The 72,089-nt window shown below is 38.5% G+C and overlaps 2 protein-coding genes across 2 annotated transcripts; one reads left to right on the plus strand and one right to left on the minus strand.

Annotated features, from left to right (window-relative positions):
* Nucleotides 1-27,657: 27,657 nt before the first annotated feature.
* On the plus strand, nucleotides 27,658-31,644 carry LOC104236652 (endoglucanase 3-like). Its single transcript, XM_009790625.2, has 6 exons — nucleotides 27,658-27,976; nucleotides 28,594-29,097; nucleotides 30,187-30,336; nucleotides 30,465-30,576; nucleotides 30,667-30,830; nucleotides 31,008-31,644. The coding sequence occupies exons 1-6, from the start codon at nucleotides 27,758-27,760 to the stop codon at nucleotides 31,335-31,337; spliced, it is 1,479 nt and encodes a 492-aa protein (XP_009788927.1). The 5' UTR covers nucleotides 27,658-27,757; the 3' UTR covers nucleotides 31,338-31,644.
* A 29,898-nt stretch (nucleotides 31,645-61,542) lies between these two features.
* Nucleotides 61,543-61,902, minus strand: LOC138887611 (uncharacterized mitochondrial protein AtMg00860-like). Its single transcript, XM_070169377.1, has one exon. It carries the CDS (start codon nucleotides 61,900-61,902, stop codon nucleotides 61,543-61,545), a length of 360 nt encoding a protein of 119 aa, XP_070025478.1.
* Between the last annotated feature and the right edge of the window lie 10,187 nt (nucleotides 61,903-72,089).

The following is a 72,089-nucleotide window of genomic DNA, read 5'->3' on the forward strand; positions in this document are numbered from 1 at the left end:
TTTTTTGTTTTGTATTACTAAAATTTGGGATTGAGAGATAGAGAGAGATGTAGAGAGAATTCTGGAAACAGAATGTATCGCAAAAAACAGAGTATGGAAAATCTTGATCTGCATTGTGAAAGATCAGAGTGAAGCCGACGATAATTATGAATGTGCGTGATCTGCATTGTGGAAGATCTTGAAGAATATTTAATTCCCCAATTTTAGCACGCCTAAATAAGGAATCCTACAGCTACAATAATTCCTTATTTAATGCATTGTCTATATTTTGTAGGAATACTATTAGTATGAAGGATAATATGCAAATTATGAACATATTTGGTAATATAGTTTTCTATATGGTATAAGAACGAAAACTTCCCTAAAAAAATTGATGAATTTTGGATGGAAAATTTTACTTACACAGTTTGACTTCTTCTCTTTTTGATTCAACAAAAAATCGACTCTTTGAGTTGGGGTATGAATTTTATGAATTTTGTTAGAAGTGAAAGATAGAATGGATTTTATCATGGCTAATTAAGGCAGGCTGGGATTTTCCCATATGGTGGCGCTAAAATATGTAGAAAAAATAGTGAAAGAAGTAAAATAAAAAAAGAAATTAATAAGTTATTAGTTTTAAAAAAAAAAAAAGGGGATCCACAGATGACACATGTTAGATAATAAATAGTCTTAGCATTTGACGTGTTCTTCTTGTCAGGTAATTGAGTTACACGCTCTGAAGAAGGGATTTATTTATACTCAATTTATTAAGTTGGAGTGCTAAAATGGAAAAATTCAAAGTTTATATATCGACTTTAAAATTTTGTACAAGTTTAAGTGGCCACGAGACCATTTCGCCACTCATTTTCGAACAATTTTTAAAAACTTGTAAAATTTCATGGACAAACATATTTTTGAAAAAACAAAATCGAAAAAAAGAATTTTGTTTTAATAGACAAACGGTCCTAAATGTAAATAGCAAGCGTAAGTAATTATTTCTTGCCGTTTCACTAAAAAGGAAATAAATGGAAGCTCTTTCTTTGAACGAGATTAGGTAAGAATCCAATAGCCATCTGACAAAAGTAAAAGAAAGAAATTTTCGAATTCAACAAAAACGTCAAAACTCCTCGGGCATTGGAAAGATACGAAATGGGGAAGAATCAAAGTCTTAGCCCAAAAGTATTGGCAAAAAGGAAATTAATATTATAGAAAAAGGAATAAAGAAGATCCCAAAACGAAGCAGATCAAAAAGAAAAGCAATAATAGTATCCTCTCCTAGAAATTAGAAAATAATTCCCAATAATTTCAAATATTTTATATTTAACCCCACACTCATCATTTAATTAACTTTGGCGCCGATATCTTAGCGCCATCCAAGGCCAAGTACCGCCAATTGCGCCCTTTCTTTTTATGCTATTGTAGTAAAAAACTTCTAAAACTATTGTTTTTGAAGAAAAAAAAATCCACAAAAAAATGGTGGTTAATGTCCGGTTTTTCAGTTTTGGTCCCTCTTTAGCTAAACTAACAATAAAAACATATCACCCTAAAATTAAGCTTCCTTTATCATGGCATGCATGGAGGCTTTTTGGATACTTTGGTCGGGTTTAATCTCAGCACAAGGAACATCTTTTTGGATTCTTCCATTATTGGCTTTGGTTTTTGCTCCTAAGCAAACTTGGAGCTTCAAACCCTATATTTTACAATTGGACTCAGAATCATTTCTCATGATTTCAAAGCTTATACTAAGTAGTATTGGTAAATATTTTTCATACTATAAGTTTTGATTCGATTCGAATTTCTCTTCTTTTTTTCCTAGACTAGATCCCTGATCTAATGGCACATCGAAAACAATATCGTTTTTTTTCAACTGACGCCTAAGAATATTTATTAATTCAAAACTATTATAGACAACTGAAAGAGGAGAAAAAAAAGTAAAACATTATACGGGCAAGCCACTTTTAGGATCGATGTTTGAAAAATAGTTAGTTTCCGTTGAAAAGTAGTCGCTTTTTGTGCGAAAATACCATAAGTTTTCGAACTTCAACAAGTGAAAGACACTGACAAGGATTTTCACTTCTTTTTAAGTTCAAAATCTATACACTGTCACGGATGATTATCTTTCAATGAATTTTGACTCTATAGCTATTTTCCAATAACAAATTCGAAAAATGACTATTTTTGAATTTATTCAAAAGAAAGCTACTACAATAATAAGAAAAGATTCTTTTTTCCACTATTTGTCAATGAAGTTGTAATTTTGGCCCAAATACAGATCTCAGTCTCTGCTTCAAATTTGCACAACAAACATCGTATAAACAGAGAGCATGCCCATTCATGAAGAATCTAGATCATGAAGTGCATATCTATTTATGCTAAGGAGTGGACTAAAAGGTACTGGCAATTATATTGACACATGTTTTGTCTCAATGTAAAAAATAGGAGTTTGCAGAAATTCAATTATTATAGGCAGGTTGCGTATGCTTATGATCATTTATTCTCTCGGCTTTCAACATTCACCTTCTGTAAGGGTAAAATTGGGGTAATGTCTACCTTGATTGCGGAAGAAGGGCACGGATGAATGAGAAATCATAGTCGAGGTTAGAAATTCTTCGTATCAAGATCCAGGAAGCGTGAATTATGTGCTCGTCATCGGGTATGATAGAGCGACGCACCCCGAGCCAAGAATAAGTTCTAAGATCTCGGGAAGCATGGTAAACGATTACGCATGACGGATAGAGGACCGTGATATTCGCACCCAACCGGGTATCACGGCGTGGATCTCGTCGATGTCGGTTATGAATCAGTAATTAACGAGAAAGGAATATTTTTACCTTTTTTAGACTTATACTAGGGATTAATTCTCCTACTATATACAGGGAAAGGTTTTCTTTTGTAAGACACATTGTAACACACAAATCAAAGCAATATAAGTTTATTTTTCTGCTTTTTAGCTATTGCTAAAGTTCTTATTTAATTGTTCTGTTCTTCATTCACAACTGGGCTCGAACCAAGGGTCCAATCGAGGATGAGGTCTTCGTGCAATCTAAATTCGGGCTAGGCCATAACATTACAACTGGTTTGATCGTTTATTTCGTCTTTAACTTGTTTATCTAATATTCTTGATTATTTATGTTGAAGATCCAAAGCATGCTATATAATGGTAGGCTATGATCATGTGTTTCAGTCGCTCATTACACTCTAATTCACTATACTTTACTTGTGTTTGAGTTTTAATTGGTGTTTTGCACTTATTGTGTGTTTTATACCTTGTAGGAGTGATTCCCAGTTATGTAGATGTTGTGGAGTTAATTCGAGTTATTTAGAGCTTTGAAGTATGAGTAAAAGCCCAAGGGATTAAGCCGGGATCGTGTTCGGGGATCGAGGACCACGTCTGAATATCAAAAATCAAGTTTGAAGCAGGACTCTGAAGATTCTACACAGCCACGACGCGTGGGGCAGGGCGTGGTGTGCCGTGGCAGTGTAATTCCTGCTGCTTGAACAATTTGCATGCTCTTTGATAAGTCCCACTAGCACACTATGTGGCGCGTCCCTCCATGCAGCGCGCCTGTGTATTTTTCCTATTTCAGCTAGGAAAGGGTGGTTTCGTCTGGGCCCGACGCTAGTTGGTATAAATACATGGGAAAACATTATTTTTTGGACTTTTGACATACTTTAGACCTAAGAAAACTAAGGAGGAGTTGGAAGAACGCAAGCACACGGAATTCATATTCCTTCCTCACTCAAGACCCGAGTTTGGATGAATTTTATCTTTCATATCTTTTAATTATATTTGTGATGAATTTCTCCATGTATATGGAGTAGTACTCTTTAGGGTTTGATGGATTTGGTGTATTAATGATTGTTTATGGATTATAACTCTAGTTTATGTATTGAAGCATTTTTTGATGATTTAATTGTTGCATCTATATTCACTAGTTCATGTAATCGAAAGAGGCATAACTTGTGATATCTTTCTATTATATTGTTGGTTGAATTCATAGACTTCTAAGTAATTGAAAGAGGCTAATTGAATCATTGATTAAACCTAGTTAGGAGAATAATAGGAAGAGATTTTCTTAAAGACCAATCCATTACGCATACTTGCATAACTTCACAATGCTTAATTTAGTTCATCTCTTGTGGTTGCGACTTAATCGAGAGAGGAGTTTCTGCTAAGCGTTTGAACTAATAATTAAGTGAATTCGAGAGACTCACTTGAACATTAGAAGTGAATTATCTAGAGTTTGATCCCAAACAATTATCTTGCACATATCCTATCAAAACCATATCTTCTCCAACTGATAACCTTCTTTGCTTATTCCTTGTCTCGATATTCACTAGCCAATAGCTTTAGATTCTTAGTTAATTTTAATTAGTAATTATATAAATCTCAAATGTTCATCCTCATGTATAACAAAGCGAGAAACTACAAGAATACTATTTAAATCCAATCCCTGTGGATACGATATTATGCTAAACTATATTTGATTAGCGAGTATAATTTAAGTGTGTGTTTTGCGCTCGTCAATATATGAGGATTGAAAATGAACATATAAAGGTTCAAGGAGTAATATATGAAGATTTGGAGGAGTTAAAATCAATTAGAGAGTTCGAGGGTAAATTCTAGAATCGGAAAGTGGAAGAAGTGAAAATGGGTCAAAGCTTTTATAGAGGAAAAATAATCAATGAGCGAGGTTTCGCATTCGAGGACAGTCAACCGGTGACTGAAACATGTCCAAAGTCAGAATGATGAAACTGATGGGACATTTTGATTTACCCGTCATTTCGATTGTAACGTACGAAGGAAGGAACCGGGGTTCATCTATCACTTTCCGTCATTTTGGTAAACCTACTCTCTGGAAAACTAGGGGACTATTTGTCTACGGGTAAAATCAGGGGTAATATCTAACCTAATTCCCCGATGAGAAAACGGAAGAAGGACATGGATGCACGAGATCATAATCGAGGTTAGAAACCCTTCGTATCGAGATCTAGGAAGAGTGAATAATATGCTCGTCATTGGGTATGGTAGAGCGACGTGCCCCGGGCCAAGAATGTGTTTTAAGATGTCGAAAAGCACGGTAAACAGCTACACACGACGGATAGAGGGCCATGATATTCGCACCCAACCGGACATCACGGTGTGGATCTCGCTCAATGTCGGTTATGAATTAGTAATTAATGAGAAAGGAAGATTTTTACCCCTTTTAGACTTATACTAAGGATGAAACTCTCCTACTATATAAAGGAGAAGTTTTTCTTTTGTAAGATACATTGTAACACGCAAATCAAAGCAATACAAGTTTATTTTTCTGGTTTTTAACTACTGCTAAAGTTCTTATTTAATTGTTTTGTTCTTTATTCACAACTGAACTCGAACCAAGGGTCCAATCAAGGACGAGGTCACCGTGCAATCTAAGTTGGGTTTGGCCATAACAATACAACTGTTTTGATCTTTTATTTTGTCTTTAACTCGTTTATCTAATATTCTTGATTATTTATGTTGAATCAAACTACGTATTCTTAAAACCGCGTTCAAATTTAATTGTTACCCGATTTAGGGTAAACATACTATGATGACCCAAAGGGGTCATCTTCTGTTTTAGAACTTGAATCCGTGTTTCGAGGCCATAAAAACCTCATTTTATCTCTCCTTGATTTGTGTGCACAGTCCGGGCGTATTTTCGAAAAGCCTTTATATGGAAAATTGATGAATTAATATTTTTTGGCCTAAAAGTTAATTTTTGTTGATTTCGGTCAACGTTTTGGGTAAACGGACCCGGACCCGTATTTTGACGGTCCCGGTGGATCCGTAGTAAAATATGGAACCTAGGCGTATGCCCGAAATCGAATTTCGAGGTCCCTAATCCGAGAAATAAATTTTTGATAAAAATTGTAAAACTGGAATTATAAAGGTTTTAAGAAGTTGGTTAATGATTGATCTTGTTGATACCATGTTCGTATTGTGGTTTCGGAGCACGGTACAGGTCCGTTATGATATTTATACCTTATCTAAGAAATTTGGTGAGAATCGGGACTGATTCGACGTGATTCGGACTTTTGATTGAGAAAATAGAAGTTTTGAAACCTTTTTGAAAATTTCAAGCAATTTGATGCTAAATTCGTAGTTTTAGGTGTTATTTTGGCGATGTGATCGCGTGATCAAGTTCGTATGATGTATTAAGACTTGTTCTCATGTTTGGTTCGAAGCCCCGAGAACTTGGGTGAGTTTCGGATAGGCTACAGGATGTTTTAGACTTGAAAATTCTGGTGTTTTTGGCTTCAGCTGTAATCTGGTATTTCATTCTTCGCATTCGCGAAGGGGCTCTCGCGAACGCGATGAGTAAGTTGATCTGAAGGAGAAATCCTTCTATGCGAACGCGAAGCATTGGTCGCGAAGGCGGAGCGTTGGGGGCAATTACCCTTCGCGAACGCGACCAGGTTATCGCGAATGCGAAGCATGGGACCTAGGGGAGGGTAAAGTTGCTCATTGCGAACGCGACACTAGGCTCGCGAACGCGGAGGCTGGGGAGAGTATGCCTTCGTGAACGCAATGGGTATCTCGCAAACACGAAGGACTTTGGCCGTTGCGCATCACGAACACGACAGGCTTCTCTCAAATGCGAAGAAGACCTGTCCAGGATTTTAAAATAGAACCAAAGTCGGGATTTGTTCAAATTTTTATATCTTCTTCACTAGAACTCGACCTAGGGCGATTTTTAAAGAGGGATTTTAACACCAAATTATAAGTTTGTGTTCTTTAACTCATTTCCTTCAATTTCCATCAGCACCAATTAGATTTCTAGCCCTAAATCTTGTTCTTTCATGGTAGAATTAGGGATTTTGGGAAAAATTGGGGATTTTGCAAATTTGGAAATTTAGACCTCGATTTGGGGTTGGATTCCGAAACCAATTACATATTTGGGCTCGTGGGTGAAAGGGTTTTCGTCTGAACCTCAAGTTTTGACCAAGCGGGCCCGGGGTCGGTTTTTTACTTTTTGGGGAGAATGTTGGGAAACTTATAATTTTCATTGGAATTGATTTATTTAGCAATAATTAATGTTATTAAGTTAATTATGACTAGATACAAGTGGATTGGAGGTGGAATCTAGAGGAAAAGTGTTATTTGAGCTTTGAGTTGGTCGTTGGATTGAGGTAAGTGTTGTGTCTAACTTTGACTTGAGAGATTAGGGATCCCCGACTTAACTGTTATGTGAAAATCCATATGTGTTGCGTATAGGTGAGGTGACGAGTACATATGCACCGCCAAATTATTTGTTTAGCCTGTGCCCTTCCCCGTTCCTAATATATTGTTTTCCTATCTTAACTGCTATATACTTATTGGTGCTTCCATGTTTAATTGCTTCTTGCTAGATGTTGTTTTCTTTATTGAAGGTATTAATTGTTCCATAGTTCATTGTATCACATTATTGGTTTAAGTTGGTTTATCGGTGCTTCATGGTACATTTTGGTTGGTCTCGTTGTACAGTATTAACTGATGAAGTTTCATAATTGTCTAGATTTCCGTTTGCTTTGGTTTGAGGCATAAATGTTGTGGAGGACTTTGGGATAAATTGTGAAATACTTTTTCTTATTGTGTGATTGGTACTAATATGGTGGGATCGGATTGCACACCACAACAGGAGGAATAAGGGTGAAATATGATTGTCTGATGGGATTGGGTTGCGTGCCACAACAAGAGTAATAAAGGTGGACATGTGGGATCGGGTTGCACGCCGCAACAGGAGGAATAAGGGTGATATAATGGGGAGTAATAAGGGTGGACTGGTGGGATCGGGTTGCACGCCGCAATAAGAGTACTAAGGGTGAATGTTCATATTGTTTCTGATTATACGGTGGGATCGGGATACGTGCCGCATCATTTTGTTATTTATGTATTCTTCTTCTGCTGTGATCATATTATGTAGCATTGTAATTCTCTTAAGGATTGGTTATAGCTGAGTACTGGCAAGATAGTTGAATTCCGTATTCATTTTGCTGCAAATTACTATTCCATTTCCTTCTGTACTTTCTTCTTGCTTTATTATAAACTGTATGCATGTTATATTGTGAATGCCCCACCGTAGCCTCGTCACTTACTAGTACATGGGGTCGGTTGTACTGATACTGCACTCTGCAATTTCTATGCAGATTTCAGAGTTGGTTGTGGCTGCTCGAGAGGTCAGTTGCAGGCATTCATCTAGGAGACCTAAGGTAGTCCTGCAGGCATCCGCAGGCCCTGAAGTCCCCTCCTATGTTTTCTACATTCATGTTTTGTTTTCTTTCGAGACAGATGTACTTTTCTTTAAGACCAATACTTGGAGATATTCATAGAATGTTCGTGGGTTGTGACAACAGTTTCTGGGTAGTAACAATTTTTGGTATTGTTGATAGTATATAGATCACCAGTTTATTATGTACTTCTGCATTTATTTCAGTTTGGTTTAGTTTTGTTAATATTAACTTATAAAATATAAAAGAAAAAGGTGAATGGATTTGTAACGTTGGCTTGCCTAGCGAGTGCGATGTTAGGCGCCATCACGATCCCGACGGTGGGAAATCCAGGTCGTGACAAGTTGGTATTAGAGCATTAGGTTGCCTAGGTCTCACAATTCACGAACAAGCTTAGTAGAGTCTGAAAGATCGATACGGAGAAGTCTGTGCTTATCCACAGAGGCTACAAAGTGAGGAACAATTTCACTTCTATTTTTCTTTGTCCTGCGATTTGGTCTCTCAATGACAATTGAACTCTCTACTCTTGTTCCTTCATAGATGGCGAGAACAAGTATCGTTTCATCAGTTGATCAGCAGCCCGAGCCCCCATTGGCAGCTCCTACGAGGGACAAAGGACGAGGTTGTGCTAGAGGCTGAGGTAGGGGTAGGGCTCAGCCCAGAGCTCGAGCAGCAGCACCAGCGGCAGAGCCTCAGGTAGAGTTTGATGAGGAGGCTTTAGCCTAGACCATTCTACTGGGGCCAGCTCAGGTTCTGAAAGGGTTCATCGCTACCCCGGTACTTCAGGATGCTTTGGTCCGTCTAGTGGACCGTATGGAGAGTGTTACTCTGGCCGGTACATTCCCTGTAGCACCAACCGTCTCTCGGGCTGGGTGAGGAGCACAGACTCCCGCTACTCACACTCTGGAGCAGATGGTTTCACGGTTTCAGACTCCAACAACTCAGCCAGTTGGGGTAGTTCCGCCGGGTGTTGTAGCATAGAGCGGCGATGAATCAGTTATGTCATCTGAGGCCTTGTGGAGATTGGACAGGTTTACCAAGCTTTTCACCACTACCTATGGCGGTACATCTTCAGAGGATCCCCAGGACTATTTGGATAGTTGTCACGAGGTATTACGGAATGTTGCACCCCTTTTTTCCCTCTTTGCATCGGGAGATCAGGTTTATGACATTTTTGGGTATAGGACAACTCATTCTCTTTGGGAAATAGGTTTTTGCATTTGAAGAGTCGCCACCTAATGATTTAAGGTGCATTAGGAAACCTATAGGGTTCACTTCTAAGTTTGTTTGATAACCAGAGATTAGGTAAGGGCTTGAAATTATCCTAAGGGGAATGTGTTAGGCACCCCTCAGGATCCACTAGTGTGGTTCTCGGCCAGACAGTTTTTTGTGAATTTGTGCAATTAGCAAACAGACAAGTATATGCTCAAGTAGTAGGGGATTTAAGTTTAAACACATAAAAGTTTGAAAACAATTGTTAAAAGGCGAATTTTGAAAAAAGGAGTTACATTTTACAAGTACTTGAGAATGTAAAAGGAAAGGGTGGGGTCGTAGGTTTATTTATAATATGGATCAAATCAATGCGATACCCAGTATGACATTCCTCAGAAGAGGGGATACACGAGATATTAGCGCACCGGTCATCATATCCATATATACCCTTCCCAGCCTGTTAAGGTATTAAAGCGCGAATTGTTCTCGACCTCTATTGCATGCTATTACCCGTCCCGTTCCTATTAGTCCCTGAGGAATTTAGGACTACTATTCTTATAAGAGGGAGGATTTTAGGCTGACTCTTAGGTTTCAAAAGGTGAGAAATCTAAGGCGACATACAAAAACACATAGTACTGCACATTAGGGGAAGCATGTAAACAAATAAAAAGCTCATGTATACCTCCTCAAGCAAAACACATAAAATAGCATGACTTAAATATACATTTAGGGTCTGAATTTAAAAGTACTAAAGGCGAGGGGAGTTTTAATTGTTGAAGCAGACCAGTTAATTACATAACTTAGATAAGAAGTCAGGCATGCCTGCTGGTTGTAGCAATTACCAATTAACAAAGGCGGATTCAGTCTTATTGTTGTTATCACCTGAGGGTTGCCTAAGTGTTTGGGTGAGATCCTATAAACATGATATATATTACTGATTCAGAATGTGGCAAAGCAGTAACCATTTTAAAACAAACGATTTGAGATCCTACATGCATGCTTTCTAAACCGTATTAACAGAAGGTGAGAGAGTTGTTTAAAAACTAGTTGAGAACAGTATGAATTAGGCTGATTTTAAACTAGATGGGTTTCAGATCCTGTAGGCATGATATCTATTATTGCTGATTTAATTCCTATAGACATGATATCTAGTTGAACGTGTAATGAAGCAGGCAGAATTTACTCGCAATTCCTATAGGCATGATTTCTATAAAAGGGTATTGATTTTACACTACTAGACATGATGCCAGATGATAACCAGTTAGATCCTAAGAACATGGTGTCTAAGTGTGGTAATGCAGAATCTAAGACAAGTCCTCTAGACAGGTTCTCTAAATGCAAAGTTAAGCATGCAGAATTTAAATGAGTCCTATAGACAGGTTCTCTAAATGCAGAGTTAAACATGTAGACTTTAGGTCCTATAGGTATATTCTCTAGATGTAGAACATGCAGAATTTTAGTGAAAACAGATCTTATAGGCATGATATCTAAATTACAGAGTTAAATATGCAGAATTTTTGGTCCTATAGGCATGATATCTACCCTTAAGCATGCACAATTACACAGCCCTTTTCACTAGCCAAACCCCAACGTTTATTACGAATTACATCAGAAAAGTGTAAAAGAAAAAAAAATTACAACCAGAGGAAGCCTGATTCTTGAATTCCTCTCTGAGTTATGGATCAAACCACCTCAAATGCCATTTGTTTCAAAGCCTTTCTAAGTCCTGGGTGTGTCAAAGTTCCCTAAGGGTCTCAAGGGACCCCGAGCAGTGCTTACACTCAAGTTTGCATAACCATACATGAATGAGTGTAGTGTGGAAGGGCCATCCCTTATGTGTCCAAGTTCAGAGGGAGCTCATGGGTCCTAAGGCAAGGATCACACAAGAGGTGTAGAACCTAAGTCTAAGAGTATAGCGGAAGTGCAGGAGCATAGAGTTGTTTAAAACTGGGTTGAGAATAGTAAGGGGGTAAGGGTAATTTGAAAACAGTAGTAATAAAGTTAACACTACAGAATCAACATTTTGATACAAAGGGGTCAGGGGTTTGGGAGTTAATTATATGGAGCATATGACCCTAGGAGGGGGTCAGGTTTTGGACATGCACAACAATAGATGATGTTGGCATGCCTATAAACCAGCCAGAGAATATAACATATAGAGGGGATATGAAGGATATGACCCCAGGGAGGGTCAGGTTTGGGTCATGCACAACAATGTCTAATGCTAACATGCCCTCAAACCAACCAAAGAATACAAACACATAGGGGATATGGGGGTTTGGGATTCATAAGTCATAATATGTGACTGACAGAATTCATACATAAGGAAAAACATTAATTCAGAAGGGAAAGGGGCAGATTACAGCATGCTTAATAATGGAACTTGATTAAACACAAGCAGGAAACATGCAAGAGTGCAAGAAATAGTAAAGAAACATGTTGTTGTTGATGCTAAAGATTAATTAGAACATACCAGTAAAGAAGCAAATGCAGAAAGAAAGTAAGCAAATTTCCCATAGCCTAGCCTTGGCTTTCAGCCGGCTAGGTAAGGCAGCAACACTAGTAGTAACAGAGAAAAGAGAGTTTTGAGTGTAGTGTGTGTTCTGAACTCAAGTGTTCATGTTTTTGAAAAAAAGAGGGGTGCAGGGTATTTATAGTTTTGAAAACATGTTAGAAATAAGATAATAAGTAAAGTTTCAATATAAATATGGAAACAACAATAGTCAGTATCAATTAACCAAGTGATTCCCCTTTAATCAAGACATCACTTGTTTAACGGGGGTAACAGATTCAAAAAATAAGGAAAGACGAATCAGTTTGTAGGCAAACTGATTATTGCCATAAAAGGGGTAGTAAAAGCATTAAGTAAGCAATCAAGTCTAAGTACAGAAATATGCTTATTTAGAGAAAGGATTCAGTAAGGAAAAATATCATAATAAAGGAAAAGAATCAATTAACTTTAAATAGGCGAGTGACATTAGAGTTCATAAAAGAAAAGTTCTAAAATCAGTCACAAGATCGAGATCAATCAAGGAAGTAACTTGCTTCTGCACTTTAGTATTTAAACAGAGTGAGTAGAGACACCGACATGTGAGGCCAAACTCATTGGCAAAAGAAACAGCATACAGAAATAGGCATAAGGTTCAGTAGTAAAGCAATAATTCGAAGCATAGTAATCAAGTAGGTCAAGTCACATTGAGTCAACAATGGAGAAAACAAAGTATCAGAAACATGCAAAGGTCTCACAGTATCAGACGAGAAAACCTTTTGAAAAGTTAGGGTTTCAAGCATAGTCGAGTTTTAAAGATAATAAAACCCAGAATCAGAGGAATCACATAAAGAAAAAGAGATTCTGAAACAAGGAACTTCAAATCGGGTCAGGTATTCAAATGAACAATTTCAGACCCAAGACATAGGTTTTTTTTCAATAGTAGTTGAGCTTAAAAGATGATAAACAAATAAATCGAACAAAAACTTAACCAAACAAGCACTCATCCAACAAACAGCCAAAAGAAATTAGGGTTTTTTTAAACATGCTAACTCAGATAGAAGAACAATATGAGCAAAACATAGCAAGATCAGAAACAAATTAAAATAAGAGAATAGATTTTGAAATAACGTAAAAGAAGAACCCTAATCAGAAAGGATAAAGAGTCGTTTTGAGAGCAAAGTTAAAGAAACTTCGAGAAAATGCTTAAAAGTTCAAGGTAAGCACAGATCTAAGGTAGATCTGAAAGAAATCGAAAAGATCTTAGAGATTAGGGTTTCAGACAATCCAGAAAAGGTGAGAAAGGTCCTGAAATTTACCGATCTAACCAGAAGAGTCAAGGATCTGACTCGAGCGGCCATGGCTGGCCGGAGAAAGGTTAAGGATGACCGGAGAAGAGCCATGAACTAAAATCAAACAAGGACTGGACCAATTCCTTCAAGGTCTGGCCTTGAAACCATAAGAACAAATACATAGAAGCCATAGAAGGCTAGTATATGCCTCAAATGACCACGGAAGGCCATGGATTAGGTAGGTATTGGGGTGGGGTGAGAGGGCGGCGGCTAGGATTCATGAGAGTTTTAGAGAGAGTTGAGAGAGGAGGAGGTTTCAAGGGCGGCGATAGGTAGGAAGTGAATTAGGTTAAGGGGTTGGTTTGGGTTAAAAATGGTAAGGGCAGCCGGTGGCCGTTGATCTAAATGATCAACAGCTGGGATTTAAAGGGTTAGGTGGGGATCTGGGTCTGGGTCAGTTTAATTTAAAATTAGGTCGGGGTAAATTGGGTTCAAATTGGGGTTCAAATTAGGCTGAAATTGAAATAAAATCTGGCTAGATTTTAAATAGCCATTTTCCCCATTTATTTTATAAAAAATAGCAAATTAAATTCTGGAAATAAATTGAAAGTACTAGAATGATTTATAACATATAATTATCAATTTAAAAATACTGGACTTAATTTTTATAACCATAAATGCAATTAAATCTTAAAAGAGGCCAATATTGCAATTATAAGCAATTTTGCTTTAAAAATACTAAATAAATTTGTAAAAAAACATGTAAAAATTACCTTAGCTATATTTTAGCATAAATATGAGAATACAATAAATGAATCACCAAAATGATAATTTTTGGGAATTATTATTGGTTTTTTTATATGAATAAAATAGGGAAATAAATTGGTTTAAAAATCTTTAAAAATTAAGAAAAAATAATAAAACATTTGGACATACTTATATATGCATACAAATGATATTTTGAAGGTATTTTGCATATTAGAAAATATATAGGGAAAAATTGGGTATCAACAGTTGCCTCTCTTTACCCGGGAAGGATGAAAGAGTTGTCGGGTAAAGATATGATGACCAATTTTGACCGAGCGAAACGGTTAGGAGAGGTTTAGGCCGCGCCCTAGCTTTTGAGCTGCCTACATATCCCTAGTTTTACAGGAATCAGGCCATATGTAGTTCAGGATCCGTCGGCGGAGTATGCCGGTGGAGACTTTTCGAGAATGGACGCAATATCTAGGGTCAAGTGAGTGGCAGGTTTATGGGAAGGGTTAAGATATGGTTGTGGGAACTGGAGCGGGATCTCTCCTGCCGAGATGGACATTTCTCGCCAGTTTACCTGCAAGTTAGAAACACTACCAGCGTATATCGTGCATGAATTTAAACATGATGCAAATTTTCGTCGGACCATGAATGTTGTCTTCGAACGGTTAGAATGACGTCTTTAGACCATGATGTCCTGGGCCATGAAGCGTATGATAAAGGATTCGCAGGCTCATGTATACCTCCTCAAGCAAAACACATAAATAACATGAGTTATACATACATTTAGGGTCCGAATTTAAAAATACTAAAGGCGAGGGGAGTTTTAATTGTTGAAGCAGACTAGTTTATTATATAACTCAGATAAGAAGTCAGGCCTGCCTGCTGGTTGTAGCAATTACCAATTAACAAAGGCGGATTCAGTCTTATTGTTGTTATCACCCGAGGGTTGCCTAAGTGTTTGGGTGAGATCCTATAAACATGATATCTATTATTGATTCAGAATGTGGAAAAGCAGTAACCATTTTAAAACAAACGATTTGAGATCCTACAGGCATGCTTTCTAAACCGTATTAACAAAAGGTGAGAAAGTTGTTTAAAAACTAGTTGAGAACAGTATGAATTAGGCTGATTTTAAACTAGACTGGTTTCAGATCCTGTAGGCATGATATCTATTATTACTGATTTAATTCCCATAGACATGATATCTAGTTGAACGTGTAATGAAGTAGGCAGAATTTACTCGCAATTCCTATAGGCATGATTTCTATAAAAGGGTATTGATTTTAAACTACTAGACATGATGCTAGACGATAACCAGTTAGATCCTAAGAACATGGTGTCTAAGGTGGTAATGCAGAATCTAAGACAAGTCCTCTAGACAGGTTCTCTAAATGCAGAGTTAAGCATGCAGAATTTAAACGAGTCCTATAGACAGGTTCTCTAAATGCAGAGTTAAGCATGCAGACTTTAGGTCCTATAGGCATATTCTCTAGATGTAGAACATGCAGAATTTTAGTGAAAACAGATCTTATAGGCATGATATTTAAATTGCAGAGTTAAATATGCAGAATTTTAGGTCATATAAGCATAATATCTACCCTTAAGTATGCACAATTACCCAACCCTTTTCACTAGCCAAACCCCAACGTTTATTACGAATTACATCAGAAAAGTGTAAAAGAAAAAAAAGTTACAACTAGAGGAAGCCTGATTCTTGACTTCCTCTCTGAGTTATGGACTAAACCACCTCAAATGCCATTTGTTTCAAATCCTTTCTCAGACCTGGGTGTGTCAAAGTTCCCTAAGGGTCTCAAGGGACCCCGAGCAGTGCTTACACCCAAGTTTGCATAACCAGACAGGAATGAGTGCGTGGAAGGGCCAGCCCTTATGTGTCCAAGTTCAGAGGGAGCTCATGGGTCCCAAGGCAAGGATCACATAAGAGGGGCAGAACCTAAGTCTAAGAGTATAGTGGAAGTGCAGGAGCAGAGAGTTGTTTAAAATTGGGTTGAGAATAGTAAGTAGGTAAGGGTAATTTGAAAACAGTAGTAATAAAGTTAACACTACAGAATCAGCATTTTGATACAAATGGGTCAAGGGTTTGGGAGTTCATTACAGGGAGCATATGACCCTAGGAGGGGGTCAGGTTTTTGACATGCACAACAATAGATGATGTTGGCATGCCCATAAACCAGCCAGAGAATATAATACATAGAGGCGATATGAAGGATATGACCCTAGGAAGGGTCAGGTTTGGGTCATGCACAACAATGTCTCATGCTGACATGCCCTCAAACCAACAAAAAAATGCAAACACATAGGGGATATAGGGGTTTGGGATTCATAAGTCATAATAAGTGACTGACAGAATTTATACATAAGGAAAAACATTAATTCAGAAGGGAAAGGGGCAGATTACAGCATGCATAATAATGGAACTTGATTAAACACAAGCAGGAAACATGCAAGAGTGCAAGAAATAGTAAAGAAACATGTTGTTGTTGATGCTGAAGATTAATTAGAACATACCAGTAAAGAAGCAAATGCAGAAAGAAAGTAAGCAAATTTCCCATAGCCTAGCCTTGGCTTTCAGCCGGCTAGGCAATGCAGCAACACAAGTAGTAACAGAGAAAAGAGTGAGTGAAGTGTGTGTTCTGAATTCAAGTGTTCGTGTTTTTGAAAGAAGAGGGGTGCATGGTATTTATAGTTTTGAAAACATGTTAGAAATAAGGTAATAAGTAAAGTTTCAATATAAATATGGAAACAACAACAGTCAGAGTCAATTAACCAAGTGATTCCCCTTTAATCAAGAGATCACTTGTTTAACGGGGGTAACAAATTCAAAAAATAAGGAAAGACGAATCAGTTTGTAGGCAGACTGATTATTGCCATAAAAGGAATAAAAGCATTAAGTAAGCAATCAAGTCTAAGTACATAAATATGCTTATTTTGGGAAAGGATTCAGTAAGACAAAATATCATAATAAAGGAAAAGAATCAACTAACTTTAAATAGGCGAGTGAAATTAAAGTTCATAAAAGAAAAGTTCTGAAATCAGTCACAAGATCAAGATTAATCAAGGAAGTAACATGCTTCTACACTTTAGTATTTAACCAGAGTGAGTAGAGACACCAGATATGTGAGGCCAAACCCATTGGCAAAAGAAACAACATACAGAAATAGGCATAAGGTTCAGTAGGAAAGCAAACATTTGAAGCATAGTAATCAAGTAGGTCACAACAATAGAGAAAACAAAGTATCAGAAACATGCAAAGGTCTCACAGTAGCAGACGAGAAAACCTTTTGAAAAGTTAGGGTTTCAAGCATAGTCGAGTTTTAAAGATAATAAAACCTAGAATTAGAGGAATCACATAAAGAAAAAGAGATTCTGAAACAAGGAACTTCAAATCGAGTCAGGTATTCAAACAAACAGTTTTAGACCCAAGACATAGGTTTTTTTCCAACAATAGTCGAGCTTAAAAGATGATAAACAAATAAATCGAACAAAAACTTAACCAAACAAGCACTCATCTAACAAACAGCCAAAAGAAATTTGGGTTTTTTTTAAACATGCTAAATCAGATAGAAGAAAAACATGAGCAAAACATAGCAAGATCAGAAACACGTTAAAATCAGAGAATAGATTTTGAAATAACGTAAAAGAAAAACAATAATCGGAAAAGATAAAGAGTCGTTTTGAGAGCAAAGTTAAAGAAACTTCGAGAAAATGCTTAAAAGTTCAAGGTAAACACAGATCTAAGGTAGATCTAAAATAAATCGAAAAGATCATAGAGATTAGGGTTTCAAAAACCTAGAAAAGGTGAGAAAGGTCCTGAAATTTACCGATCTAACCAGGAGAGTCAAGGATATGACTCGAGCGGCCATGGCTGGCCGAAGAAAGGTTAAGGATGACTGGAGAAGAGCCATGAACTAAAATCGAACAAGGACTGGACCAGACTCCTTCAAGGTCTGGCCTTGAAACCATAAGAACAAATACATAGAAGCCATGAAAGGTTGGTATATGCCTCAAATGACCATGGAAGACCATGGATTAGGTAGGTATTAGGGTGGGGTGAGAGGGCGGAGGCTAGGGTTCATGAGAGTTTCAGAGAGAGTTGAGAGAGGAGAGGGTTTCAAGGGCAGCGGTAGGTGGGAAGTGAATTAGGTTAAGGGGTTGGTTTGGGTTAAAAATGGTAAGGGCAGCCGATGGCCGTTTATTTAAATGATTAATGACTGGGATTTAAAGAGTTAGGTGGGGATCCGGGTCTGGGTCGGTTTTATTTAAAATTGGGTCGGGGTAAATTGGGTTCAAATTGGGGTTCAAATTAGGCTGAAATTGAAATGAATTCTGGCTAGATTTTAAATAGCCATTTTCCCCATTTATTTTATAAAAAATAGCAAATTAAATTTTAGAAATAAATTGAAAGTACTAGAATGATTTATAACATATAATTATCAATTTAAAAATACTGGACTTAATTTTTATAACCATAAACGCAATTAAATCTTAAAAGAGGTCAATATTGCAATTATATGCAATTTTGCTTTAAAAGTACTAAATAAATTTGTAAAAAAACATGAAAAAATTATCTTAGATATATTTTAGCATAAATATGATAATCCAATAAATGAATCACCAAAATAATAATTTTTGGGAATTGTTCTTGGTTTTTATTATGAATAAAATAGGGAAATAAATTGGTCTAAAAATCTTTAAAGTTAAGAAAAAATAATAAAACATTTGGACATACTTGTATATGCATACAGATAATATTTTGAAGGTATTTTGCATATTAGAAAATATTTAGGAAAAAATTGGGTATCGACACGGTGCATGGGGATAGTGGAGACCAATGGGGTCGACTTTGCTACCTTTCTACCAGGTTCCGCCAAGAAATGGTGGAGGGATTATTGTTTGGCCCGACCAGTTGGGTTGCCAGCTCTCACTTAGGACTAGTTCTCTTAGCTATTTTTGGAGAAGTATCTTCCTATCACTCAGAGAAAGGACTATCGGAGGCAGTTTATAGCGCCTTCAATAGGGTTCTTTGACCATCACTCAATACGAGACCAGATTTGTTGATTTGGCCCGTCATGATCTTCTTATACTTCTCACTAAGAGAGAGAGAGAGGGTGAGGAGGTTTTTATTGAAAGACTTGCTCAGCCTATCATATTGCAGATGGCTAAGGACACAGTGAGTGAGATTTCTTTCTAGGATGCAGCTAATGTGTCCAGACAAGTTGAGATGGTTTTAGCTCAGGGGAGTGGTCAGGGGTCTGACAAGAGGCCTCGTTACTCCGGTGGATTCAGTGGGGCCTCATCTAGAGGACGGGGTACTTTTGGTAGGGGCCATCATCCCAGGCTGTTTCATTCAGCACTTCAGACATCCCATGGAGATTTAGGGGGTCGTGGTTCTTATGTACCTCTTTTAGGGTAGCCAACTTATAGTGTACCACCAGCTCCTATCAAAGCACCTCCTCTTTAAAGTTACTATCGCAGTCAGCCAGCTCGTCAGAGTCAATCTCATTTTTGTTAGCCGCAGTATTCAAATGAATGCTTTGAGAGTGGTGAGTATGGAAATGTCTGGAGGACCTGTCCGAGATTAGTGGATGTTCAGTCACAACAATAGAGTTCTCGTGCCATAATTCCGGTACCACCTGCCCAGCCAGCTAGAGGTAGGGGTCAGGGAGCCAGAGGTAGGGGTCAACCCACTAGAGGTGGAGGTCAGGCCGTTAGAGGTGGAGGCCAGGCTGCTAGTGGTGGAGGCCAACCAGCAAGAGGTCATTCTAGGGATATGGTTCAGAGTGGTGGGCCCCAGCCCCGATATTATGCTTTCCCAGTCATGTTTGAGGCCGAGTCATTTGATGCTATTATCACAGGTACTATTTTGGTTTGCAGTAGAGATACTTCAGTTCTAATTGATCTAGGATCTACGTACTCCTATGTGTCTTCTTATTTTGCTTCATATTTGGTTGTGCCTCGTGATTCTTTGACTTCTCCTGTGTATGTGTCCACACCGGTGGGGGATTCTATTATTTTAGATCGTGTCTATCGTTCGTGTGTGGTTATTATTAAGGGTCTTGAGACCAGCATAGATCTCCTACTTCTCGATATGGTTGATTTCGATGTCATTTTGGGGATGGATTAGCTGTCACCTTATCATCCTATATTGGACTGTCATGCCAAAACCGTGACCTTAGCATTGCCCGGGTTGCCTTGATTAGAGTGGAGAGGGATCCTGGTCATTCTACCAGCAGGGTTGTTTCCTGTACGAAGGTTTGACGTATGGTCGAGAAGGGGTGTTTGGCTTATTTGACTTATGTTCGTGATTCTAGTGTGGAGGTTCCTTCCATGGATTCTATACCAGTTGTTCGGGAGTTTCCAGAGGTATTTCCTGCAAACCTGCTGGGGATGCCACCCGAAAGGGATATTGACTTTTGCATTGATTTGGCTTTGGGTACTCAGCTTATTTCTATTCCGTTGTACCGCATGGCCCCGCCAGAGTTGATGAAGTTGAAGGAGCAGTTACAAGATTTGCTTGATAAGGGCTTTATTAGACCTAGTGTCTCGCCTTGGGGTGCACCGGTGTTGTTTGTAAAGAATAACGATGGGTCGATGAGGATGTACATAGATTATCGACAGTTGAACAAAGTCACCATCAAGAACAAGTATCCATTGCCGAGGATTGATGACTTATTTGATCAGCTTCAGGGTGCCAAGGTGTTTTTGAAGATCAATTTGAGGTCTGGCTACCATCAGTTGAGGATTAGGGCATCCAACATCCCTAAGACAACTTTTCGAACTCGATATGGGCATTATTAGTTTCTAGTGATGTCATTTGGTTTGACAAATGCCCTAACAACATTTATGGATTTGATGAATTGGGTGTTCAAGCCCTATCTGAATTCCTTTGTGATTGTTTTCATTAATGATATCTTGATCTACTCCCGCAGTCGAGAGGAGCATGAGCAACATCTTTGGATCGTACTTCAGACTCTGAGAAACAGCCAGTTATATGCTAAGTTTTCGAAATATGAGTTTTGGTTGAGTTCAGTTGCTTTTTTGGATCACGTTGTATCAGCAGAGGGTATTCAGGTGGATCCTAAGAAGAGTAAGGCAGTCAAGGACTAGCCTAGACCTACATCAGCTACAGAGATCCGGAGTTTATTGGGTTTGGCGAGTTATTACCGTCGGTTTGTAGAGGGATTTTCATCTATAACAGCACCGTTGACCACGTTGACCCAGAAGGTTGCCCCGTTCAGATGGTCGGACAAGTGTGAGGCGAGATTTCAGAAGCTCAAGAGCTTTGACTACGTGCCGATGTTGATGTTTCCCACAGGTTCAAGGCTCCATGCAGATATTGTGACGCATCTCGTTTTGGACTTGGTGCGGTATTGATGTAGGGTGGAAAGGTTATTGCATATGCTTCGCGGCAGTTGATGATTCACAAGAAGAATTATCCAGTTCATGATTTGGAGCTAGCAGCCATTGTTCACGCACTGAAGATTTGGGGGCATTATCTATATGGCGTGTCATGTGAGGTGTTCACGGATCATAAGAGTTTGCAGTATTTGTTCAAGCAGAAGGAGCTCAATTTGAGGCAAAAAAGGTGGCTGGAGCTATTGAAAGACTATGATATCACCATCTTGTATCTTTCTGGGAAGGCCAATGTGGTGGCCGATGCTTTGAGTAGGAAGTCAGCTAGTATGGGCAACCTTGCGTATATTCCAGTGGTGAGAGACTGCTTGCTTTAGATGTTCAGGCTTTGGCCAATCAGTTCGTGAGGTTGGATGTTCTGAGCCCAGTCATGTTTTAGCTTGCATAGTTGCTCGGTCTTCCTTATTTGAGTGTATCAGAGATCGACAATATGATGACCCTCATTTGCTTGTCCTTAGGGATACAGTGCAGCACAGTGATGCCAAGCAGGTTACAATTGGAGATGATGGAGTTTTGAGGATGCAGGGTCATGTTTGTGTACCTAATGTGTATGAGCTTTGTAAGTTGATTCTAGAGGAGGCCCACAGTTCCCGGTATTCTATTCTTCTGGGCGCCGCCAAGATATATCAGTACTTGTGGCAGCATTATTGGTGGAGGAGGATGAAGAAGGATATTGTTGCATATGTAGCTCGGTGTTTGAATTGTCAGCAAGTAAAGTACGAGCATCAGAGACATGGTGGTTTGCTTTAGAAGATTGAGATTCCTGAGTGTAAGTGGGAGCATATCACTATGGATTTCGTTGTTGGACTCCTACGGACTTAGAGGAAGTTCGATGCAGTATGGGTTATTGTGGATAGGCTAACCAAGTCAGTGCATTTCATTCTTGTGGCAATTTCCTATTCTTCAGAGCGGTTGGTAAAGATCTATATCCGTGAGATCGTTCGTCTTCATGGTGTGCCCGTGTCCATCATTTCGGATCGAGGTACGCAGCATTTCTAGAGGGCAGTACATTATGAGTTGGGTGCGCAGGTCGAGTTAAGCATAGCGTTTCATCCTCAGACGGATGGACAGTCCGAGAGTACTATTCAGATCTTGGAGGATATGTTCCGCGCTTGTGTTATTAACTTTGGAGGTTCTTGGGATCAGTTCTTGTAGTTAGAGAAGTTTGCCTACAATAATAGCTATTAGTCGAGCATCCAGATGGATCCCTATGTGGAATTATATGGTAGACGATGTCGATCGCCGGTTGGGTGGTCTGAGCCGGGGGAGGCTCAGTTATTGGGTACCGATTTAGTGCGGGATGCCTTGGATACGTTTAAGATCATTCAGGATAGACTTCGTGCACCTCCGTCCAAGCAAAATAGTTATGCCGACTGTAAGGTTCGTGATGTAGCATTCATGATCGAAGAGAGAGTGTTGCTTCGAGTGTCACCCATGAAGGGTGTGATGTGGTTTGGGAGAAGGGCAAGTTAAGCCCTAGGTTTATCGGGCCTTTTGAGATCCTTGATCGAGTGGGAGAGGTGGCCTACAGACTTGCGTTGCCACCAGGTTTATCAGTAGTGCATCCAATGTTTAATGTGTCCATGCTTCGGAAGTATCACGACGATCCATCCCACATATTAGATTTCAGCACTGTCCAATTGGACAAGGATTTGACCTACGAGGAGGAGCCGGTAGCTATTCTTGACCGGCAAGTTCGCCAGTTGAGATCGAAGAGTTATCCTTCGGTTCGTGTGTAGTGGAGAGGTCAGCCTGTTGAGGTAGCTACCCAGGAGTCTGAGTCCGATATGCGGAGCAGATATCCCCATCTTTTCTCCTGCTCAGGTACTTTTCTATGTCTTTTAGAGGTGGAGACTATGATGACCCAAAGGGGTCATCTTCTGTTTTAGAACTCGAGTTCGTATTCTGAGGCCTTAAAAACCTCATTTTATCTCTCCTCGATTTGCATGCGTAATCCGGGCATATTTCCGGAAAGTCTTTATGTGGAAAATTGATGAATTAATATTTTTGGCCTAAAAGTTAATTTTTGTTGACTTCGGTCAACGTTTTGGGTAAACGGACCCAGACCCGTATTCTGACGGTCTTGGTGGGTCCATAGTAAAATATGGGACCTGGTTGTATGCCCGGAATCGAATTCCGAGGTCCCTAGCCCAAGAAATAAATTTTTGAAGAAAATTGTAAAATTGGAATTATAAAGGTTTTAAGAATTTGGTTAATAATTGATCTTGTTGATACCAGGTTCGTATTGTGGTTCGGGAGTCTGTTACAGATCCATTACAATAATTATACCTTATCTATGAAATTTGGTGAGAATCGGGACTGATTTGACGTGATTCAGACCTTTGGTTGAGAAAATAGAAGTTTTGAAACCTTCTTGAAAATTTCATGCAATTTGATGCTAAATTCGTAGTTTTAGGTGTTATTTTGGCGATGTGATTGCGCGAGCAAGTTCTTATGATGTATTAAGACTTGTGCGCTTGTTTGGTTTGAAGCCCCGAGGGCTCGAGTGAGTTTCGGATAGGCTACGGGTATTTTAGACTTGAAATTCTGGTGTTTTTGGCTTCAGCTATCATTTGGTATTTCTTTCTTCGTGTTCGCGAAGGGACTCTCGCGAATGCGAAGAGTAAGTTGGTTTGAAGGAGAAATCCTTCTATGTGGACACGAAGCACTGGTCGCGAACGCGGAGCATTGGGGGAATTACCCTTCGCGAAAGCGACCAGGTGATCGCGAACGCGAAGCATGGGACCTGGGGAAGGGGAAAGTTGCTCATCGCGAACGCTACACTAGGCTCCCGAACGCGGAGGCTGGGGGGAGTACGCCTTCGCGAACGTGATGGGTATCTCACGAATGCGAAGGCCTTTGGCCGCTGTGCATCGCGAACGCGACAGGCTTCTTGTGAACACGAAGAAAACCTGTCTAGTGATTTTAAAATAGAACCAAAGTCGGGATTTGTTCAAATTTTTATATCTTTTTCACTAGAACTCGACCTAGGGCGATTTTTGAAGAGGGATTTCAACACCAAATCATATGTTTGTGTTCTTTAACTTATTTCCTTCAATTTCCATCAGCACCAATTAGATTTCTAGCCCTAAATCTTGTTATTTCATGGTAGAATTAGGGATTTTGGGAAAAATTGGGGATTTTGCAAATTTGAGAATTTAGACCTCGATTTGGGGTCGCATTCCGAAATCAATTACATATTTGGGCTCGTGGGTGAATGGTGAATGGGTTTTGGTCCGAACCTAAAGTTTTGACCAAGTGGGCCCGAGGTCGGTTTTTGACTTTTTGGGGAGAATGTTAGGAAACTTATAATTTTACATTGGAATTGATTTATTTAGCGATAATTGATATTATTAAGTTAATTATGACTAGATACGAGTGGATTGGAGGCGAAATCTAGAGAAAATGAGCTATTTGAGCTTTGAGCTGGCCGTTTAGATTGAGGTAAGTGTTGTGTCTAACTTTGACTTGAGGGATTAGGGATCCCCGACTTAATTGCTATGTGAAAGTCCATGTGTATGGCGTATAAGTGAGGTGATGAGTACTTATGCACCACCAAATTATCTGTTTAACCTGTGCCCTTCCCCGTTCCTAATATATTGTTATCCTGTCTTAACTGCTACATGTTTATTGGTTCTTTCATATTTAATTGCTTCTTGTTAGATGTTATTTTCTTTATTGAAGGTATTAATTGCTCCATAGTTAATTATATCACATTATTGATTTAAGTTGGTTTATCGGTGCTTCATGGTACATTTTGGTTGGTCTCTCTGTGTAGTATTAACTGATGAAGTTTTATAATTGTTTAGATTTCCATTTGCTTTGATTTGAGGCATAAATGTTGTGGAGGGCTTTGAGTTAAATTGTGAAATACTTGTTCTTATTGTATTATTGGTACTGATATGGTGGGATCGGGTTGCACGCCACAACAAGAGGATGTAAGGGTGAAATGTGATTGTCTGGTGATATCGAGTTACGCGCCGCAACAGGAGTAATAAAGGTGGACATGTGGGATTGAGTTGCACGCCGTAATAGGAGGAATAAGGGTGATATAATGAGGAGTAATAAGGGTGGACTAGTGGGATCGGGTTGCACGCTGCAACAAGAGTAATAAGGGTGAATGTTCATATTATTTCTGATTATATGGCGGGATCGGGATGCCCGCCGCATCATTTTGTTATTTATGTATTCTTCTTCTGCTGCGATCATATTCTGTAGTATTGTAATTCTCTTAAGGATTGGTTATAGCTGAGTACTGGCAAGATAGTTGAGTTTCGTATTCATTTTGCTGCAAATTATTGTTCCATTTTATTCCGTACTTTCTTCTTGTTTTATTATAAACTATATGCATGTTATATTGTGAATGCCCCGCCGTAGCCTCGTTACTACCTCGTCGAGGTTAGGCTCAACACTTACCAGTACATGGGGTTGGTTGTACTGATACTGCACTCTGCACTTTCTGTGTAGATTTCAGAGCTGGTTGTGGCTAATCGAGAGGTCGGTTGCAGGCATTCATCTAGGAGACCTGAGGTAGTCCTGCAGGCGTCCGCAGACCCTAGCGTCCCCTCCTATGTTTTCTACATTCCTGTTTTATTTTCTTTCGAAACATATGTACTTTTCTTTCAGACCAATACTTGTAGGTATTCATAGAGTGTTCGTGGGTTGTGACACCAATTTCTGGGTGGTAACAATTTTTGATTGTTGATAGCATATAGATCACCGGTTTATTATGTACTTCCGCATTTATTTCAGTTTGGTTTAGTTTTGTTAATGTTAACTTATAAAATATAATGGAAAAAGGTGAATGAATTTCAAACGTTGGTTTGCCTAGCGAGTGCGATATTAGGCGTCATCATAATCTTGACGGTAGAAAATTCGGGTCGTGACACACCTAATAAACACATGAGGAATACGAATGTGCAATTAGCTCAAGTTGTGAAAGAAAACATGAAGCATTACGCCGTAGGCCTAAAGGACTGATAGCTTCTCCATTTTTCTTTTCTTTGTTTCTCGTGTTTCTGATATACAATGACAACGTACATGCTCTTTGTACTATTAGCTTAATTTAACACGTGATATTAAGTTAATTAAGTATAATTTTTATTAAAGTTTCTAATTATTTTTTAGATCTATTAATTTGATTGTGTTAATATTTGTTAAACCGTCAGTGAATATATCTTTTAAATTAATTAAGTAAACTTGCTAATCGTTAAATAAAAAATATAAAAAGGTCATTGAAAAATCAAATGGTAGAATACTTCTCTGATTTAATAAATATATATGGGAAAAGAAGTACATAAAAAAGAGTCTACTCCTATTAAATATTAATCTTCAAAACCACAAGTCAGATAAAGTTACTCTGCAGTAGAGGGTAAATATCACATCGTCCATTGGTACCCCAAAAAAGAGGAGGGAAAAGAAGGGTGATCGTTTTGGCCTTCCCATTTATAGGGATTCGAGACGGCCAAATATAAATTTACAAGAATTAATTTTTACCTCGAATGCCATGATAATTGATAGCCTTTAATTGTGAAGAAATATCAAAGAATTTTGGTGAGATGCAAGAGGAAATATTGGATTTAACATTTTAGCGCATATATACACAGATAGTGATGAAATCTTTTTACATCATCAATATAATTTAAATTATATAGCAAATCACGTACTATTTATTACTCCATCCGTTTCAATTTATGTGAACCTATTTCCTTTTTGGTCCGTGCCAAAAAGAATGATCTCTTTTCTTATTTGGAAACAATTTACTTTTATGCAATGATTTATAGCCACACAAAATATATGTGCCTTATTTTACACCACAAGTTCAAAAGTCTTCTCTCTTTTTTTAAACTCCGTGCCCAGTCAAATGAGTTCACATAAATTGAAACGGAGGGAGTATATGTTATTAATCAATATTTATTTATTAAATAAAACTATCTGCAATTATATTTTAAATGATTTGATTCTGTAAATATTAAAGTATTTTTGGGAGTTGTGTTTTTTCCCTCCATTCCATTTTCTCAATAGCCTTGAAACACTTTGATTTGCTTTTGGTCTTTTGGTGACTCATCTTGAAATTCTTGGTCAACCTAAACAGTTCTAAGAGATTAGGAGCCGCTACCTTTAGGCATGGACTACCTTTTCGTGTCTTTCGATATAGTATATGTTTACTCAAATGGAAATCAAATAATTTTTCAAAAGGAAATGACAATAAAGAAAAAGACACTTGATCGAAAAGCCTTAATTTGCGTTGTTGTGATTGGATTCCCTAAGCCCTATATAAAGGGGTCATTTGTCAAAGTTTTTAATCAACGCCATAACTAACTCTAAACAAGCCATTTTATACTTTGAGCAAATCAAAAAAAGTATAATGGCGTTTAGAGTGAAAGTTTCTGTTTGCATCATTCTCTTCTTGTCCTTCTCATCATTCTTCTTCTCATTGGGTACTGCCCAAGGGGGTTTCAACTATAGAGAAGCTCTTGAAAAGTCCATTTTGTTCTTTGAAGGACAAAGATCAGGGAAACTTCCCCCTAACCAGCGTGTCTCTTGGAGGGGTAGTTCGGGACTTTCAGATGGTTCACTTGCTAAAGTAAGTTCAATTTTTTTTTTTATATTTTACCATGGATTTGCAATTAAAGTTTAACAAGCGACTAAGAACTACAACAACAACAACAACCCAGTGTAATTTCACTAGTGAGGTCTGGGAGAGTAATGTGTATGCAGTCTTTATCCTACCCGAGGGGCAGAGAGGCTGTGTCTAGGAGACTCTCGGCGCAAGAAGACGACAAGCGACTTAAGAACTATACCACATAAATCCCTTATGTTGCTAGGTTATTGGTTTTTATTAGGATTTAGGTGTTAAAATATCAGTCATATGGATGCTATGGTTACTGATTTATAACTTCTTTCCATTTTGCTATACTTTAATTAACGTATATTATTTGATAGTCAGTAGAATGTCATTCATTAACGATACACAAAATGAGTTCTGCTATTATAAAATTGTTATTGTTTAATTATTTGAAATGTGCGTGTATGAAAATATCATTGCTTTCTTTCATGCTTGATATAAGTTCATAACAAACCATCATTATTCTCTTATAGAAGTATTTATCATCATTATGTCCCTGAGTGATTTTTCTAATTTTATTTTGAGTGAAGGATTGAGAAACATTGTGTCTAAAATAAGTGCTACAATTTTGGCAGGTGGACTTAACTGGAGGCTATTATGATGCTGGAGACAATGTCAAGTTCAATTTCCCAATGGCATACACTACCACAATGCTCTCTTGGAACACACTTGAGTATGGCAAGAGAATGGGGCCCCAATTGCAAAATGCACGGGCCGCTATACGTTGGGCCACCGATTACTTCCTCAAATGTGCAAATGCTGCGCCCAACAAGCTCTTCGTTGGCGTTGGCGATCCAAATGCTGATCACAAGTGTTGGGAAAGGCCTGAAGATATGGATACTGTCCGGAGTGTCTATTATGTCTCTCCGAGCAGTCCTGGTTCCGACGTGGCCGGAGAAATGGCCGCTGCTTTAGCTGCTGCCTCATTAGTTTTCCGGACGGTTGATCCGGTGTACTCAAAAAAGCTACTGGGAAATGCAGTGAAAGTGTTTAGATTTGCAGTTCAATTCAGAGGCTCCTATAGTGATTCACTAGGCTCTGCAGCTTGCCCATTCTATTGCTCATACTCTGGTTATAAGGTATGTATAGTCCACTTCCCTTATTATTGGGCCAAGTTATGGCTTAAAGTAGGGGTGTTTAAACCGAGCCAAGTTATGGCTTAAAGTAGGGGTGTTTAAACCGAACAGGAAAATCGCATTAAATCGAAAAATCAAATCAAATCGATTAAAACATCCGACTAGATTTAATTTGACTTGGTTTGGTATTGAGTAAAAAAATTCGAACCAAATCAACATATAAATATATAGATTTTATTCATATTTTTAAGACTTTATAGGGAATTTTCTTTCGAAAATGTAGAAATATTTGGATCCTCTCATGTATTAATCTTAAAAGCGTAAATTAACGAAAATTATTGTTAGACGACTAAGAAAATAACTATTATGTGTTATTAAAAAAAAATTCCATTAGAATATTTTAATATATCATATGTTTGTTAATTTTTTTTTCCATATTTACTAAACATATATTCACTTATCAAAGCTTTATATATAATTTTAACAAAGTAAGATTGAAATAATGACCATGTAACAAAAAAACCCGAAAACCCGAAAAATCCGACAAAATCGAACTAATCCAAACTGATATAGTTGATTTGGTTTGGTATTGATAAAAACCGAACCAACCTTCAAATACAAACTTGGGTCTATAGATAAATGGTTTTCTGGCCCAACAACCAGAGGCAGATGTAGTGTGTTAGTAATGAGTTCAATTGAGCCGGTGTAAAATTTTTTTATCAAAATTACAAAAATAGTATATATGAACTCATAACTTTAAAAATATAATGAGTTCAATGTTAAAAAACTTAAATGCTGAACCCATAAAATATAAATTCTGGATCCGCCTTTGCCAACAACCTTGATGAGTAGGATTTGATTGCTTGGTTCAAAAAGAGGGATTTTATACTAAATAGCTGCCCGCCCGTCCAAAACAATAGATGTCAAATGTATAATATATGTATATATGTGTAGCCATGCATAATTAGTGGATAATATGTGTATATCTGCTAGGGGATGTAAGTATTTTTGGCCGATTGACCCACTATGTAACTTGCCCAATAAATGGTTGTTCGATCTGGCCAATTTAAATTGCGTTAATTGACTTTGTAGGATGAGCTATATTGGGGAGCGGCATGGCTATTGAGAGCAACAAATGATATTTCATACTTAAACTTCATAAACACATTGGGAGTCAATGATGTACCAGACTTATTTAGCTGGGACAACAAGTATGCTGGTGCTCATGTTCTTATGGCAAGGGTACGTATTTGATCCAGATTATTCACATTAATTACATGTATGTTTTGTATTAATAAAATTTGGTTCTTTCGGTTATTTAAGACTTCATAATCAGTATATATAGCCTGAAATGTTTCTAAATGTTGTAGAGAAGCGTTGTTGGAAATGACAAAAGGTTTGATTCATTCAGACAACAGGCTGAAAACTTTGTTTGCAAAATATTACCCAACTCACCTTATACAAGCACCCAATATACAAAAGGTGAGGCAGGACTACTTTTTTTCTCTTTTCTTTTTTATTATTTTGGGTGCTATATGAGTAGTATTTATTTAAATTACTTATCTATTACAGGGGGCCTAATTTACAAGCTACCTGAAGAAAATCTTCAATATGTGACATCCATCACATCTTTGCTTACCACTTATGCCAAATACATGGCAAGTAAAAAGCACACTTTCAACTGTGGAAGCCTCTTGGTCACAGAAAAGACCATTAGAATACTTGCAAAAAGACAGGTAAACTTGTCTCATTTAATAAACCGAACTAGTAAATTACTTTAATTTGAGTTTGATTAAGTCTTACCAACTGATGATGTAAAATATGTATACACTTAGTGGAATTTGACCTATTACAACAATCTATTTTTGCAATTTGTTGAGGTAGCTAATTTGTGGTGTTGTCTTTAATTATAGGTGGACTATATATTAGGTAACAATCCAATGAAAATGTCATACATGGTAGGCTATGGAACAAATTACCCTCGAAGAGTTCACCACAGAGGATCATCTTTACCTTCAATGGCAATGCATCCACAGTCATTTGGTTGTGATGGTGGATTTCAACCATACTATTATACAGCAAATGCCAACCCAAACATATTGGTTGGAGCAATTGTTGGAGGTCCTAATCAAAATGATTTCTTCCCGGATGAACGTACAGATTATAGTCATTCAGAGCCTGCTACTTATATTAATGCTGCCATTGTTGGACCTCTAGCATACTTTGATAGTTCCGAACGTTAGGGAAAATTAAAAGAGGTATAAGGGGTTGTTTTACTTTTAAAATTTGTAAATATATCCCTAGATTGTTGTCCAAAAACATATGGGCATGTGCCCCCAAAAGTTGGTGGCTACATAGGGATACTTTTAATATACCCTTCTCATGTACCCTGTTTTAGATGTTCTTTTGTTTTTAGTTGGGTTGTTTTCTTAAAGTGGATGGTTTAAAATTTATGAGGGTGAAGTACACAAATAGCAGTTAAAGTGGATGGTTTAAAATTTGTACCTGCTTGTCCTATGACTATAATTTCAACTTTAACAAGTGTTATTCCTTGCTGGTCCAAATGAACAATACTTTAAACTTTTGATCTTAAGTTTTGCATGTGGCAAGTGGAGGTCGAAATTCAAAGAGCATCATATAGACAATAAAATTTGTGTCAAGAAAATAATTAAGTCTAAAAAATATTGCAATAATTATACGTAGTATTTTTTTCCAAATAATTTGAGTGTAACAATTTTTATGAATATTTTTATTTTTCTTTTCAAAGGTAATTTTAAGGGCTCTTGTTTCCATGAACGATAATCCAACTAGCACGAAAGTTGCTTTAAACTAATGCTCCTTGAAGCTTGATTTGTTTGTCACACCTCCTTTTTCGCCTACACCCGCGATGACGTAAATATGGAGTTTTTCCAATTAAAGGGCAATCGAAACGGAATTCATTTATTATTAAAAAATTCAGAGTCGCCACTTGGGAGATTTATGGTGTCCGAAGTCACAGGTTGAATCTCGAATCGAAGAAAAGATTGACTTTGTATTACAATCCGCGAACCAGAAATCCGAGTAAGGAATTTTGTTAACCCGAGAGAAGGTGTTAGGCATTACCGAGTTCCGTGGTTCTAGCACGGTCGCTCAACTGTTATATTCGGCTTAATTATTTGATTTTAGTACATGTTCAAACCTATGTGCATTTTTAACCTTAACCGCTTTTATTCATTTTTGGGAAGATTGCAACGTTATTAAAACACGTTTTGAACTACGTCACATAAATGCACCCGTGGTCTTTGACATATTTTAATATTGTTGAGATTTGGATTTGGGTCACATAAATGCGCACCCGAGTTTAGGGAGGTAATGTTATTAAAATACGCGCCTAAAGAGACTAACGCGTTATTTTGGGGAAGACCGTGAAATTCGCTAAACGGCCCGTCTCGAAATTTAAGTATTTTAATATATACAATTATCGAGGGCCCCGCAATCTAGGTGCTTTATTTGGCGAGGCTCATCTCGTCCATTATTTAAAGGAAAACCTACAGTAAACTACGATTTTCTATTTAGTTTTATTGTCTTCAAATAAAAAAACTTAGTTAATTTATGAACTACTATATTTAAAAACCCGCGTGTTTAAAAAAATGCCCAATTTTGGGGCCTTTGATCAAAGCATCGGGCTAGCAAGCATATTAGTGGCCTAAAGGGAGGTGGACTTTTTACCAAATTTGAATGATCCATACAACTGGGCAACGGTATAGCCCAGACTGCTCATATTAACTTAAACGATCCTGAATGAAGTTTCTAATTCACTAGTTTAATACCAATTCACTAATTTATTACCTATTGTAATTAAAACGAATTAATAATGCACTGAAAGCAGGTAAACAACTCGCAAAATGATTTTGTATTTCCAAAACATGCAATTGACACTCCAACTCTATTTTTAACTAACGGATCAGTCAACGTCTTATGCCACTGTCATACTAACATCTAGTTCGACATTTACATGACTGCTATTACCAATTTGAACAACGGCCATTAATGCAAGCACAATTTCACAGGTTCCAAAATATAATGCTAACTTCAGTTATTTTCTAGCTTTAAGTGTTTAAACTGAACAAACACACTAAACTAACTATAGCTAATGCATATAGTCAATGCTTTAATCAAATTCCAATACTATTTACATTTTACACTTTCCTTTTCCTTTCAATCGATGTAGTACTTTCCTGAATTAGCAATTGGCATAAAAAAACTGATATTCAGAACTAGTCGAACATAATCCAACGATCCAGTAATCTAACAGTCACAGTCCAGATTAATTTAACAGTCCAACAAGCTCATTTTTAACTACAGGAATCAGTTACCAGAGGCTAACATGTTTCAGTATGAACTATGTTAAAAAAAATCTCTCATACAACTCCATTTCAGTCCACTTACTACATACTAACAGGGATCTACCTATCATCAGTGACTGAAGAATTTAAATACACAAGTCATATAGAAATCAAAGCAGAATTTCAACTCTTCACGTATATTCAAACTTCATGTTTTCAGCTTACAAATGCCAAAGTTACAGCTGTGTACCTGGAAGTTGAAATACGAGTAAGAAGGAAAGGAGGTCAGCTACAGCAGATAACAGTAACATCAGCAGGTCGACAATCAACAACAACAAACAGAGTCAAGTTCAAGACCAAGCCACAATCAAAATGCCCAGGAAGAAAGAAGATTAACCAAAACACTGAATCTACTAGAAATTAGACTAGACGGTCATAGAACACCTTTCAGCAATCAGATAATCCCTCAAGTGTCCTGAACACCCAAGTACAGAACAGAAACAGAGAGATTTCCACTATTTCTGCTCTTAAAATCAATATAAGAGTGTGAGCTGATTGTCTAAAGCCCTCTCTCAAAACTCTTTCTTTTCAGATTACTTTTTTTCAATCCCCCCCAACTTTGTCCTAAGTCCATCCACTTATACCCAAACACTGACCTTGCCAGCTCTCAAGAGCACTCAGGCAGAATTAAGAAACTAATTCTGCCCATGATCTTCTTTTAGAACTCCACTAGAGTATGTTTTTCCCCATTATCCCTTGTCTTTTCGTTATTTAATGTTCAAACAGGTATGGACAACATATTTTAATCAATCCCTTTTAAGCTTCCCCATACCATTATGTTTTGTTCCCCATTAACACTAAACAAATGCATTAGTTTAATGTTACATTAGCACTTACTGGACAGAACACTTAAACCAACCATTTTCAAACTTTTAAGTCCAAAACTATCCCCTGAAACCCTTGTGGTTACTATCCTACCCCAATCCTTTAAACCGGTATGAAACCTCAGCTATAGCCAATTTAAGCCTATCAATTGACTAATTAGATACATGAAACTAACTCCCAATCAACAACATTAGGACAATTCAACAAGGTTAGATTTATATCAGAACAAGCTTAACAGAACAAACAAATAAATTCGAATCATTAAACTTAATCATCAATTGAACTCAAATCAAATCCAACATCATTTCAACCAAGATGGGGATTAGATGATTCAGGACCATAGTCAGACTGGACTATAAGGTCAAGAAATTGATTCACACAGATGCATGAGAGTAAGCTATCTATATTGGGAACAAATATAACTCTAAATTAACCTCTAACAAAATGCTGGAACAACAAGTATACTGGCTATGAGCCCTGAGGCTAAAAATACAAAGGTCAGAAGATAAAACAAACCCAGTAACTTGAGGAGAACAACTGAACTACAGACATGAACGGGTCAATTGACGAGACCATTTAATTGATTCAACATATGCCAATCGACCAAGATGAGAAAAACGGGACCAGAAAAAGGTCCGAAAGAAGAGGAGGATTAATTGACAGAAGTGATGAATTACAACTTAGCACGGACGAATTATTTGACAAAATGATGAAAACCTGAAGAAGCGACTAATTGCAACTTAACACAGACAAATAAACATAAAAAAAACAAAGAAGGAGCTGATAAGAACTTACTGTTCTTTTCTCGGATCTCACCAGCATGCCCTTTCGAACTTGAGTTCCAGTTAGTATTATACGTCTATTTCGTCAGATATAGGCTTATAATACTAACTAGAACCCGTTCAACCCTGACAGCTTCGAAACATTCTCGAATCGTTGAACCCTAGATCCGACATTCGACGAGTTTTACTCGGATTCGAGCCAATTTGGCTAGGGATTGGCGACGAGGAGGTCAAGGGGATTATTGGGTGTGATTTTGGGGTTAAGTGGACAGGCTAGGGTTTGGGACGGGGATCTTCGATCGAAGATCCGAGAAGTTATAGGATGATTCGAGGGATAAGGGTTAGGGATTCGGAATGGGGAGGTCGAGGGGAATCAGTGGTGTAAAGATGGGGTCGTTTGGACCACCGGAACTGTCGTGAGACGATTTCCGGTGGGCGGAGCACGGTGGTAAGGGTGGTGTGTGTTTTGGTTTCTGAAGAGACGAGTGAGGAGGGGGGTGTTCTGAGGTAGGGGTGAGGGTTTAGGGTATATGAAATTGGTGAATTAATTTGGGCCGTTGGATGATTGGAATCCAATGGCTCAGATTAATTCATAAGACAAAATGAGGTCGTTTGGAGTAGTACTGGGGCGGTCCGGGTATTGGAGTGACGGGTCGGGGTCGGGTTGGGTCTAGGCTTTGGGACCGTTTGATCAAGTTAAATTCAACGGTCCAGATTGAAATGCCTGAAACGACGTAGTTTGGTTGAGGCCGGAGACAGGTCCAGGCTAGTTGGGTCAGTTTCGAACGAGTTTGGACGGTTTTCTGATGGGTTTGGACTGGTTTTGTGTTTGGGCTTTTTGGCCCAGATCTTGCTTCCCCTCTTTTATTAATTCTCTCTTTTTTTCTTTTCTTTTCTTCCTTTTTCTTTCAATAATTAGGACTTAAAAATCCTTAATTAAGCTATAAAAACCCAAATTACCTTAAAATACTAATTATCTCTAAATGATAATAATCACACATAACTAATACCAAATTAAAAGAAAATCGCAAAATTTGACATTAAACACTAAAAATGCAAAAATACGTTATTATTTTTTGAATTTTTCATTTTGTAAAACAGTATTTTACTAAATTAACCAAAAATATAAAATCAAATCCTAAGTGCATATGCTATATTTTTATATTTTCATTAATTTAAAAAAACGAATATGCGCACACAAATGCAAATAATTACAGAAAATATCACGAAAATTCACAAAATTGCACACAAAAGGAAAGATTTATTTTATTTTGAATTTTTAGGAGTGGTTCGTGTGAGGCAAAAATCACGTGCCCACAGCTTCCCCTCTTTGCTCGCAAACACGAAGAGTTTTCGTGCAAAGACCAAGTGAGCGGATACGAGCGATTTTTGCCCGTTCGGCTACTCCGTGTGAAGTATTTTTGAAAGATTTGACCGAACCCTTGCTTCAAAGGTTTCCTACATATCTCTGGCTAAAAGGGAATCAGGTCAATGTAGTTCGGGAAGTTTCGGTAGCTGGGACTACCATGAAGCTGTGGTTTTGTTGTCACTACTATTGCTGCTGCTGCTATCTGTTTACTGACCTCCTTATTACACCATGCTAAACGAAAACAAGAAGCTAGACTAAACTTAGGAATTACAAAATCTTATCTAGATCTTCAAACTTGCCCTTGTTGCCTTGCTTTCTTGTTGGCTTGTGTTTCCTCTGATGTTTCTTTCTTTCTTGTGAAATTCGAATTGTTTCTCCTTCGACACGCGAATTATATTTCCTTGGCCATTGTTGCCTCTCTTTTGACTTCTGCACTTGAGTTTATGCTGGGGGTTTTTGTTGTAACCCTCCGCTCTTCGGGCGGGCTCCTGACTTCCACTGCGACTTAAAAAGATAATACCTCCATTCTCTAGGCGGGCTCCTGACTTCAATAAACAATTTAAAGATAATACCTCCATTCTCCAGGCGGGCTCCTGACTTCGTCTACAACTTGCAATGATAACAACCTCTATTTTCCAGGCGGGCTCCTGACTTTGACTACAACTTGAAAAATATAACAACCTCCATTCTCCAGGTGGGCTCCTGACTTCAACAGCTTCTTCGAAATGTAATACCTCCATTCTCCAGGCGGGCTCCTGACTTCAATAACTTCTTCGAAATGTAATACCTCCATTCTCCAGGCGGGCTCCTGACTTCAACTACTCTTTTTTGAAAATATAACACCTCCATTCTCCAGGCGGGCTCCTGACTTCAACAACTTCTTAAAAATATAACACCTCCATTCTCCAGGCGGGCTCCTGACTTCAACTACTCCTTTTTTAAAAATATAACACCTCCATTCTCCAGGCGGGCTCCTGATTCAACAACTTCTTAAAAATGCGCTCTATTGCCTCTGTTCCTTCCTGCTTCTTGAACCATTTTTCTTCTAACTTGAATTATCTTCTTTCATAACTGCTTCCCTCAAAACTGGTGTTTCATTCCTCTGAAAACTGTTGGGGATAACACCGGTGTTTCATTCAAAAATATGTTATTCTCCTCCTTCAAAGACTAATTCCCTTAAAGCTCGTGTTTTCCTTCCTCTGGAACTACTTCCCTTAAGACTTGTGTTATCTTCCTCCCGAAATTGCTTTCTTTAAAACTTGTATTGCCTTCTTCCGAAAACTGCTGGAGATACCGCTTCCCTCAAAACTTGTGTTAGACTTCCAGAAAATTTTCGAAATGAAAGAAAATTTTCTGCCCCAATTTGACAATCTTTCTTGTGGCATGTCTTTCCGTCATCAATAACATTTCCTGTCCCTGCTTCAAATCAAAGAAAATTTGTTAGTTTAAAACGTGGGGGACGTTCCTGCTGGGGATGGTTTTCCCTTTTTCTTTTTTCCATGCTTTGCGTTGTTCGACCGTCTTGAAACTTGGCCGATAACTTTTGACGTTCTTGATGCTTCTGTATTCACCAACTTCTCAACCGTTGTTTTCCACTTTTACTCCATACTTTCCACGACATCTTAGAGTAATCCATCATTTGGTCTTATAATAACGTCTTTCTTGTCCCGTCACATTATCTTCGGCCTGTCTTATCCCCATTTACCTTGCACCATGTTGGCAACTGGTAGTTGGCTTTGAAAATCCTTCTTAAAAAACAAACTACTATTGATCAAAAAGAAAATGGAAAATGATGACTTCGAAAGATAGAACAAGAAAAATTCTTCTGAACAATTGTTTGAAGAGAAAATAACTTATCTGAATGGTATAACCGATCCCAATGGTCATGTCGTGCATTTTTGGATTAATCAACCCAATCTATTTACATCAATCAATCTTTCTGATGTCCCTACTTTGCATTTCAAAGGTCCCGCAACCCATCTTCTTTTGCCGAAACAACATCTTTATTCTGCTTGATGTCTCGACGGATCCTTTCCATCAAGCTTATCTCGTTTTCCCCCTTTTAATTCCTTTTCGCCTTATAGTGCCCTTCAAGGGGTTTTCACTAATAGGACTCTCGTTTCTCTCAACTCTCGTCGCCTTATGGTGCCTGTGAAGATTTTCACCAATAAGACTCTCTCATTTTCACTAATTTCCCTGCTTGGACCGGAGTATTATCCTGATATGAATCACTATATTTGCTCGACATGTCATCTCTCGAAAACTGATCAGAAGGTCTTTCTTTGGACCGTAATGTGGACTTTTGGATGGGATTAGAAAGAAAGGGTATCAAAGTCTCAAAATAATTTGTCAGGGGTTTAAAATTACAACTTTTGGAATCACAATTCTTATTACAAATACAACCTCTGCCTTAGTTTCTTGCTCGGGGATCTTCCGACTTTTATTTTACTATGACCGAGCCGTAAAGCTGCCTACGTACCCTTAATAGGGATCAGGTCAAACGTAGTTCACACCTGAATTTCCTTGTTTGTTATATTTTCCACTTTTTTTCTTTTCTCTTTTCTTTTTTTCTCTTTTTCGTTATTGATTCCAAAAGAGGGGTATGAAAGAAATAAATAAGGCTTAAAAAGGGGAACAAAGGGTAAAGTGTTTAGATAGTAGAACAAATTGCCTTCGTCATTTCAATCTTCGAAATAATGCCAAATACAAACAATCAACAATTATACCGAAGAAATCATACATAATATCTTTTTACTGCATCAGAATTGATAGCCATGTCTATTCATTTTCCTTCGATATCTATTAAACATAAAGCCCCATTGGACAATACTCTAGCAACAATGAATGGCCCTTGCCAATTTGGGGCGAACTTGCCTTTTGCCTTAGCCTGATATGGAAGGATGCGTTTCAGCACTTGCTGGCCCACCTCAAACTTCCGGGGACGCACCTTTTTGTTGTATGATCTTGCCATTCTCTTTTGATATAACTGTCCATGACACACAGCTGCCAATATTTTTTCATCAATCAAGTTCAACTGCTCCAGACGGGTTTTTACCCACTCATCATCATCAATTTCAGCCTCAGCGACAATCCGAAGGGATAGGATTTCAACTTCCACAGGTATTACGGCTTCAGTTCCATATACCAACAAATAAGGAGTTGCCCCTACTGAAGTATAGACAGTAGTGCGATAACCCAGCAATACAAATGGTAATTTTTCATGCCACTGCCTAAAACCTTCTACCATTTTCCGAAGTATCTTCTTTATGTTTTTGTTGGCTGCTTCAACTGCTCCATTCGCCTTGGGACGATATGGCGTAGAATTGCGGTGTGTAATATTAAACTGTTGACATACCTTATTCATCAAATTGCTGTTAAGATTAGCACCGTTATCTGTGATGATCACCTTCGGGATTCCAAACCGACAGATGATATTTGAGTGAACAAAATCGACCACTGCTTTCTTGGTCACAGACTTGAAAGTTTTGGCCTCAACCCATTTGGTGAAATAATCAACGGCTACCAGAATGAACCTATGCACGTTAGATGTTGCTGGCTCACTTGGTCTAATAATATCCATGCCCCAAGCGACGAAGGGCCATGACGCTGACATTGTGTGTAATTCCGATGACGGAGAATGAATCAAATCTTCGTGTATCTGGCACTGATGGCATTTGCGCACAAAACTAATACAATCTCGCTCCATGGTGAGCCAATAATAATCTGCTCGGAGAATTTTCTTTGCCAACACATATCCGCTCATATGTGGTCCGCAGACTCCTGAATGTACTTCGGACATGACAGACGTAGCTTGTCTAGCATCTATGCATCTTAACAATCCCAGGTCTGGTGTTCTTTTATACAAAACTCCTCCCAAATTTTTTGCTCGAGGTGGACACTTATTTTAGTCTCTCAGACATTGTTTGTGTCCCCTAAATTGACGGCTTCTGTGTCATTCAAATTGGGTTTGGGTTTTTCTTCGAAGTGAATTAACTCCTTACTAATCTCTTCGAAGGCTTCATCATCATATTCTGATTCGTAACCACAATCTACTTCTTGAACTAACATTTCGGAATCAGATTGATTTTTAAGACTGGGCTGAGAATTCCTTATGCATGCCATGTCATTAGAACCAACGAAAAAAGAACTGTATAGAAAAGAAAACAAAACAAAAGGAAAACCATCAGGAATGATGAAGAAAGGGAAATTGTATTTCATCGATTGATAAAAGATAACAAGGTTTGCACACTCAAAGCGAACTACCAAGACTCCTTCCGAGTAGGGAGAGGAGTAGCCTTCCAATTATTAAGTTTTGTTTTTGGCCCAACAAATTGCACTTCCGCGTTGCTAGAACCCTCTCCAATTTCCACCATGTTCACACTATCGAACAACTGCTCAAATCTTTCAATCAACTCCTTGTCAGGATTAATAGCAGAACTGGGAATTGTTGTCACTGGGCGACTCCTTGTACCGGACTTGACAAATGATCTGGAAAGACATGGGACTGGCTTTGGAAGGACCCATGTCCTCTGTTTCAATTTCCTGGCTCTTTTTATGTCTGCGGCTGTGGGCTTGAATCCCAGACCAAATGTTCCCAAGTTTTCAGGAAGAGACACGGGCTGTATGATGCCTTGCAGATCTGACCCTAAACCCTTTCCTGGTACAAAACCATTCTTCAACATTTCATACGCTACCATGACTGATGCGGCGTTTATCTTCGAATTCGGGATACATTTCCCTTCCGGAATTTTCTCGACCGATATTGCGTCCGTAACCTGGTAGACCCATGGTCCCTTGTCATCTTCCACTTCAATGAATGGCACAATGGTGTTGTTGTGAGCGCACAAATTATCTTCGCCGTGCACAACTATTTCCTGTCTGCCCCATTCAAACTTGACCATCTAATGGAGTGTTGATGGTACTGCTTTAGCGGCGTGAATCCACGGTCGCCCTAATAGCAAATTGTAGGAAATAGCTATATCCAGCACTTGGAATTCCATTGTGAATTCTACTGGACCTATGGTCAGCTCCAACATTATATCCCCGACTGAGTCTTCCGTCAAATCCCCGCACACAGATACTGTTCTTATGGATCCTCTCCTCTTCTACTTTCAGCTTGCTTAGAGTGGAGAGAGGACAAATGTTCGCACTTGAACCATTGTCAACCAATACCCGGGTAACCACGGCATCCTCGCATTTTACTGTCAGGTAAAGGGCTTTGTTATGCTCAGTACCCTCTACCGGCAATTCATCATTGGAAAAAGTGACTCTATTTACTTCGAAAATCATGTTGGCTATATTTTCCAGATGGTTTACCGAGATCTTGTCGGGAACATGGGCCTCATTCAGGATTTTCATCAGGGATTGGCGGTGTTCATCTGAATGGATTAGCAACGAGAGTAACGAGATCTGAGAGGGCGTTTTCCTCAACTGCTCTACAACAGAATAGTCATGCACTTTCATTTTCCTCAAAAATTTCTCTGCCTCTTCTTTAGTTACCGCTTTCTTTACCGGCGTTGGATTATCTTTAGTTCTTCTTAATTCCTCGGGAGCGAAACACCTTCCTGATTGAGTCAAACCTTGCGCTTCACAAACTTCTTCTTTGACTTCTTTCCCCTTGTAAATCACAGTCACCCGTTCATAATTCCAAGGAACAGTCTTGCTGTTGATTACTAGAAGCTGAGTTACTGGTTTTATAATAACAGGCTCTGTGCAGGCACCCTTCACGACCACCACAGGTCTACTTGCGACCCCTGGCACTACCACTTTAGCTTTCTCTGGTTTCACTGCAACAATGCCTGACGACCCTCTCTCGGCTACAACAACTGGCTTATCATCTACCCCTCTCAACTGGACCTCTGATTTCCCATTGATTACTTTTTCCTTTGAGCTGGTTTCACTGGAACGGATCATCATTACCGTCTGTGAGGGCTTCCTGGGCTCCCCCTCTTTGTGTATTAACTCAATCATGTGTGTCTCATGGTGAGCTGGCAGTTGATTCTAATTGATATTTGGTGCTTCTGGGGCTTGAACCTCGATCAGATGAGTATCAATAAGCTCTTGCACAGCTGTTTTTAGTTTCCAGCACTTCTCTGTATCATGCCCAGGGACCCCTGAACAATACTCACAACTCACCGAGTGGTCAAGATTTCTAGGGGGAGGATTTGGCATTTTAGGCTCAATTGGATTCAACATGCCTAACTGCCTCAATCTGTGGAAAAGACTGGTATATGATTCCCCCAGTGGAGTGAAAGTCTTTTGCTTCTGTGACCTCTCATTCTTGAGGGCTGGGTTTGGTCGAAAACTTGTCCCGAGGGGGGTTTCTGTAGGCCCTTGGGGGTGGATATATGTTTTGTGGAGCTGGGTATGGATTTTGTGGAGCCGACATATGCCATTGTGCGTGTGCCGGGGTTTGGGTATAGGCTTGTGCATGATGGATGAAAAAATGGGGATCTGGCGGTGGGTAGTAGTGCTGTGGAGGTCTATATGAAGTGTGGGGGTAATTTTGGTGGTAGGGTCGTGATTGGCTATAGTAGGGTGACGGGCCTCTAGATCCGAACCAAGCTCCGGACTCAACAGTCGTGACATCTTCTTTCTTCTTTTTCCCAAGTACACCCCCGGTGCCGCTTTGGATGGCCTGAGAAGTCGCCTTGATCGCTGAATAACTCATGATTTTGTTGAACTTAAGCCCCTCCTCGACCATGCCTCCCATTTTTACAACCTCATTGAAAGACTTGCCGATTGCGGACACCAAATGACCAAAGTAAGTTGGCTCCAGAGCCTGCAAAAAGTAATCGACCATCTCGCCCTCTTTCATTGGGGGATCTACCCTTTCTGCTTGCTCCCTCCATCGGAAACCATATTCTCTAAAGCTTTCACTGTGCTTCTTTTCTAGTTTGGTCAGGGATAGTCAGTCCGGAATGATCTCAAGATTATATTGAAAGTGACAAGCAAATGCTTGGGCCAAATCGTCCCATGTGTACCACCTGCTATGATCCTATCTGGTGTACCATTCTAACGCCGATCCATTCAAACTTTGGCTAAAATATGCCATCAGTAATTCATCTCTTCCGCCTGCTCTCCTCATCTTGCCACAAAACCTCTCAGATGAGCCACCGGATCATCGTGTCCGTTGTACAAGTCGAATTTGGGCATTTTGAACCCCGCCGGTAGTTGTACATTTGGGAACAAACACAGGTCTTTGTAAGCTACACTTACCTGACCTCCTAGCCCTCTCATATCCCTGAAGGATTGTTCTATGCTTTTTATTTTTCTGAACATCTCTTCCTGTTCAGGATTTCTGGCCGGTTTTTCTGCTTTCCCCGGTAGGTTAAAATGTGGATCATATGGATAGGTTTCGGGAGCTTTGAAGGTGAGATCCGGGGGATAATACTGGTTGTCTTGAGCTTGGAACACAGGTTCACTTGGGGATTTATGGAGTGCAGCTGGTGGAGATGCCACAAAGACAGGGGTAATTGGCGGAGGAGGGTATGGAATTGATTTTGTGGTGGAGCTTGTGGCGTATGAGAAGTAGTGCCATGGTAGTGTTGATAAATGGGAAAACCTAGATCGGTGGCAGGATGATCCTGAGACCGAGCTAATGGTGGGGTAAAAGCAGGGTTAGCAGGGTAAGCTGGCGGTGATTGCCCTTTGGACCAGGCCTGGTACATTTCGGCCATCTGTTGCTTAAGCTTGAGCATCTCCTCTTTCATTTTATAGACGTCCAACTCCTCTACCTCAACACTAGTGTCGACATCTGGGATAGATATGATTTCCGGTATTGGTCCCTTTGATCTGGTTTGGTAATGATAATATGTCAGTATCCTCTAAATACTAACTACTTGAATTCTCTGGAAATCAACAAACTTGTTAGGTTTTTAGAGTTTAACACATATGCAATTACACGTTGGGATGCAATGCACCTAGGCAATTAACCATTTCTATCATGCATTTGCTTCGGTTGCGTGCGTCATTCCGGCCTCTCACAATTGTGCCTCTTCTTTTAAACTTTATTATATCCTTCCTTATTTTTCCTTTTCCCTTTTAGTGGTGGTCGAATCCTATAGAGATTGCCTACGTATCACGTCCCCGCATGAATCAGACCGTGCGTAGTTCTGTCCTATAAGTGCGAAAAGCAAAGAGACAATTTTTTGGAAATTTTCGGTTTTTCATTAATAAACATTCTATTACAAATCAGACGCTTTTGGAAAGGAAAATAACAGCCTCGAAACCAAACCAAGTACGAAATCAATAACTTCTGGCAGACTTTGATGCGAAAGAAAAAAACAGACTCTAACAGACAACAGACTCTAAGAAAAAAAGAAAATGCAGATTCGACTATGAACACATTAAAGTTTTAAATTTGGGTGCCCGCGGGGCGTCATTCGGCCTCGCCGCGGGTTTAGGTGTAAGGTCCCTTTCCAGCTGTTCCAATTCATACATGATTTGCTTCACAAATATCATCACCGCCGAGAAGAAAGTAGTGCGGGTCATGTTTTCACACACCCGACATTTCCTGGTAATATCATGAGCAATAGTCAGAATCTTGTCCCTGGTTCGGCCTTTCTCTAGGAGTAGGCATTCTATCTGATCCCCTCTAGCCTTCAAAACCCGAGAATCATGCAGATGTTGTTTCTGTAATTGCTGTATTTTATCTTCCCTCGAGACCATTGGATTGTAGCAGTGTTTACTTTCGGTTTCAAAACCCTTGGCTTGTTTAGCCGCCTTGCTCTCTAGGGTGGTCACCTTCCTTTTTAGACTGGGAATGGTCTTTTCATAATCTTTCCTTGCCTGCTGTAAGTACTGTGTGCGCTGTTTTATTCTTTTTGCCCATTGTGCATGGAGTGGTGCTATGGTACCCTCAGATTGCTTCAAATCATTCCGGCACTCACTGATTTCCTTTTTCAACCCTTTTATTAACCGCTCATCCGATCAACTCCTTTGTTGGTGGTCAGCATCTATCCTCATTTATCGGATTTGGGCTTTCAGTGCCTCATTTTCTTGGGCCAATTTGATCTTTTCTCCCTGATCGGCGTCAACTTGCAGACTATTTTCAAATTCTAGGTTTTTAATCTGTTGCTTCAGCTTGCCTATTTCTGCCCTGTAACTCTTTTCTTTAGCCAACCAATCCCACTGTTCTTGCGACGCCTTGACGAATTCCTGGAGATGGGGTCTTTTGGCCGGTCTCCCAAACTCTATTTCTCTCCTAAACCAAGTAAGGTATCCCGGCGAAACTTCACCCTTTGACCGATCACGCACACATGTATTTGCTGTTAAGTATTGACACTCGCTCCAAATTTGTCGGACTGCTGCTTCATGAAACTGTCCGTTGGGCCCGATCTCGACTACTTGGCCACTAAGATCTTCATCTTTTGGAACTATTTGGAATCTCCCCAACTGCCTCAATACTCGATACGGGGCATAGGGCTGAATACTCCTGAGTCCCATCAAAAGAAAATGGGGTCCAGTGGCTGGTATATATATGATTTCATCCACAAGCAACCATCCGAATGTCCATTCTATTTGGCTCGCAGTGACAGAACGGAGGCGCGCTGTCCACTCTGTGACCCCTTCTGGTAAGCTGATTCCGTCGACCGTCGTAGGAAATTCTTCTATGCACGTTTTCTCTATCGACCCATAACCTATAAATTGAGGACGACGACATAGGTGTTCGATCATCCACATCTGCAGCAACGCGTTGCACCCCTCAAAAAAGTCTCCCCCGGCTTTGCAGGCTGTGAGAGCGTGGAAGATTTCAGCTAATATCATGGGTGCGAGGGTGCTGTTGGCCTGAGTAAGTAAAGTGCTGACAACCCCAGATACTCGTATGTCAATGTTCCCGTCTTTTCTAGGAAACACCAGGAGTCCCAAAAAGGCTACCATGAATGCAAAACAACTATGTTCTTCCCACTTAAGGCGGTTTCCTTTGCTACGGATTTTGTTTTCCGGCTTGTTGAACCCCCTATGTGGCCATATCTGTTGTATATAAACCGCAAAGTACAAAAACCAGCTGCCAAGTCTGGATTGTGGACCCCCTGCTTATTTTCAAAGAGTCTAGGAACTTGTGTACGGCTACGGCCCTTGGAGCAATCAGGTACTGGTGTCTCAGAGGAACCTTGGGACCCCCGATGTATCCAGCTATTTCTTCCAATGTTGGGGTAAATTCAAAATCTGAGAAGTGAAATACGTTGTGAGCCGGGTCCCAGAATGCGACCAAGGCCTTTATGATATCCTCCTAGGATTAATCTTCAGCAACCCAGTGAGGCCTCCCAGGTATAGATTGACTGTGTCGCGCCCTGATTCGCCCAAGTCATCCCACCACATGTGCAACTCCAAAGGGATCTTGTTCATAATTGTTACGTGCAAATTCTGACTTGTGCTCATTCTGCACATTTATTAGGGTGGTTAAGCACAAATCACGATTCAATTGACTCAAAAGATAACATTGACACTTTTCTCTTCTTTTTTTCATTTAAAATAAGACTCGGTTTTGCCAATACGGCCTTTCAGTACCTCGGGGTCGAAGATTTTAAGGCTATGTTGGCTAACCGGTGAAAGCCTAAAAAAAATGACCACATGCGGCTGTTCTTGCAAAAATAGCCTTCCGGCACCCTTTTAGGGACATTCGGCTATTTCTAGCAAGAATGACATCACCTTAATTATTTTCAAATAAATTTTTTGTTCTTTTGGCTAATTTCGCAAAAAGTGAAGTTGGACCCGATGGGGGTTGCCTACGTATCTCACACCCTGTAGAAATCAAACTGGCGTAGTTCGAGCCGATAAAACAAACTTCTTTTGAAAACAAGACTCTATTCATTGGCAAATAAAACTTTTTTTTTCTTTTTTTTTCATTTTCTCAAAAATTTGGCAGAGTTTCGACACTATTTGGACATTATTTTTTTTTTCCAAAACAGGCGATTAACTCTCTTTAACCCTCGTACCTATATCTCTCTTTCCTCAAAATATTCAAAAACTGGTCAGCATGCAAGTCCGAAGCAAACAAATGCACAAGTAGCAAGTAAGATGCATCAGGATGGTCTTTTGTCATTTTTGGTACACCTGTCCTAGACAGACCCAACCCCTGTGTTGAGCCTCCAAAGTCAAATGCACGTGATGCAAACAAACATTCCTACTAGGAATCTGGCATGAAGCTGAGTTATTCTAGGTTTATAACCTGGGTATTTGTTCCAGACTGTGTACCCGAGCGGACAACTCGAGTCGAGGAGGGGGCTACGTACCGGGAACTAAAAGGCCATCCGGCTTAGTAACTTGTCCGAGCCTCTTTCTTATTTCAAGGTATGACACTAACAGAATAGGGAGTCTCGACCAGCGAGCACATCCCCGAAGATAAGAAGAGAAAGGTTTCGTAACAGTTTATATACAGTTCAGATAATATCAAAGCGGTAAAAGCAACATTTTGCACATTTAAACCAAAACGTAATAAAATCAGCTAATGAGTAAAGTCAAATAATAACAATTATTCTAAGATCGAATTCTGGAACCCTGAACCAGAAGTTCTGGGTTCTTGGTCCCCAACAGAGTCGCCAGAGCTGTCACACCTCCTTTTTCACCTACACCCGCGAGGGCGTAAATAGGGAGTTTTTTCAATTAAAGGGCAATCGAAAAGGGATTCATTTATTATTAAACATTCAGAGTCGCCACTTGGGAGATTTATGGTGTCCCAAGTCACCGGTTGAATCCCGAATTGAAGAAAAGATTGACTCTGTATTACAGTCCGCGAACCAGAAATCCGAGTAAGGAATTCTGTTAACCCGGGAGAAGGTGTTAAGCATTCCCGAGTTCCGTGGTTCTAGCACGGTCTCTCAACTGTTATATTCGGCTTAATTATTTTATTTTAGTACATCTTCAAACCTATGTGCATTTTTAACCTTAACCGCTTTTATTCATTTTTGGGAAGATTGCAACGTTATTAAAACACGTCTTGAACTACGTCACATAAATGCACCCGTGGTCTTTGACATATTTTAACATTGTTGAGATTTGGATTTAGGTCACATAAATGCGCACCCGAGTTTAGGGAGGTAATGTTATTAAAATACGCACCAAAAGAGACTAACGCGTTATTTTGGGGAAGGCCGTGAAATTCGCTAAACGGCCCGTCCCGAAATCTAAGTATTTTAATATATACAATTATCGAGGGCCCCGCAATCTAGGTGTTTTATTTGGCGAGGCTCATCTCGTCCTTTATTTAAAGGAAAACCTACAGTAAACTACGATTTTCTATTTAGTTTTATTGTCTCTAAATAAAAAAACTTAGTTAATTTATGAACTACTATATTTAAAAACCTACGTGTTTAAAAAAATGCCCAATTTTGGGGCCTTTGATCAAAGCATCGGGCTAGCAAGCATATTAGTGGCCTAAAGGTAGGTGGGCTTGTTACCAAATTTGAATGATCCATACAATTGGGCAACGGTATAGCCCAGACTGCTCATATTAACTTAAACGATCCTGAATGAAGTTTCTAAGCCACTAGTTTAATACCAATTCACTAATTCATTACCTATTGTAATTAAAACGAATTAATAATGCACTGAAAGCAGGTAAACAACTCGCAAAATGATTTTGTATTTCCAAAACATGCAATTGACACTCCAACTCTATTTTTAACTAACGGATCAGTCAACGTCTTACGCCACTGTCATACTAACATCTAGTTCGACATTTACATGACTGCTATTACCAATTTGAGCAACGACCATTAATGCAAGCACAATATCACAGGTTCCAAAATAGAATGCTAACTCCAGTTATTTTCAAGCTTTAAGTGTTTAAACTGAACAAACACACTAAACTAACTATAGCTAATGCCTACAGTCAATGCTTTAATCAAATTCCAATACTATTTACATTTTACACTTTCCTTTTCCTTTCAATCGATGTAGTACTTTCCTGAATTAGCAATTGGCATAAAAAGCTGATATTCAGAACTAGTCGAACATAATCCAACGATCCAGTAATCTAACAGTCACAATCCAGATTAATTTAACAGTCCAACAAGCTCATTTTTAACTACAGGAATCAGTTACCAGAGGCTAACATGTTTCAGTATGAACTATGTTAAAAAAAATCTCTCATACAACTCCATTTCAGTCCACTTACTACATACTAACAGGGATCTACCTATCATCAGTGACTGAAGAATTTAAATACACAAGTCATATAGAAATCAAAGCAGAATTTTACAAATGCCAAAGTTACAGCTGCGTACCTGGAAGTTGAAATACGAGTAAGAAGGAAAGGAGGTCAGCTACAACAGATAACAGTAACATCAGCAGGTCGACAATCAACAACAACAAACAGAGCCAAGTTCAAGACCAAGCCACAGTCAAAATGCCCAGGAAGAAAGAAGCTTAACCAAAACACTGAATCTGCTAGAAATTAGACTAGACGGTCATAGAACACCTTTCAGCAATCAGATAATCCCTCAAGTGTCCTGAACACCCAAGTACAGAACAGAAATAGAGAGATTTCCACTGTTTCTGCTCTTAAAATCAATATAAGAGTATGAGCTGATTGTCTAAAGCCCTCTCTCAAAACTCTTTCTTTTCAGATTGCTTTTTTTCAATCCCCCCCAACTCTGTCCTAAGTCCATCCACTTATACCCAAACACTGAACTTGCCAGCTCTCAAGAGCACTCATGCAGAATTAAGAAACTAATTCTGCTCATGATCTTCTTTTAGAACTCCACTAGAGTATGTTTTTCCCCATTATCCCTTGTCTTTTCCTTATTTAATGTTCAAACAGGTATGAGCAACATATTTTAATCAATCTCTTTTAATTTTTCCCATACCATTATGTTTTGTTCCCCATTAACACTAAACAAATGCATTAGTTTAATGTTACATTAGCACTTACTGGACAGAACACTTAAACCAACCATTTTTAAACTTTTAAGTCCCAAACAGATTACTATCCTACCCCAATCCTTTAAACCTGTATGAAACCTCAGCTATAGCTAATTTAAGCCTATCAATTAACTAATTAGATACATGAAACTAACTCCCAATCAACAACATTATGTCAATTCAACAAGGTTAGATTTATATCAGAACAAGCTTAACAGAACAAACAAATAAATTCGAATCATTAAACTTAATCATCAATTGAACTCAAATCAAATCCAACAGCATTTCAACCAAGATGGGGATTAAATGATTCAGGACCATAGTCAGACTGGACTATTAAGGTCAAGAAATTGATTCACACAGATGCATGAGAGTAAGCTATCTATATTGGGAACAAATATAACTCTAAATTAACCTCGAACAAAATGCTGGAACAACAAGTATACTGGCTATGAGCCCTGAGGCTGAAAATACAAAGGTCAGAAGATAAAACAAACCCAGTAACTTGAGGAGAACAACTGAACTACAGACATGAACGAGTCAATCGACGAGACCATTTAATTGATTCAACATATGCCAATCGAATAAGATGAGAAAAACTGGACCAGAAAAAGGTCCGAAAGAGGAGGAGGATTAATTGACAGAAGTGATGAATTACAACTTAGCACGGACGAATTATTTGACAAAATGATGAAAACCTGAAGAAGCGACTAATTGCAACTTAACACAGACAAATAAACATAAAAAAAACAAAGAAGGAGCTGATAAGAACTTACTGTTCTTTTCTCGGATCTCACCAGCATGCCCTTTCGAACTTGAGTTCCAGTTAGTATTATACGTCTATTTCGTCAGAAATAGGCTTATAATACTAACTAGAACCCGTTCAACCCTGACAGCTTCGAAACATTCTCGAATCGTTGAACCCTAGATCCGACATTGAACGAGTTTTACTCGGATTCGAGCCAATTTGGCTAGGGACTGGCGACAAGGAGGTCAAGGGGATTATTGGGTGTGATTTTGGGGTTAAGTGGACAGGCTAGGGTTTGGGACGGGGATCTTCGATCGAAGATCCGAGAAGTTATAGGATGATTCGAGGAATAAGGGTTAGGGATTCGAAATGGGGAGGTCGAGAGGAATCAGTGGTGTAAAGATGGGGTCGTTTGGACCACCGGAACCGCTATGAGGCGATTTCCGGTGGGCGGAGCACGGTGGTAAGGGTGGTGTGTGTTTTGGTTTCTGAAGAGACGAGTGAGGAGGGGGGTGTTCTGAGGTAGGGGTGAGGGTTTAGGGTATATGAAATTGGTGAATTAATTTGGGCCGTTGGATGATTGGAATCCAATGGCTCAGATTAATTCATAAGACAAAACGGGGTCGTTTGGAGTAGTACTGGGGCGGTCCGGGTATTGGAGTGACGGGTCGGGGTCGGGTTGGGTCAAGGCTTTGGGACCGTTTGATCAAGTTAAATTCAACGGTCCAGATTGAAACGCCTGAAACGACGTCGTTTGGTTGAAGCTGGAGACGGGTCCGGGCTAGTTGGGCCAGTTTCGAACGGGTTTGGACGGTTTTCTGATGGGTTTGGACTGGTTTGTGTTTCGTCTGGGGATTTTTGGCCCAGATCTTGTTTCCTCTCTTTTATTAATTCTCTCTTTTTTTCTTTTCTTTTCTTTTCTTCCTTTTTCTTTCGATAATTAGGACTTAAAAATCCTAAATTAAGCTATAAAAACCCAAATTACCTTAAAATACTAATTATCTATAAATGATAATTTTCACACATAACTAATACCAAATTAAAATAAAATCGCAAAATTTGACATTAAACACTAAAAATGCAAAAATACGTTATTATTTTTTGAATTTTTCATTTTGTAAAACAGTATTATACTAAATTAACAAAAAAATGTAAAATCAAATCCTAAGTGCATATGCTATATTTTTATATTTTCATTAATTTAAAAAAACGAATATGCACACACAAATGCAAACAATTATAGAAAATATCACGAAAATTCACAAAATTGCACACAAAAGGAAAGATTTATTTTATTTTGAATTTTTAGGAGTGGTTCGTGTGAGGCAAAAATCACGTGCTCACATGTTCTTTGTTCTTGATTTCAAACATAATTTCTTGAACTTAAACTTAATTTCTTGAATCTTGTGGAGAAATTTGCGGCATTTGATCCATGAGCTTACTTTTGCTTCTTATTATGATCTCTGGTCTCTTTGTGAGCTATGAAAATCCCTATTTGTAGTTGTGGGAGAGAAAACTTGTGATAAGGATAAACTCTTTTTCTTTGATTTGATTGGTTGACTTAAATCACTGTCCAATCAAATTGAAGTAGTGACAAGGTCGTATTACTTGTACATGTGACTTTATTTTATTGGCTTTTTAATTTGGTTTGGCATGCCCTGTCATTTTGGCATGTGACATGACTATATTGACTTTTCCGTTTGACTTGTTATGCTATATTATTTAATATGTGATACCAAATTAGGCCTCTAGGAAGATGCCATCTTGGGTTTAGTGAAATGGTTTATCATTTGTAGCCCAGTTAAATATTTTAGCCCAATGAATTTAGACTTATTTATTTATGAACAATTAACTAGATTAGTAGCCCATATTAATATTAAACTAAAAATAGCCCCATTCTCTTTTAACTATACTTTCATTTAAACATTTAGAGCCTGTTTGGAAAGCCATCTTGGAAATGGATTTGGGTGTAATTGAGTATAATTACACAGTTTGACATGTTTGTTTGGCCAAGTAATTACTTGGTCAACATGGAATTGAGTGTAATTGGAGGGGTGTAATTACACTCTTCATTTCTCAAGGGGAAGGTGAGAAATGGTGGTAATTACACCGTGCAATTACAAGGTTGTTTTTTAGTTTCTTTCCTTTTTGTTTTATTTTAATTTATTTTCTTTATAACTTTTATTTCTATTATTTTAATTTTTAATTTTATTTTTACTTTTTAATTTCTTTTGAAATTTTAAAATATATTTTTCTTTGTACATTATTTATCTTTTGTTTCTCTATCTTTACTTCTTGTGATTCCATGTAATTGCTTATATTTTATTTTTTATTTTTTGAAACTACACCTCCTAATATTAAAAATATTAATGAGTCATTAACAAACTTGCATATAATGAGTGATGCAATTAAAGTGAAATTTCATTATTGAATGTGGTTATAAACTTGTCATGTTTCCTAATCTTAACTTGCAATGGAACTTACTATATTATGTCGGAATTTGACATATGTTAAACTATTATTTTTTGAATTTTGAAATTGTGTTATATTCATGGTTCTAATTTACTTGTTTTAGTAGTATTGGCTCACATTGCATGTTGTTCATTTTTTAGTTAGAATTAATAGATTAGTTTTGTAAAATATTTGACTAATGTTATGACATTATATTTATAAATTAATTTATTTTATCAAACATGAATTCCATGATGTTCTTATAAAACATATATTTTTAATTTTTGTAAGTATCTAAACTAAATATTATTAATTTAAAATATATATATATATAAATTATTTTTACTATATTAGTTATAAATATATGATTACTAAATTAATGTATATTCACGAAAAAATTATACATATTAAATACCAAATATAATATCATTTATATTTATAATAATTTATAGGCATATATTTATTATATTAACTTTTAAGTTTTGATAATTACTTAATTTAAAATTTAATTTAATTATGTAATTACACTTGTGCAACCAAACAGTAAACATGTAATTACACTATGACAAACAAACAGATCGTCGTAATAACACAACTATGTAATTACTAGGCTGTGTAATTACTACCCTAGTAATTACACCAATTCCAATTATAGGGTGAGTCTATTAGTCTCATTACTTTTTGTAGCCAACTACCTAAAAAACCCTAATCTTCTCATATCTCATTCTTACACCTAATATTTTTATTTCTACCCTAATACGCAGCCGCCGCACATCTCCTTCCAACTGCCGCAAGATTCTTTCGCCAGAAATTACACCAAATTCAGGGTTTACGAAGATTCATAGCCATTGCTTAGAAGGCGAAGAAGCTTAATGGAGGAAGTATAAGAGACTACGAAGAGCATTTTAATTTTGCCAATATAATGGGGTCTTTGCGCAATTGAGAGACGAGGGGTTGGGGTATGTGGGTGGTTGAAGATCTGATCTATCTTCTCCTCTCTCTATTTTTTCGAGATTTCCCTCTTCTTTTTTCCCAAATCTGCAGTTGACGAGAATCTATACAATATTAGTGTATAATCACTAGATACTCCATGTAAAATAAGTTTATTCTCAGTATATAATACTATACAGTTATTACATACTAATTGTACACAGATTATAAAGCGTAACGATAGACTTTTAAGATGTATAATCACTGGATATTGAATGTATAATATTTATACATTGATTACACATTGTTTATACACTAATTTTGGTTTTAGAATAACAAAATTGAGTAGAAATGCAAAAAGAAATTTCTACAGCCCTTTTGTTATTTTCTTTTTCATTTGAATATTTGGTATTGTTGTGGAATTTACTTCTTGTTGATAATAGGTATAAGTTTCATAGTAATTAATAAACTCAGAATATTAATTTATTGTTATAAATATATTATATTATGGATGTTCATTTAGTACTCCGTTGTAAATAAGCTTCCTGAAGAAGCTTATTCATATAGAACTCCACCGTAAATATGTTTATCTATTTAAGTACTCTATTGGAAATAAGTTTCCTGAAGAAGCTTATCACTTCGATACCCGGTTATAGATAAATATTACCCCCGGTAGAAGATTATCCATATCGAGTATAATAAGCTTATCCTTTCAGTATCCAGTTATGGATAAACATTACCCCGGTAGAAGATTATCCATACCAGGTATTATAAGCTTATCCTTTCAGTACCCAGTTATGAATAAATATTATCCCTGGTAGAAGATTATCCATACCGAGTATAATAAGCTTATCCTTTCAGTATCCAGTTATGGATAAACATTATCCCCGGTAGAAGATTATCCATATCGGGTATAATAAGCTTATCCTTTCAGTACTCCGTTATGGATAAACATTGCTCTCAGTAGAAGATTGTCCATATCTGGTATAGTAGCAGCTTACACAGCAGCTTCATTTCTTCTATAAATAGAAGAGATTTCAGTTCATTATGTACATCAGTTTGAATTCGAATAATATATCAGTTTCTCTCTATGCTTGTCTTTACTTTATAGTCTTTATTTTATAACACGTTATCAGCACGAGACTCTGCCATCTCGAGCAAATATTTTGAAAGTATTTGAGGTAAGAACTTTCTTTTCCTAGATAATGTCAAATCTTTCTAAACTTGAATTTGTAGCCCTGGATATATCGGGCAAAAGCTACATGTCTTGGGTGCTTGATGCTGAAATTCATCTTGATGCGATGGGTCTGGCAGACACCATCAAAGACAAAAATCAGGCATCAAACCAAGACCGTGCCAAAGCAATGATATTCCTACGCCATCACCTTGATGAGGGCCTGAAAATGGAATATCTTACTGTTAAAGATCCAGTCATACTGTGGAATAATTTGAAAGATAGATATGACCACCTGAAGATGGTCGTTCTTCCACAGGTACGATATGATTTGACTCATCTAAGGCTACAAGATTTTAAATCTATCAGTGAGTATAATTCTGCTATGTTCAGAATTATTTCCCAATTGAAGTTATGTGGTGATAATATTACTGATCATGATATGTTGGAGAAAACTTTCACCACTTTTCATGCCTCGAATATGCTCCTGCAGCAGCAATATCGAGAGATGAGATTTAAAAAGTATTCTGAACTTATCTCACATCTTCTTATAGCCGAGCAACATAATGGGCTATTAATGAAAAATCATGAAAGCCGACCTACTGGTTCTTGTCCATTCCCTGAAGTGAATGAGACGAACTTCCACCAGGCTAAACGTGGAAAAGGTCGTGGCCCCAGTCGTGGTCATGGTCGTGGTCGGGAAAGAAACTCTAATCATGGTAATAATTGTAGACAATAAATTTGGTTCGAGAAAATAAAATCAAGACCGAAAATATCGCAACAATCGTAGTATTTTATTTAGAATATTTGAGAGTACAATCTCTATGAATCCTCTGATTCTTCTTTTCAATAGTAAATAAATCAAGGGCCTTTGAGCTTGATCTTGAATCTATGTTTGTTGCCACGAACGATGATCTTGAGCTTGATTACTTGAACTTGACCTTGATTTGTTCTTCGTTCTTGAACTTGCACTTGATTTCTTGAACTTGAACTTGAAGCTTGAAACTTGTGGAGGAATTTGCAGCGTTTGATCCACGAGCTCTTTCTTGCTTCTTGTTGTAACTTCTGGTCCCTTTTCTGAGTTATGAAGACCCCTATTTATAGTTGTGGAAGGGAAGAGTTGTGATAAGAACAAACTCTTTCCGACCAATCAAATTGCAGTGTGACATGGCCGCATTTGATTGGTCAGAACATGTCACTTGCACACGTGGTGCGATTTCATTGGCCTTTTAGTGTGACTTGGCATTCCTTGTCATTTTGACACGTGGCATTATCCTATTGGCTCTTCCGTTTGACTTGGTGCGCCACGTCATTTGACACGTGGCACCAAACTGGGCCTCTAGGAAGATGACATCTTGGGCTTAATGGAGTAGGCTCATCACTTTAGCCCAATTAAATGAGCTAGTCCAATGGATTAAGATTTATTTATTTAATCTATATATATTGGACTTATAATTAATCCAATTATATTAGCCTAATAAATTTATTTGAATTAATATATCTTGAATTTTAAAATATAGTCCCGATTATTTTACGGATTTAATTTTAATAAAGTTTATATGCCTACAAATGCCCCTACTTCAAAACTTGTCAGCGTTTAAACTTTTGAAGACTAGACTTGAAGTGATGGTAAGAAATTACTTCAATGCCAATCGATATGCCACTTTCAAGGAAGGCATAATTTGTAGAGGTTGAAGAAGGCTATTCAGTAAAACGTATTTCACTTGGAATTCAAAATAGTCTTAGAGTTGTTATTGGACACTTCATCGCAGTACACGTAGGAATTGGACTTCATAGCTCTTCCTAGTATTTTTCAAAAAATCAAAGTACTCAATTCCTTTATCACAGTACACGTAGGACTTGGACACTTTCCCTTGAACTCGTGCAGATTCCCTGGAATTGGACACTTTTAAAAAAAAACAGATTCCATATTTTTTGTAAAGATTTGAAGCTTATCATTCCTATTTGAATCCGTTTCGAAGTCTGCCTAGTACTCGTTCCCACATCGAGAAACAGACTTCCCAATGTTCTCTTTTTCCATCTATATAAACCCGTGTGCTCGTACTTGTTGAGCATCAATTCGCAGTATTTGTGAGCCACTTGAGTTTATTTTTGTGGAATTGGAAGCATTAAAGCGAAGGTAATTCTTTTTTTCGTGCTCTCTTTTTTGTTGTCTTTTTTTCCTTTTTTTTGGTAGGTCAAGCGAGAAAGATATGTTCTTGTTCAACAAGATGATCCACGCATGAAGAAGATAATCTTGGGGTGTGAGGGGATGAGTATTCATCCTTGCCCGATTCTTGGAGAGATTACTCTCAATGTGGCCCGATTCTTGGAGAGATTACTCTCAAAATGGCCCGATCCTTGGAGAGATTACTCTCAAAATGGTCTGATTCTTGGAGAGATTACTCTCAATGTGGCCCAATTCTTGGAGAGATTACTCTCAAAATGGCCTGATTCTTGGAGAGATTACTCTCAATGTGGCCCGGTTCTTGGAGAGATTACTCTCAAAATGGTCTGATTCTTGGAGAGGCCAACTTAAGGTGCAAAGGGACTCATACGTCCACCTTAAGATTGGAAAGTTATAGTCCCTTTTAAGGACAAACCCATGAAAAGGCCAACTTAAGGTGCAAAGGGACTTATATGTCCACCTTAAGATTGGAAAGTTATAGTTCCTTTTAAGGACAAACCCATGAAGAGGCCAACTTAAGGTGCAAAGGGACTTATTGTCCACCTTAAGATTGGAAAGTTATAGTTCCTTTTAAGGACAAACCCATGAAGAGGCCAACTTAACGTGCAAAGGGACTTATATGTCCACCTTAAGATTGGAAAGTTATAAAGCTTCAACTTGAAGACGACATCGACTTGAACACTTGGAAAACTTTGAAGATTTGGCGGACTTTGCAGACTTCAACTCGAAGATTCAGAGGGCTTAAACAATTCAACTTTAAGATCGGCGAATTTGAAGACTAAAACTTGAAGACCGACGAACTTGAAGACTTCAACTTGAAGACCGACAGACTTGAATACTTCAACTCTGAGACTTGGAGGGCCTAAATATTTCAACTTGAAGATCGGCGGATTTGAAGACTTCAACTTGAAGACCGATGGAGTTGAAGATTTCAACTTGGGGACTTCAACTTGAGTACCGACGGAGTTGAAGATTTCAACTTGGGGGGGTTAAATATTTCAACTTTAAGACCGGCGAATTTGAAGACTTCAACTTGAAGACCGAAGGACTTGAAGACTTCAACTCTGAGACTTGGAGGTCCTAAACATTTCAACTTGAAGATCGGCGGATTTGAAGACTTCAACTTGAAGACCGACGGAGTTGAAGATTTCAACTTGAGTACCGACAGACTTGAAGATATCAATTTACCATGGAGGGTTGCCCCTTTTAAATCAAATGAGATCAAAGTTCCACAAGAGGATGACATTTCAGCTTGATTTTGCATTCCTCCATACTTCACTCGGACAACAATTGGGGAAATATGTATCTTTTGAACTTTTGCGACTGGACTTAGAATGAAACTCTAAGCTGCCTACGTACCTCGGTGAAGAGGATCAAGTCATACCGTAGTTCAGACTGGGTAATTTTTTTTTCACGTCCTAACTTTTGCCTAGGCTGCCTCTTTCGAGATTTTTAACCTAGCGGACTTTTGTTTTTTGGGCCGTACACAGTTTATACTCTTGCGGGCCAGGAGTGTAGCAACATGCAGTTTAGGCTCGTGCGTCAAGGAGCGTGGCGACTTCAAGGATAATACTTCTTCAAAAACTTGCCATTGATAGGGCCGATCCCCATACCATCTGCATCAACTAGCTTGTAAGCCCCACTTGAATAAGCTTCTTGTACGACATATGGCCCATCCCATTTTGAAGTGAACTTCCCTACAGGTTTATGGGAAGTAATTATGGGTCTTCGTACGGCAAGGACTTGATCTCCTACTTGAAAGGATCTCGGACAAACTCTTTTATTGAAGGTGCGAGACAATCGAGCTTGATAACATTCAAGACTCTGTTGAGCTTCCAATCTCTTTTCATCAAGAGCTTCCAACTCTGCTAATCGAAGTCGAGCATTTTCTTCATAAGTGATCCCTTCTTGAATAGGCAGTCGTAATGAAGGTATTTGACGCTCAAGTGGCATGACGGCTTCGACTCCATAAATGAGTGAATAAGGAGTCGCCTGTGTTGGCGTGCGATGAGTCATTCTATATGCCCATAGAGCTTCTTCCATACGGTCATTCCAATCTCGTTTGGATTTGGAGACAACTTTCTTTAACAAGTTGCATAGAGTCTTGTTGAATGCCTCAGCTAGACCATTGGCGGCAGCATTGTACATCGAAGAGTTACGTTGCTTGAAGCCAAAGAGATCACAAATCCTGTTCATCAACCTATTATCGAATGGCTTTCCATTATCCGTTATTATGTAACGAGGAATGCCAAAGCGATAAATAATGTTTACTCGGATGAAACTTGCAACATTTTCCTTTTTTACTTCCTTAAGAGCAACAGCTTCAGCCCATTTTGAGAAGTAGTCAGTTGCAGCCAAGATTTATAGGTACCCACCAGAGGACTTTGGCAGTGGTCCACCAACATCCAATCCCCAAGCGTCAAATGGCCAGGATGCAACAATCGGGTGCAATATTTCAGGAGGTTGATGAATAAAATTTGCATGGAATTGACAAGCCTTGCATCTTCGAGCGTAGTCCAAGCAATCTTTTACCATCGTTGGCCAATAATATCCCATCCTTTTTATATGGAAGTGGAGCTTTGGTCCGGACTGGTGTGACCACATACCCCAGAATGTGCCTCTTGCAAAGCTTGGAGAGCTTCTTCTTCTCCTAGGCATCGCAAGAGTACTCCCTCGAACGACCTTCTGTATAGAGTATCCTTATAGTAAAGGAAGCGAGGTGCACGATGACGAATTTCAGTCCTTCTCCTCAGACTTTTTGGAAGTATCCCATAACATAAGTAGTCGATAATGGGTTGTCGCCATTCTTCTTTCTCAACTTCAGAAACAGCAACAAGCTGCTGGAGTTTGTTTTTCTTCACCTTCGACCTCATTTGGCGGCGGTACTACCCATTTTTAGCAGACGGTAACTTGCGCTTGGTCAGGCAGGGCTAATGATGAAGCTAGAGCAGCTAAAGTATCAACCTTCTTATTTTCTTTCCTTGGTACATACTGAATAGTCATATCGCTGAGCCACCCCATCAACTTTTTCGCGTAATCCTGATATGGGCGTAGTTCAGGCTTCTTGACCTCGTAACTACCCAAAAGCTGATTGACCACTAACTGGGAGTCACCAAAGACTTGCAATTGCAATTGTTTCATATCAACGGCCATTTAAAGCCCAAGTATTAATGCTTGATATTCAGCAACATTGTTGGAACAGAGTTGTGTCAAGGTGAAGGAGTAGGGCAAAACTTCGCCTTGAGGAGTGACAAATACTACGCCAGCCCCGGCTCCCCCCATGATGCGTAGCACCATCAAAGTACATCTTCCATGGAGGTTGAACTTCAACGACCATTGCGTCCTCATCAGGTAGTTCATTAGTTAGCTCCCAGTCATCAGGTATCGGATGATCTGCCAAGAAGACTGCCAATGCTTGTCCTTTTACAGCTTTTTGAGGGATGTATAAAATCTCGAATTGTTGAAATTGGAGGTACCATATCGCTAGTCGATCACTAAGAACAGGTTTTGACATCAGGAACTTGATGGGATTTGCTTTAGAAACAAGACGGACAACATGAGCTTGAAAGTAGTGCTTCAACTTTTGAATTGAGAAGACTAGCGCCAAACACAACTTTTCAATTGACGAGTAGTTCAACTCGTTAGGTGTCATCATTCTGCTCAAGTAGTAAAGAGAGTTTTCTTTCCCCTCACTATTTTCTTGGGCCAACAGTGCTCCAACAGACCTTTCCTATGCCGCAATGTATAGTATCAACGACTTTCCAGGTATAGGAGCTGCTAAAATCGGAGGCTTCATCAAGTAGGTTTTGATACTTTCGAAGGCATTGCTACAAGCTGGGTCCCACTTGAAAGGAACACTTTTCTTCATGAGGCGACTAAACGGTTGGCACCTCCCAGCCAGGTTTGATATGAATCTTCTAAGGTATGCTAGCTTTCCTTGTAGACTTTTCAATTCGTGGATATCTCGAGGCTCAGGCATTTTCAAAATGGCATCCACTTTGGCTTGATCAATTTTGATCCCTCGATGTTGGACAATGAAACCAAGGAACTTTCCAGAAGTAACTCCAAAGGCACATTTCAACGGATTCATCCTAAGTTGGTACCTCCGGAGCAATTCAAATACCATCCTCAAGTCTTTCATGTGGTCGCCCTTCTCTATTGATTTCACCACCAAGTCGTCAACATAGCATTCGACATTCTTGTGGAGAAGATCATAGAAAATATTTTGCATAGCCCTTTGGTAAGTAGCACCAGCATTCTTCAAGCCAAAAGGCATTACCTTGTAGCAATAAATACCCTTGGGGGTGCGAAACGCAGTAAGCTCTTCATCTTTTCGTGCCATGCGAATTTGGTTATAGCCCGATGAACCGTCCATGAAAGACATTGCCTCGTAACCAGTAGTAGCATCGATTATCAGCTCTGGAATAGGAAGTGGGAATTCATCTTTGGTACATGCATTATTGAGGTCCCTGAAGTCGACGCATACTCGAATATGGCCATTCTTCTTTCTTACACGATCTTCTTTTCGCGAGCCAAGTCCATGACTTTATCCTTGAAGACAAAGCACTTCTCCAGAGGGTGGCTTACAAGTCGGTGATATTTGCAGTAGTTCGGGTCATTTGTTTTCCCAGCTTCATTTGGTCGCTTCATCTCCGGAAGCTCAATGAGATTTAACTCGAGGAGTTCTTCGAAAATGGCTGGCATATCAGAATCCAGGAATGGGTACTCTTTTTCCTGCATTTCTTTTAGATTCAACTTCCCACTTGGCTTATCTTGAAACGAAGTGGATTTCATACTCTGCTTCTTGCTCTCCTTCGTCGTGAACTTCACAAGTGACGTATTGACATTCATAGCTTCTTTGCTTTCAGACTTGGGTACGAACTTGCCCCACTTCCTGACTTCTTACTTGTCATTCACTTTGCGAGGTTCATAGATGGGTAGACTTTCATTTCCAGCGGAAGCTATGCTCAATTCCATGTCATGGGCACGAGTTGCAAGTTCTTCAAATGTGCTAGGCTTGATACCTTGTAAGATGTAGCGCAATCCCCAATGCATGCCTTGGATGCACATCTCTATGCCTGAAGCTTCACTAAGCCTGTCTTTGCAGTTGAGGCTTGCATTCCTCCAACGATTGATAAAGTCGATAACTGGTTCCCCCTTTCGTTGACGAGTATTTGTAAGCTCTATCATACTCACCGTGCGTCTTGTGCTATAAAAGCGATTGAGGAACTCTTGCTCTAGTTGATCCCAACTGTCGATAGATCCAGCCTAGAGGTCCGTGTACCAGTAAAAAGCATTTCCTTTTAGCGAGCGAACAAACTGCTTGATGAGGTAATCTCCATAAGTCCCAGCATTGTTGCACGTCTCAACGAAGTGCGGAATATGTTGCTTTGGGTTACCTTTACCATCAAATTGTTGAAACTTCGGAGGTTGATAGCCAGCAGGCATCTTCAACATATCGACCCTTGCAGTGTACGACTTTGCATATGTAAGGGAGGATTTTTTCACGACCCAAACTGGAGGGCCATGACTAGCACCTGACCATAGTTGCCGAGCACCAACGTACATTTCATCTAACCTTCATTATTATCTTTTAGGGCTGATGAGATCAATATAAATGGTAGACCTGGATCATGGACAACCAACAATAAAATATGACGGCATGAACATACATAGCAGGGGATGACCAGACAATCAAGAAACCACATATAAGGTATGATCTACCACGCTACCATGAAAGACTATATAACAAAAACCAGCCGACAAGACATACCAAACTATACATGAGTCGACACTTGTCTATGAGCCTCTAAATGAACATAAGTGCTGCAACATAGCCGGAACAGGGCCCCGACATACCCATATTGTCTATAACAAAAATGCATACCAAGACCAAGGCAAGTCTGGAGAAGGGATCTCGCCAATCACCGCTGAACTGGACAACCTACTGTGGTGGGGGGGGGCTGCACCTACCTGTCTATTAGGACCTGCAGCACGACATGCAACGTCCACAAATAAAAGGACGTCAGTACGAATAAAGTACTAAGTATGTAAGGCAGGGAACCATAAATACGATCAGTAATGTAAGCAAGGATAGAAAATATACAACCTGTAACATCTTAGTACCTCTGAGGGCTACTGACATGAAATGCATGATACATATGTATAAATACATAAACCTTTAAAACATTCGCCTCTGTGGGCATCATCATCATCATATCATACCCGGCCATAATAGGCTCGGTAAAAAACGTACCCGACCATCATAAGGCTCGGTAGAATCGTACCCGGCCACGTGGAGCTCGGTAAAACCCAACTGATCAGTGGTTGCACAATAGGTGCCGTACCCGGCCAACTATAGCATGGCTCGGTAGAGTAAAATAGATACATATATATAATGCATGCTCGACTCATGGAATCACATTCTAAACCTTTCGGAGTGACGTAAGGTCGGTATCCTCTGTACACGTTATTAGGACTAACTCTTCACTATGAACCTTATAAGAATCAGGAAGTACCAACAACATTGATAACATAAGAATAAGAGAAGCAACATTAACATCAATCGTTCCATAAGAGGGAAAACAATGTAAGTACTGCTAGCTTCTAAGAGTAGAGTATCTTGGAAGCTCGTTCATTACATTATGTACAATCGGAGTCGTGCAAAAGAAGGAAAGGGATAGCCTCACATACCTTGTATATACTGCCCCAATCTCAAGCTATGCAATTGTCAAAACTCCTTAGTCTACAATAAGAGAAACGATACTATCGTTATCATTTAAGCGTCATAACTATTATGTATCGACCACAACCTATTTTACGATGAAACGGACAACACCTCCCCTATATATATGACCTCACACCATTCAAAACAGTCACCAAACAGCCCAAACAACATCAATAATAAACATATTGAGCCTCCCAAAATAGTCCACACACAGCCTAATCACTCCATACATACGACGACCACCGTAGTCGTGTCAAACAACCTGGAAATGTTACGAATAACTATCAGCCCATAACCCTACATATATATGGTGTTTCTCCACACCCTTCCTCCTCCAAAACTCCACAAAACAGTAGTAAAATACGCAGCCCAACAGCAACGCAAAACAGTCCACAAAACAATAACATTACTACCAAGCCTTTCGATATATATTTCACAAGTTCTAGCTTCAATGGCTTAGCCGCAACTTGGATAATCTTAAATACATATAGAGTAAGAGGTTCCTTACCTTTATACAGAAAGAACAACTCCAATTTGACCTTAAATTTCCATGAAATATCCCTCCAATGCTGCCACAACAACAAAAAAGCGAAACTAGCGATCAATTAGTGTTTTTCGGCACTAGAATCACTTTAGAAGGCTTGAAATCACCTAGGATTGATATTAAGAACATGAGGGAGTATTTACAGAACATAAACCCTTTAAAACAACCTCCCACACGAGCTGGAACGACACAAAAATGAGCAACAACAAGAAGAACAAGAGACTTACTAGCGCCACGGAATTCCCGACACTTGATTTGTGTTGTTTGCCCTTTTTTTGGGTCTTGAATCTTGAGAGAACCTTGAGAGGATGTTCCTAGGGTTCTAAGGTCTGAAAATAGTGAGACGAAATGACTTAAAACGGGTTGGAGGCATCCTATATAGGTCCAAATATCTTAAACCGCCTTAGTGGGCCCCATAGAGAGGTGTTTGGCGCTGTCTCGCGAAAATGCGAATATCTCTCTACTCCGAGATTGTATCGATGAACGGTTTACTGCATTGGAAACTAGACTCATAGATCTTTAATTTTGTTGGTAGATCACCCCATAATTCCTTGTAAATTAGGACAAAAAAATTAGAAACATTTGACCTAATGTTTAATAACTATCAGCCCATAAACCTACATATATATGGTGTTTCTCCACACCCTTCCTCCTCCAAAACTCCACAAGATAGTAGTAAAATACGCAGCCCAACAACAACGCAAAACAGTCCACAAAACAATAACACTACTACCAAACCTTTCGATATATATCTCACAAGTTCTAGCTTCAATGGCTTAGCCGCAACTTGGATAATCTTAAATACATATAGAGTAAGAGGTTCCTTACCTTTATACAGAAATAACAACTCCAATTTGACCTTAAATTTCCATGAAATATCCCTCCAATGCTGCCACAACAACAAAAAAGCGAAACTAGCGATCAATTAGTGTTTTTCGGCACTAGAATCACTTTAGAAGGCTTGAAATCACCTAGGATTGATATTAAGAACATGAGGGAGTATTTACAGAACATAAACCCTTTAAAACAACCTCCCACACGAGCTGGAATGACACAAAAATGAGCAACAACAAGAAGAACAAGAGACTTACTAGCGCCACGGAATTCCCGACACTTGATTTGTGTTGTTTGCCCTTTTTTGGGTCTTGAATCTTGAGAGAACCTTGAGAGGATGTTCCTAGGGTTCTAAGGTCTGAAAATAGTGAGAATAAATGACTTAAAACGGGTTGGAGGCATCCTATATAGGTCCAAATATCTTAAACCGCCTTAGTGGGCCCCATAGAGAGGTGCTTGGCGCTGTCTCGCGAAAATGCGAATATCTCTATACTCCGAGATCGTATAAATGAACGGTTTAATGAATTGGAAACTAGACTCATAGATCTTTAATTTGGCTAGTAGATCACCCCGTAATTCCTTGTAAATTAGAATAAAAAAATTAGAAACATTTGACCTAATGTTTAAGTAACATTATGAACCTAAGTTGCGACAACTTTTGTCGACTTTTGTTTCATAACTCGTTTGACTTCAAGACTTATGATACGGATATTATATGATTAAAATACCTTAATAAATGAACTCTTGAGTGTATTAAGCACCGCTAGATTACTTGAAAATACGAGTTACAACATCCTTGATTCATTTAACTTCTAATACTTGTTAATCACCCTTATACACTCTTGTATCACTTAAGACCAATAGGATTGACTTCTTATCATCTCAAAGATAATTCCTTCTTGGATTTATGTTAACTAATATATGGAATGAACTAACACATGTAGATATGGGTTGTAACAGATTTGGCAGCAACTTCATATTTGTTCTTAATGGTTCCTTCGATGAACTCCTTCAGTTGATCGATTGGAATCATCCCTTCAGATGAGACAGGGATAGACTTAGTGGATGCTGCTTGTCTTGGGGGAGAGTCACTCTCTAGAACTTCTGGGAGCTTGCCGGGTGCATGGGTAGATTCTTCTTCCATCAAGATTCCCACCCTGTCTGTTAGCTTGTCAATTCTAGCCTCTTGATTTTGCATGCATTTGGTCAAGCCAGCGATTGCTTCCATCAAGTTTGCCAACTGCTCCTCTATAGATGAAGTGTTTGTCACCATGGCATGCATGATTGTTGTCGATGACGGAGAGTAGCATGGATTTTCACACAGATTGATCCTTGACTGGCTCATGCTATGTGGTGTAAGTGGGGAGGATCCATCGCTTGAAGCATCATCATCTTCCTTCACAGCAGAGTGCTTGGAGCCGAAGAGGTCAAGCAGAGTAAGAGTTTTCTTGATCTTTTCAGCAACATCGCTTCCTCCTTCAGATGCAATTGTGGAAGATCTTGCTCCTTTTGAGGATGAAGATCCGAAAATAGGGGTTGATGCGGACGACACTTGGGGTGCTTGTTGTCCTAAAGAACTTGCTTTGCTCCTCGTAACTGGTCCGAAGCTTCCAAAGGTGACATCGAGGATGCTTTCCACATCAGCATAGAACTTGGAGTTAGCAGCCTTGGTGGATGTTGATTTGGAGTTGATTTTCTTCGAAGCCATTTCAATGTTCTTGAACTTTGGTGATTGAAAAGTTGAGATGAGAGGTAGAGATTGTCCCACTGGGCGTGCCAGAATTTGTAGACAATAAATTTGGTTCGAGAAAATAAAATCAAGACCGAAAATATCGCAACAATCGTAGTATTTTATTTCGAATATTTGAGTGTACAATCTCTATGAATCCTCCGATTCTTCTTTTCAATAGTAAATAAATCAAGGGCCTTTGAGCTTGATCTTGAATCTATGTTTGTTGCCACGAATGATGATCTTGTTCTTGAGCTTGAGCTTGATTGCTTGAACTTGACCTTGATTTGTTCTTCGTTCTTGAACTTGCACTTGATTTCTTGAACTTGAACTTGAATCTTGAAACTTGTGGAGGAATTTGCAGCGTTTGATCCACGAGCTCTTTCTTACTTCTTGTTGTAACTTCTGGTCCCTTTTCTGAGTTATGAAGACCTCTATTTATAATTGTGGAAGGGAAGAGTTGTGATAAGAACAAACTCTTTCCGACCAATCAAATTGCAGTGTGACATGGCCGCATTTGATTGGTCAGAACATGTCACTTGCACACGTGGTGCGATTTCATTGGCCTTTTAGTGTGACTTGGCATTCCTTGTCATTTTGACACGTGGCATGATCCTATTGGCTCTTCCGTTTGACTTGGCGCGCCACGTCATTTGACACGTGGCACCAAACTAGGCCTCTAGGAAGATGACATCTTGGGCTTAATGGAGTAGGCCTATCACTTTAGCCCAATTAAATGGGCTAGCCCAATGGATTAAGATTTATTTATTTAATCCATATATATTGGACTTATAATTAATCCTATTATATTAGCCCAATAAATTTATTTGAATTAATATATCTTGAATTTTAAAATATAGTCCTGATTATTTTACGGATTTAATTTTAATAAAATTTATATGCCTACAATAATAATGCACCAAAGAACACTCCTCACCACCAGCTGTGGAAAAGGAAGGAACAAAAGCATGAAGCGGTGCAAGCACCAAATGCAGAAAATGCATGCTATAGATGTGGAGAAAAAGGGCACTGGTCACGTACCTGCGTACGTTAAAGCACCTGGTTGAGTTTTATCAAGCCTCCCTAAAGAAGACAGAGAAAAATGCTGAAGCAAATTTTATTTCTGAAGATAATTTAGACTTCATGCATTTGGATGTAACTGATTACCTTGCACTCCCAGAAGGAGAAACAAGTCATGTAATCGGTGGTGAATATGTAGAAATGTAAATATTTTAATTTTTGTTATTTGTAATAGATAGTATGGTTATGTAATTGTTGTACATAAAGAAAAATTATGATTTGATAATGATGTTTACTATAATATATCTTGTTTATGTCATTTTGAAGAATATGGATAACATTATTAGATCAACTTAAACTCTAGCAGAGTTTGCAAGAAATATACAACCACAAGAAGTGGTTATATTTCGTATATCTCATTGTAATTATATTTTGTTAACTACCAGAAGTGGTATATGCCTATGATCACCAGAAGTGATAATTTAGGCTTTCTATGGTTACAATTGAAGATAAGCTACATAAATATTCTCTATATTAAATGCACGCCTCGATTTGCTCCTGAAGTAGTAAATATTTTAAAAGAGGTTGAGGCATCACAATTTGATGTGATTAATGCGCATTCAGATAATTATGTTCGATTTCCTGAAGGATGAGAACTTTTGATAATATTAATCCATTCCCTGAAGTGAATGTGACAATACTAATAAGTCGGGTAAATATGAACGCGCTCTTGATGTGAATACATTACAATTCACCTCCAGAAGAGTTAATATAATTGAGAGAATATATACTCAATATTTCGTATTTTAAATTTGCTCCTGAAGAAGTAACACAATTGAAATTGCCTCCTGAAGTGGAAAAATATTATGAAGAGGAGTTTTCGTGTGCTTAAACAATTGTTTTACATTGTTTATTTGATTGTGATTTTCTCTCATGACACCAGCAGTGTCTGAGCAATATTTGATAGTACAAAATGTATCAACAACTCCTGAAGAGCTAAATGTTTGCCTAAAGAATACATGACACCAGTAGTGCCAGATAAATATTAGATTGTGGATAATAAATGAAGGCTCTCGAAGAGCTTATATACAAATATGTCATTCATATTATATGATTATGGTCAAAACATATGTTGTAGTAAACCTGAAGTTTACTAATACAAATGACTATCATATTGAGACTACAAATGATTGGAAGATTGATAATCTTCATGTTTCCACAATCATAGGGGGTAAAATAATATGTATGTGAGAAGTTACCTGCCTTATTCTTTAATTTGTACTATATCATGTATCACAGTAAACCAGAAGTTTACTAAAGCAAAAGTTTATGCCATAGTAAACCAGAAGTTTACTAAGAGATAGCACATGACATGATAAACTTGAAGTTTTCATTTGCCATTTTTAAATGAGCTATTTGAGAATTCAGATAAGCATATACTAAAGAACTAGAAGATTCTTCAGGAATTCTCATGTGTTGCTTGTTCTCATAATGAATTGATTATACCAGCTAAAGTTGGGACTAAGACCCCTGATTCTGAAATATATAAAAGGTGAATATGGGCCCGTTCACCTATCATGTGAACCACTTATAGGTGCATATATGAGATGGTTACATGTGTAATTATTGTCAACCTGCAGTTTGGCATTTGGAATTGCTTTTCTCGATTAAGAGCATAATTTTCAGATTATGAAATCAAGACAGTTCATCTTGATAATGCTGGTTTATATCCAAGCTGGTTTAGCATTGAATACCTCCTATTAATGGCTAAACCATTGCTTATGAGAACAAAGCTTCATGTGTTGGTCTAAGATTTTCTAAATTGCATATAGCAGCACTTGTATGCATCAGATCAACAATATATGATAAGTCCTCCCTTCACAATTGGTTTAGGATCAGAAACCAAATATTTTTACTATCTTTTGTTGCGTGGTATATGATTAATTTCTCTACCATAATACACAAAGATATGTTTCCCAAAGATGATTGGGGATATATGTTAGTTTTTCTAACATTTGGGGGATGGAATAAACAGTTGAAAAATATGCTATATGAATCGAATTATCATGATCCTCACTTAGAAGATAATTCAAGTCGAATGCCAGAAGCATTTGCTGATCCAAAATTAAATATCATATTTCAGCTGCAAATGCTCCTATTAAAATTAAAGTCCCTGAAGGATAGAGTTTACTGTACGCATGAAGCATGGTAGACCAATCGGTTCCAAAGGTAACAATCCTTGAAAAATAGTAGGAGCTAATGATCAAAATGATCATAATGAGGAGGAAATAAGCTCTAGAAGAGTCCACGACATAACATTTCATGAAACTCTCGAAAAAGTTCAGGTACCTGAAAATAAAGAAAGTGATGAGATCTCCACAAGTTATGTTGCTTCGGAACTGACACAAAATGATCGTCGACGATATATTTAATACAATATAGTGCACAATATTGTAAAAGATTATGAGGATCGGACTAGAAGTCCAGACACTTGAAGATGTCATACCATTTAGATACAAGTCTTAACCTATATGACTTATTTGGCTAAATCTATATGAAGATCCTTGAAGGATTGAAAATGCCCGAAGCATATAATTCAAAGTCTTGAGAAATGTACTCGATCAAATTATAAAGATCTTTGTACGGTTTAAAGCAATCTGTGCGCGTGTGGTATAATCGCCTCAGTAAATATTTGCTGAAAGAAAGTTACATAAATTATGTTATTTGTCCATGTATTTTTATAAAGAAAATGTCATCAAAATTTGTTACACTTGCTGTTTATGTTGGTGACATAAATCTTATTGGAACTCCGGAAGAGCTCCAAGAGGGTCTTAAAAATACTTTTACATGGACAAAGTGTACCCATTAAGTACACCAATGAATATTCAATCACTTGAAGTGAATAAGGATCCGTTCCAACCTCTAGAAGAGGATGAGGAGCTCCTTGGTCCTGAAATACTCTATCTCGGTGTAGATGGTGCACTTATTTATCTTGCTAATGCTAACAAAAGTGGTGCAGATCGTATTGGTAATGCAGATGCAGGTTATTTATCCGATACCCATAAAGCTCGATTTCAAACCGGCAAGCAGGGAGTGCATATGATTGAGATCAGTGATTCATTCGAGAAACATGTGGGTTGGAATGTGATAAAAGACCCACAATATTATACGGAGACAATGTTTCATGCATAGCACTATTAAAGGGAGGATTTATAAAAGGAGATAGAACGAAGAACATTTCACCAGAATTATTCTACATACATGATCTTCAGGAAAATTGTGACATTGATGTGCATCAAATTAGTTCAAGTGACAATCCAACAGATTGTCTTTACCAACATCAATTTTTGAGAATATGGTATACAAGATTGGAATGTGGAGACTCAAATATTTGAAATAAGGTTTTCTTCAGGGGGAGTAAAA

This window comes from Nicotiana sylvestris, chromosome 3 (genome assembly GCF_000393655.2).
Source record: "Nicotiana sylvestris chromosome 3, ASM39365v2, whole genome shotgun sequence".
Lineage (NCBI taxonomy): Eukaryota > Viridiplantae > Streptophyta > Magnoliopsida > Solanales > Solanaceae > Nicotiana > Nicotiana sylvestris.

What these genes read in the sequence shown, in the direction of transcription:
- LOC138887611 (XM_070169377.1), bottom strand. Translation starts at nt 61,902, where the DNA reads ATGAATCCGTTGAAATGTGCCTTTGGAGTTACTTCTGGAAAGTTCCTT.
- LOC104236652 (XM_009790625.2), top strand. Translation starts at nt 27,758, where the DNA reads ATGGCGTTTAGAGTGAAAGTTTCTGTTTGCATCATTCTCTTCTTGTCC. An exon ending in GCTCATACTCTGGTTATAAG is followed by an intron (nt 29,098 to 30,186) that starts GTATGTATAGTC and finishes TTGACTTTGTAG; the next exon opens with GATGAGCTATATTGGGGAGC. An exon ending in GAATACTTGCAAAAAGACAG is followed by an intron (nt 30,831 to 31,007) that starts GTAAACTTGTCT and finishes CTTTAATTATAG; the next exon opens with GTGGACTATATATTAGGTAA.